At 50.1% G+C, this 66260-nt stretch overlaps 13 protein-coding genes across 17 annotated transcripts; 7 read left to right on the top strand and 6 right to left on the bottom strand.

The window, feature by feature from the left end:
• Positions 1 to 24206: 24206 nt before the first annotated feature.
• On the top strand, positions 24207 to 25562 carry LOC131207602 (protein Rae1). Its single transcript, XM_058200226.1, has one exon. It carries the CDS (start codon positions 24295 to 24297, stop codon positions 25378 to 25380), a length of 1086 nt encoding a protein of 361 aa, XP_058056209.1. The 5' UTR covers positions 24207 to 24294; the 3' UTR covers positions 25381 to 25562.
• Positions 25370 to 26147, bottom strand: LOC131207631 (NADH dehydrogenase [ubiquinone] 1 beta subcomplex subunit 3). The gene is made up of 2 exons (XM_058200256.1): positions 26039 to 26147; positions 25370 to 25879 (listed from the first exon to the last, which is right to left on the bottom strand). The coding sequence occupies exon 2, from the start codon at positions 25864 to 25866 to the stop codon at positions 25537 to 25539; it is 330 nt and encodes a 109-aa protein (XP_058056239.1). The 5' UTR covers positions 25867 to 25879; positions 26039 to 26147; the 3' UTR covers positions 25370 to 25536.
• Positions 26148 to 26583: 436 nt separating this feature from the next.
• Positions 26584 to 28430, bottom strand: LOC131206529 (protein aurora borealis). The gene is given in 3 exon segments (XM_058199110.1): positions 26584 to 27110; positions 27169 to 27706; positions 27792 to 28430. Coding segments are annotated over 3 exon segments (1704 nt in total).
• A 625-nt stretch (positions 28431 to 29055) lies between these two features.
• On the top strand, positions 29056 to 31691 carry LOC131207568 (peptidyl-prolyl cis-trans isomerase-like 1). 2 transcript variants are annotated; one of them, XM_058200197.1, is made up of 3 exons: positions 29056 to 29185; positions 29257 to 30082; positions 30147 to 30657. In XM_058200197.1, exons 1-2 carry the CDS (start codon positions 29106 to 29108, stop codon positions 29702 to 29704), a joined length of 528 nt encoding a protein of 175 aa, XP_058056180.1. In that variant the 5' UTR covers positions 29056 to 29105; the 3' UTR covers positions 29705 to 30082; positions 30147 to 30657. The 2 variants fall into 2 exon arrangements, with proteins under 2 accessions (XP_058056180.1, XP_058056172.1); XM_058200189.1 differs by lacking the exon at positions 29056 to 29185 and adding an exon at positions 31437 to 31691 and having other exon boundaries at positions 29721 to 30082; positions 30147 to 31372.
• Positions 31692 to 31945: 254 nt separating this feature from the next.
• LOC131206526 (zinc finger protein 62-like) lies at positions 31946 to 34082 on the top strand. The gene is made up of 3 exons (XM_058199105.1): positions 31946 to 32215; positions 32274 to 33535; positions 33602 to 34082. Exons 1-3 carry the CDS (start codon positions 31946 to 31948, stop codon positions 33726 to 33728), a joined length of 1659 nt encoding a protein of 552 aa, XP_058055088.1. The 3' UTR covers positions 33729 to 34082.
• A 299-nt stretch (positions 34083 to 34381) lies between these two features.
• LOC131207613 (gastrula zinc finger protein XlCGF7.1-like) lies at positions 34382 to 35680 on the top strand. Of its 2 annotated transcripts, none has more exons than XM_058200245.1 (3): positions 34382 to 34509; positions 34571 to 35367; positions 35437 to 35680. In XM_058200245.1, exons 1-3 carry the CDS (start codon positions 34483 to 34485, stop codon positions 35597 to 35599), a joined length of 987 nt encoding a protein of 328 aa, XP_058056228.1. In that variant the 5' UTR covers positions 34382 to 34482; the 3' UTR covers positions 35600 to 35680. The 2 variants fall into 2 exon arrangements, with proteins under 2 accessions (XP_058056228.1, XP_058056220.1); XM_058200237.1 differs by having other exon boundaries at positions 34387 to 34509; positions 34559 to 35367.
• A 335-nt stretch (positions 35681 to 36015) lies between these two features.
• Positions 36016 to 37546, top strand: LOC131207585 (zinc finger protein 600-like). 2 transcript variants are annotated; one of them, XM_058200215.1, is made up of 3 exons: positions 36016 to 36204; positions 36284 to 37218; positions 37286 to 37546. In XM_058200215.1, the coding sequence occupies exons 1-3, from the start codon at positions 36067 to 36069 to the stop codon at positions 37431 to 37433; spliced, it is 1221 nt and encodes a 406-aa protein (XP_058056198.1). In that variant the 5' UTR covers positions 36016 to 36066; the 3' UTR covers positions 37434 to 37546. The 2 variants fall into 2 exon arrangements, with proteins under 2 accessions (XP_058056198.1, XP_058056191.1); XM_058200208.1 differs by having other exon boundaries at positions 36252 to 37218.
• A 3038-nt stretch (positions 37547 to 40584) lies between these two features.
• On the bottom strand, positions 40585 to 41755 carry LOC131212286 (sphingolipid delta(4)-desaturase DES1). Its single transcript, XM_058206093.1, has 2 exons — positions 41675 to 41755; positions 40585 to 41607 (listed from the first exon to the last, which is right to left on the bottom strand). The coding sequence occupies exon 2, from the start codon at positions 41548 to 41550 to the stop codon at positions 40585 to 40587; it is 966 nt and encodes a 321-aa protein (XP_058062076.1). The 5' UTR covers positions 41551 to 41607; positions 41675 to 41755.
• Positions 41756 to 41884: 129 nt separating this feature from the next.
• Positions 41885 to 43685, top strand: LOC131206523 (glucose dehydrogenase [FAD, quinone]-like). The gene is made up of 2 exons (XM_058199102.1): positions 41885 to 42242; positions 42306 to 43685. Exons 1-2 carry the CDS (start codon positions 41885 to 41887, stop codon positions 43670 to 43672), a joined length of 1725 nt encoding a protein of 574 aa, XP_058055085.1. The 3' UTR covers positions 43673 to 43685.
• LOC131212030 (ubiquitin carboxyl-terminal hydrolase) lies at positions 43627 to 44808 on the bottom strand. The gene is made up of 3 exons (XM_058205752.1): positions 44621 to 44808; positions 44425 to 44559; positions 43627 to 44353 (listed from the first exon to the last, which is right to left on the bottom strand). Exons 1-3 carry the CDS (start codon positions 44654 to 44656, stop codon positions 43850 to 43852), a joined length of 675 nt encoding a protein of 224 aa, XP_058061735.1. The 5' UTR covers positions 44657 to 44808; the 3' UTR covers positions 43627 to 43849.
• A 1384-nt stretch (positions 44809 to 46192) lies between these two features.
• Positions 46193 to 47645, bottom strand: LOC131215353 (sphingolipid delta(4)-desaturase DES1-like). Its single transcript, XM_058209744.1, has one exon. The coding sequence runs from the start codon at positions 47573 to 47575 to the stop codon at positions 46532 to 46534; it is 1044 nt and encodes a 347-aa protein (XP_058065727.1). The 5' UTR covers positions 47576 to 47645; the 3' UTR covers positions 46193 to 46531.
• Positions 47646 to 47894: 249 nt separating this feature from the next.
• Positions 47895 to 49270, bottom strand: LOC131206519 (zinc finger protein 32-like). The gene is made up of 4 exons (XM_058199096.1): positions 49148 to 49270; positions 48406 to 49089; positions 48176 to 48327; positions 47895 to 48105 (listed from the first exon to the last, which is right to left on the bottom strand). Exons 1-4 carry the CDS (start codon positions 49268 to 49270, stop codon positions 47895 to 47897), a joined length of 1170 nt encoding a protein of 389 aa, XP_058055079.1.
• A 206-nt stretch (positions 49271 to 49476) lies between these two features.
• On the top strand, positions 49477 to 53051 carry LOC131206639 (CCR4-NOT transcription complex subunit 7). Of its 2 annotated transcripts, none has more exons than XM_058199281.1 (6): positions 49477 to 49684; positions 49756 to 49899; positions 49959 to 50517; positions 50814 to 51608; positions 52307 to 52523; positions 52715 to 53051. In XM_058199281.1, the coding sequence occupies exons 4-6, from the start codon at positions 50817 to 50819 to the stop codon at positions 52729 to 52731; spliced, it is 1026 nt and encodes a 341-aa protein (XP_058055264.1). In that variant the 5' UTR covers positions 49477 to 49684; positions 49756 to 49899; positions 49959 to 50517; positions 50814 to 50816; the 3' UTR covers positions 52732 to 53051. The 2 variants fall into 2 exon arrangements, with proteins under 2 accessions (XP_058055264.1, XP_058055253.1); XM_058199270.1 differs by having other exon boundaries at positions 52696 to 53051.
• Positions 53052 to 66260: the final 13209 nt, after the last annotated feature.

The raw sequence follows: 66260 nt of genomic DNA, 5'->3' as shown, positions 1-66260 counted from the left end.
ATCCATTGGTCCGTGAAGTACCAGGTGTCTCCATCACACTCTCATCGGGCTGACAATGGAGTAACGTTTTTCCATGAAAGTGACCCCAAACGGGGGGATGGGGAGTTCATTGCAAAAACCGGCTCGAGTCGGACTATGAATAGTTATCACGCGCTACGGTCTGGGCATTGTAATTGTCCTTCTTCGTTTGCATTCGTAAAATATTCGATTCAATTTGCCTGCCACTTGCATTCGCATGTCTTGTTTGCTCGCTGCCTGCCTGCAGTGTAACCACTTTGGCCAAGTAAATAGTTCCCTTCTTTCGCTCTCTGCAGCAGCCTGCAACGCTGACTCCTAAAAAAAGGCAGAAGAAAACAATTACGAACCATTGGTTTAAAAATTATTATTATGATGATACCACCGGCCCTGCGCCCAGATAGCTGGCTCTTGCATAATGCAACGTGGCACCTCTGTGTTCTGGTCGCCCGAGAATGGGCCCAAAGAGTGCCGACACAAAACACAAGCATCCTTTTGCTTCATCCGACACAACACAGCCAGCCGCACAATAAATTCTGGCGATATACAGACAGATAAACACAAAACTCATCCTGGAACAAGCGGGCCAGGACACTGCATTTGCTCCGGTGCAGAATCTGGCACAGAACCACCGCAGCACTCGCAACCATTACAACACTCAACAACTACCACCGCCGAAAACCGAGCCGCATTGCCGCAGCGCCAACCAACGAGAGCCGGGACCGGGTGGTGAGTGAAAATTATGGAAATTCGTGCCTCACCCAAAGGATTACGCCCATCGCCCGCCCGGTGGCTATGTGCATCTTCTTGGATGGCAATCAGCAGGCTTCAGGGACCGGGCCGCCCGGTGTCCCGGAGAGCTTAGTTATGCATTGCGGATTCAATAAAATATTTCTAATCTCATTGCGTCCGCCCGCATGCACCACCGCCCCACAACGCTTCGCACATCATTTTCCGGGTGTTCCGACCGGGCGGGTTGGGAATTATCTGTGCTGCCGACGGACGCTTCCGGTTGAATTGAAACTTAAGTGCAGACCTCTCGTAAACATAGCTCAGGCCAATTGCGGCAGCGTCCGAATAATTCCCTGTTTCAACTTCATTGGCCAATTTGAAACGAGGCATCTCTCGTTCGAAACACATCCGGGGCCGGGGGGCTGTGAATGGTGATTTTGGCGTCATTTTTGCTTTCAGAAAAGGGTTCACACCGTGAAAACAATGCCGGGTAGGGATGCCCGCTTCAGGAGTTAAGTAATTCCTCCCGAGAAACCCGAGACACAAGTGGAGAAAACACGCGACTCTCGTACGTCTCATCCCGGTCCCGGTCGTAAACATAAATCGGGGGGTTCACATTCGAGCACTTCTCAGTAGCTCCGGCAGTGTAGTGTAGTGGCTTTTGATTGTCATCATAGTGTGCGCGATGTCAAGTGGTGCTGCGCTGCCGTGCTGAGGCTACTGCGATCGAACGAGAATTAGAGAACAAGCAGCACACAACATCACAAAGCGCTCACATCACGACCGAGCGTGTCGTGTTTCCAGTGAGAGCAGAATAGCCGATGGGTGGCCCGTGGTGGTGATGGGGGCGTTTTGAGGCCGGCAGGGCCAACAATAACCGCCCGCGTGCACCGGAGTAGACTTAAGTGCTTCTTTATACTCCCGTGTCCTTCATGGTGGGGCGTACGTATGCAGAGAATATGTTGGTACACAAAGCAGCAGTCGTCCATAGAAAGCATTAAATTGGAGGACCTATCCTCTTAAAGCAGATTGGTTAATTGTCATCAATATATTACATGCATTCTCGTTCTCGGCCTTCTCGGCTTGAGACACTGTCCAGAATCCAAGTGGAGCCGGCGTTCACGCCATGACTTTAAATAGCAAAATTTCCAGAACCAAAGTGTTCGCCACTTTGCTAAAAACAACAGCGGAACGTCACACTTAACACGCCTCCCGGGTCGTATTCCGGGTGACAGCAAACTAACTCGGCACAGACCGCAGACCGCCGAACAAGTCCGCATTAATCTCGACACAGTGTGTCCAATCAATTCATTGCCGCGTTAATTTACAACCATTTGAATTGACATAATTATGCGCACCACACCGGGTGTACACCTCGCTTCGGCATGGCCCGATTGCGCGGTGGGAATAAGATTTAATGGAAGGCACTCTTCCTCTCTCTCTCGCTCTGTCTCTCAAGCTCTACCCTTTCGCTGTACCACTCCTGAACGGGAACCACAACGTGACATCGTTTGCAGATCTCTAACTCCGCACACGCTAAACCAATTCCCGCTTACACGCGCCAAGGCCTTGCGCCGCTCGCTCGCTATGTAATCTCAATCAGACGTCAAAATAACCACAGTGACACAGCGCTTCCAGGACACGGCCACTCCCGGATATGGACCCCTATTACCGATAAACGTGGCAAGGATCCTTTTGCCGTCGGTGTTTTTCTAAGTGAATGAGTTTCAATGCATGCTGCTTACGCAGCATCGATTTTCGTTAATGATACTTATTCATTTCAGTAAAGGACCCGCTGACGTATGTTGGTGGTTGGGCTACCTGCAACGGAAAAAAGAAAACAAACTTTAGTAAACACTTCACACTTATCAATAACAGCAGCACTGTGAGAAACAGACAGGATTCGATTTCAATAAAAACTCATTAAACATGATTGATTGTGCAGATGGTGGTTCTGTTTTGCGTTTCTAGCAGCACACGCGATCCTCAGGAGCACTCCCCTTAATCCGTGCCCCCGGTACATGTTGTGGTCGTTGCCGGAGTTTTTATTCATATCCGACCGCCGTGTTTAGAGTAGAATCAAAGCATTTCACGAGAGGCACGAGGGGCCACTTATCGAAACATCTTTCAATGCGCCAAAGCAATCTACGGAAGAGGGTCAGTTGGCCTGGTCTGGTGCTTCGCTGCTTGGTGCCACCACCATGCCAGACATCGCGCTACCATTGAGCATCGACTTCAGTTTTTCTGGTTTCTGGCGCAGTTGGCTGTGGTGCAGGTTTTAGATTGAATCGTCTCATGGCGGCACCATAAAAGTCCCATCGACGCATCGAAAGCAATTATTGTGCTCATCTCAGATGTGAAGCAAAAAACAACAACATTCTTCGTGAGCCAGCAGTAAGATGAGCAACGGATTTTTTTGTAAAGGTTTTTTATCGTAGCTGTAGAGTTATTGCTTGTGCTCCATATGAAATCATATGCGAGTTGAATGTGGTTCACAAAAAAAATGTTAACAGGTGGAAAGCAGCAGCCATTTCAATGGGCGAAAAGTTCCCTTGTTTAGTTAACTCCACGGCGCGTGGACGGTGTTATGGGACCACCTCCGACAGCCATTTGTGCATAAACATGCGCCAGGTGACGGTTAAACGGTTTGTTTACGTTTGTGCAAACCGTTCGTGTATCCAAACGGCAAATACGAGCGCCCGTCCTTCCTATTTACCTCCTCCTGGCAGCGTAACGCCGTCAACAGCAAGTAGGAGCCACATTAACCCGTTTTTCGATTGTCTGGTACTGGAGCAGCCTTTTGGTGGGAAACCAACTTGAACTATCAAACGTCAGATTCACGTCCTCCGGATCGCCCTACATCATGGAAACGACGATTGCTTACGATTGTTACCATGGCCACGGCAACAAAGAAGCTTACTTCTTGATGAGTTAGTGTACGGAAAAGAAGGAAACTCACACAACAAACAACCAATTATTTAAACAATCAACGAAGGAGAACCTCAGAGCCCGCGTTTCCGTGACAAGCGTCCATTTGGTTGGCGTCGGGGGCTTTCGCGACCCCTGCGTCGAAGGTGTATACTTTGCGAAACATTTAGATAACGATCCAGCGAAAATGTAGTAACCCACACCGGCGGCTACTCGGTTGCGTAGTAACCCGCCCGGCAAACAAGCGGGAAAAGGACTTCGACGGACGCTACACAGAAACTAGCACGGCCCTTTGGCGGCCAGCCTGTCCAAGTGCAGCAATCCGGCCGCAAGGCGCCAATTAGTATGCTGGGGTCGAAAGAAAAATTAAGCACTCGACTTCGCTCCCTCTCTCGCTCTCTCTCTCAAACAAAGCTGGTGAGGCGACACGTTTTAACGTGCGCGAAAATTAACCTTTGCCCGTTCAGGTCTCGGCGGTCCTTTGCAGAGTGTGCTCTTCAAGATCTCAAGCGGCGTTAAAAGCCGTAAAAAAAAACTTTCCGAAACATCCCATTAAACCATTATCCCGTACTTGAGGCCAAAGTTTTGTGCGAGAGGACCCTAATTTAATCGCGAGCCTCCCCTCTTCGGGGTTTTCAGATGACGTACCAAACGTCACACGATCCAGAGAAAAGGTCTCGCTAACCCTTCGTAGGGTGTTCTCACGCCAATATATGGTGGTACTACACTCTCTATTGCTAAGTGTAAGTTTCGTGTTACATTACTTCACAAATTGGTCACCCGCACACACGGGGAACGGAGGAACCCAAAAAGGGAACCTAAAAATCTCGGAACAAATAATGCGACCGACGGAATGTTTTGTAGCACTTTCTGTTCATCTCGGGCTTGGTGCGAAAACGGGCCAAATTTGCATATTTTCAGCCCCCACCCCCCGCCTTTTGCTTCTCGCTTGAACTCGTTAAGCGCGGTCCGTGTTCCGTTACGTCCTTTTCTGTTGGCCGCCCCGGTTTCGCCCGAAAGTAACTGGAAGTGGGCGATGGCCAGTGCCGCTCTTGTCGAACCCCTTTTACGATGGTCCGAGTCGGGTCCTTATTTACTTAAGTAGCAAATTTTTTATCGCCCCCCCTGCCGGTTCTTGAATGCGGTGCGTGAAACTGTGTGCCTTTGGATCGTGTCGTGGAATGCGCAAGAGGAACGTTAGGAACGGCAGTAATTACGCTCTTCGCGAGGCGCAAAAAATTGAGGGGCAAATAAAACCGATTTTCTTGCGAGTGGAAAAAGGAGGAACCATCCCTTAGCTTGGGAGCTTTATTTACCGTGAGAAGAGTGCACCACATGATGGAAGAGTTTTTCATTCGAAGGCTAAATGTTAAATGGTATATAATTGGAAAACTTTCCCCGGGAACATCCCCGGGGACCGATGGGAGAATGTAAGAGAAAGAAAGAATGTTCGAGAGATGAAACGAAAGCCACAAAAAGCATTGTGACACTATCCTTCCCGCAGTTTTTTTTATTCCATTCCGACCACAAACCGCAAGTTCCAAGTCTACGTCCACGGAGAGTCTATGATAATAGCCAAGAATAACTACCGCCAGTCATGGACGAGTGAACACATCATTCCGACCCGGATTTCACGACACGAAGATGGTACTGGCTATTAGTTACCCTTAACCGGACGTCCTTAGTTCTTAGAAGGAACCAGAAGGTTCCCCTCAGCATGGCGACCCTCATTAGAAGTGAACCGCGGCAACCGAAAGAACGCAAGAGGGTTGAAAATATGGTTTTTAATAACCGAAAATACTTCTTTAAGGATACGATCTAAAACGAGATCCGCACCGAACAGCACTTTATAGATCCTGCGCTTTGGGTTATCCTCGAACGGAACGGCTCAGCAACGGAAACAAATAAGGACCCTCCCCTCCCTAGAAACGGATGGCGTAAAGTTTCGAAATTAATCATTCAAACGAATGACTTGGGTTTCGTCAGTCAGGCTGTGTTCGGGGATGAAAGGCTATTCTAGTGCCGGACACATATTCTGGGGCCACCTCCAGAACGTCGTGTCGTCCTGTCGCGCTGTATCGGTCCCGGAAAGGTAACGTTTCAGCCCTACAGCACTGTTCCGTGGCGAACAACACAGCGAGGGGATGATGTATGATAAAGTTGGCGCATAAATTGAAACGATTTTTCTTCAAAATGAATTTTCTCCTCCTCCGCATCACACCGCGATCAATATTTCATGTTTCACGTTCGACACAAAATTATGCAAAATACATGGCAATTCGTTACGGTTCATTAGCTTGAAAAGCTCCGTCAAGTTCGCGATTGGCCACCGACACTTGCCGCGTACCGCTGGTTCGTGCACTTTAAAGTACGGTGCTCCAGATTCCCCGCGGGGAGAAACTCTCCCTCGAAACACGTGCGTTCGACAAGCCCGCATCTTGATTCCGCCTCACACTACGGTCCGGGCACTACGGCCCGTGTTTTGTGTTACCAAATCAACGTCAACGGGAGGAGAAAAAAAAATCAGCATCCAGCCATCCGGAAGGAAAACACGATCCGCACACATAAGGGAAAACTTGATTATTTTGATTGTTCTCATACGGTTCCCGGGGCCGAAAAGAAGCTAGGGGCCTAGGGGTGTGTTTGCTTCGTTGGGGTTTTGGTCGAAGAAATGGTTGGCCCCTGCAAGAAACGGGATGTACCACGAAAGTTTACTTTAAACACTCACAGCCGAAAACATTGAATCACGCGCTTACGATAAACTATCCTTATCACGTGTTCATCCACTAGAAAGGATTGGCACAGTATCGTATACTGCCCGGGGACACGGCGGTCAAGGCGGATGCAATTTCGTTATTGCTTCGCTCGCCCCGCCATGATTGGTTATTTTTGCATGGTTTCGTTGTCACCGTCGTTGCATTTCTTCATCAATCTCCACGAGCCGACAGATTGGTGTCATTCGGGCGACGGACGACGGAGTCGTTGGTCCGTCGTCGTTGTGATGCATTGTGATGCCCGGCGCCTCCAGAGGATGGTGTTCCAGGAACTGCCCAATGGTCGAGGGACTCTGCCGCAGCAAGCAGTCGTTGGATCCTATTTCGTTGCATCATCCCAACTGGAAGACCATGGCACGGACCATGACCACATCCTTGGAGCGAAGTTTGAAATTTCATTTTTATTACACGTCCTTCGTGCAACGTTGTGGAGCGATAATTTACAGCCTGGCACACAAGTGTCCTTTTTATCCACATTTTACTACATTACTTTCGCCGAACTGGGACACTGGGATAAACGGGTACCCGTGACAAGTCGAACCGGAAAATCCACTTTGAATTACGTGCCTGAAGAATTTAATAAACTATTTAACCAAATAGTTTGAGAAGGCGACATTTTGCTGACCGTACGTAAAACTGTTTGCAACCGGGGCGAGCCCTCAAAGGAACAATTAGAATGATATTAGTCCTTGCATAAGGACTTGCTACATGCGTAACACTTTGCCAATTCACGTCCCCAGTGAGGGTTCGCAAAGGCCTAAGGCCACAGGAGAGAACTCATTCCAAGCACACAGCACGGTGATGTTTGACCGTGCCCTGGCCTTTCTGCACCGGCCCGGATTTGGCCCGAAGAGCCAGAAATGGGCTGCTACCCGTAATTAAGATTAATTTCTCCACCCGAAGAAGAAGTTCCCGGCAGATTCCGGGAACTAAATTAACTTCGGGGCTTCGGTAGCCGAAACAATGGGACCAGGCTTTTCGGGGCCCAACTCGAGAGATAAGAATGGCCGCGCCCCAGGTGTCGGCGGCAGCAAACGTAAATCATGCCGGGAACGGCCCAGCATCCTGGCAATTGCCAGCTGCCCCCCGGTAGCACCGGAAGCCGCGTGCGTATACCTGACCTCCTCTCGACAACCATAAAGCTGACGGGGGGGGAGACGATGGTGGCAAGTGACTTGTTTACATGGTGTTAACGATGGCGGCCACAAGAGAAGCACATCCCTTTGATGTAGGAGCACCCATCGCCGCGTTAGGAGAGCCATCTTGCGCTGAGAAGACGACCATCATCGCCGGGTCTTTAACATGTTAATGGGTGTCACAGCCATCGTCCGTAGCTCGGTATCACTTACGCAAGGTTACACCCCATAATTATGCTCACCAATCAACACGCCCGGGCTCACCAAAAGTGTAATTGATGTGTTTGGCTGCACCCAGATAAAGGCACCCCCGAGGACCACCAGTATCCGGGGGTGTATCGTGTTCTCGGATCTACAATCATAATGTGATCATGCTCGGTGGTCTTCTGTTCTAGCCAAGTGGGAAGAAACTAGCCCACAGAGCGCCGGGCCCATCGACCGGTCGTCGGTCGGGTCCTTAAATTCCCATCGGTGGTTTACAGGCAATTGCCTGCAGCACATCAAACATGCACTTATCTCTTGCTTTCCACCACTTTCCATCCTCGTGTCAGTGCTAAAGGATGACCAGCACCGTCATCATCGCCAGCATCATTATTATTATTGGCATCGCATTTTCATGTTGTATACGCCACGGAACAAGGAACCTGCAAGGTGGAGGCCAGGTTTCAGGCCAAACCCAATCGAATATCACATCCGTGGCCTGCTGTATGACACAGAACGCGCGCACCAATAAAAGAAACTTTTCCAATAACCGTTGCAAATTTATATCACACACTAATTCGAGATCGAGCATCGAGGGTAACTTTTTCTTGGGCAGCAAAACTTTGGACAACCGGCTGGAGGAGGCCCGGCCACAAGCACACACTCCTTAACGGAGAGCCGTTCCTCGGAGAAAGTAATATCGAAAGTTAAGTGACTGTGTTACCGATTGCGCGAATCCCACCACACAGCGCCTACTCTACAGACACATGATTGAGCATAATGTTTTCACCATGGAGCTCCATGGATACACGCGGATCGCCCATCGGAGAGAAGGACTCCCGTGGGGCACACTTTGATACTTCCCCGCGGCATTATTACTGTGATCTTCATTATTTCGTTATCTCGCGATTTTACGGCCCAGCGCGCAACCGGTGGCGGTAACAATCCGCCTTCCGACCGGAAGTGCCCCGATCCCTGGCCCTGGGCCGATGGCAAAAATGTCACCCGCGGTTTAGAGTTTACTTTCGTAACGGTGGTAATTCCATCAAACGAAGATACATTGGGCAAAAGTAACAGACCGAGACAGAGAGAGAGAGAGAGAAAGTAAAACAACGGCTCTTCAAGTACTCTGCCCAAATTAATGGTAAATTGCTTTTTTGCCGGTGCTGCTCCACCAATGGCAGATTCAATTTGCTAAAAGTCGTCACCAAAAGCGCGCGGAAAGGAACAAAGAAAGAAAAGCCACAAAATGAGCATCTTAGTGCACCACCCGGGCCCGGCGCGCGACTTCCTGCAGAGAAGGACGTGGAGATTATTCTTCGGATTATCATGCCGCTTTCCAACACCATCACACTATCTGCCGTCCAGTCGCAGAAAGAATGTGACTTGTGCACGCCGGCGGACTAATCTGGGTGGCCCCCCTCCTCCCGGGTTGACGATTTTCCTGGCCCCGATGCCGAGGTGCTCTCGTTCGCTCGCTAGCTCGTTTCCTTTTTGCGCTTCGCACCGAGCGGAAACGGATATTTGCGGGATCCTGTCAAGAGTTGATCTTAATTTTATCAGTAAGCTACCTGGCCGGCGCCGGGGAAACTGTCGCCCAAAGTCTGCCACTGCTGATCCTGCTGCTGGCAGTGTGTCGATAACGCTTTTTTATGTCCGTCGTTTCCACCGTGGTAGGCGGCGCCTGCTTTGCTGGGAGGATGGTAATGTTTATACTCAAATGATGAAGCTACTGCTAGAAATTCGGAACACGACGGCCAATATTATTGTTTGGTTCCAATCAAGAGCCGTCGCCGTTTCGTGAGTTTGAAATAATAAACAAAAGCCACTTCATTTTCCAGCCTGATGCGCGCGGAGTGCTGCCCACTTTCTGCTTCTTACAAGCCCAGCCGCATGGAAGGATGGTGATTTCCGGCCACGGCCAGGCCGGAATGATTACGAATAAATCCGGTGTCGTGCAAAGCCAACCGACAAAGTCGCTCTCGTCGATCATTTCACTCGCCGAATCGACTCGACGTCGGAACCGGAAGCGGGCGAAACCACCCTTCCTTTCCATTATTTCAACCCAGATCTCGGCCGCTGCTGTTCGTTATAATTTAATTTAACTTAATATTGTCGACCGTGCGCGCGACTCGTCCTCGAACCGGCGGCGTTCCGCAAGCGCGTGTTTTAGCCAATATCCCGACACATTCTGTCTCCTCGTCCTCGCCTCTCGAGTACCGTGAGTCAATAGAAGACAATTTCATCCACACGAGAGAGCAGCAGCGGCGCACAACATGGGCATGATTTTAAGACTTCCGGCCGGCACCGGCAGCACCGGCGGAGTGCCCGAGTGCTCGAGAACCATCTGGTCGAATAAAAAGCGATGAAAAGTAATCTCATTGCTTTGGAAGATTTGTTCTGTACCGGGGCCCCTTCGCCCCCCGCAGACGGTATGGCGCAAAAATGTGATACCGATTTCGGGTTTTCGGCTCCCCACATCATGCTGGCCAGCCTCCGGAATCGTTACTCATCCGTGGAATGAAGAACATTTTCTGCATTACTTCTGTGCGCTTCGTACGTACGAGAAAGCCCCGGAATTCGATAAATACGGTGCGCGCACACTCTAAACGTACTTATCGAAGCGTAAATTCGTGACCATTCCGACTTCGCCAGCTTCGTGCTGGTGTTGCCAAGCAGGGCACCCCCGGAATGGGTGAGGTGAGTTTGGGTGTCGTAAAAAGCCCAAAAAATGATGAGGCGCCGGGGTGGGACTGATAACGGGCAATAGGCACATTCGAATGCAACACACATCTAGAGACCGTCTGCCCCAGAGATTGCAGATGGAACGCACGTATCGCTCCGGATCGACACCCAAAAACGACCGCATTGAGGATGTAAATTGACAATGATGGCATCTTTTCCCGAACGTTTCTTTACAACCCTTGATGGGGCCCTTTAAACTGTTTATCGCACCGGGGACTGTGAGAAAAATCTGCCAACCTTGCCAGCCCTTGACACAACAGGGAAACTGGTCCACGGGTCGGTCGGAGAAATTTGCTCGCAACATTCTATCGTCTGAGCGGGAAACTCGTCTTTATTGTCAAATGAAGCGTACATCAAGCGGCGGCCATCGAAGGGTGGGTACTATTCACCGAAAGTTTACTCTACTTCACTATCCCGGACGGGGCGGACCGGCCAGCCAACCAGTAATCCTTCAATCTGGCGCACGATGCAAAGCACGACGACGAACCGAACGCGCGGAAGTTGAAGGATTCCTGGGCTGGAAAGTTTTAAGTGATTTCTCAAACTCCTCAAACTCGCTTCTGACCAACCCAACCTGCCAGGACGCCCCGCGGGTGTCTTTGGCTTATCGGACGTTTCGTCCTCTCTCTCTCTCTCTCTCTCTCTCTCTCTCTGTCGTTCCTTTCTCTTCGGTAGGCTGACTTTCTATGCCGATCGGAAACCGATATGTTTCGTTTCGTTTTGACCCAAGTTCTATCGAAGCGATTTTTATTCTGCTTAATAGCCGTCCCTGGGTCGTTCAACTTATGAGAAAGCCGTGAAAAATGCTAGGAAAATGCCTTCCAGGAGCAGGACTGCCGCTTGACAGCGTGCCGTCAACAGAGAAGTGAAATGTCAAACAAACGTTGCTCAGTAGGCGCTGGCTTGTTACTGATGGGTCCCGGTTCCAGAGCATAATCCATCCAGAAAGACTTTATTTGTTTAAAGTCGTCTTCTTTGCAACGTTTTAAGCACAAAAGTCTATCACCTTTCACATTGCTGCTTTTACGAAAACCGTTTCGACGTTAGTTATGTAGAGTTTCGGAGTCGGAGTCGGAGTTCGCTGTTATTCTATTCCCCGTGGACAACCGCAAAAGAACTAAAAAATGAAAGCTTTAAAAAACATTAAATTCTGTCACCGCTATCATTCCCACAAAGCCTATACGTCGGGGAAACCCGGCGAGACCGGGATTCTGAAAGAAAACTCTCAAACCGTAGTCGTCGTCGTCGGCGTCGGTACTGCATTTCCCGTTCCAGAAAGCGGTTCCACCACTACCGTACACTACAGTTGGCAGGAAATGGAATGCAATGAACACTTCAATTTCAGGCGCGACTCGGCCAAAAGAGTGCCGGCGCCAATTTGCAGCATGCCCAGGCTCCGAGAGCCCTGCGAGCCGAGCCTCTCCTAGCAGAGGATGCAACGACAATACGACAGTTCTTTCTGGCGTCCAACGAACGAGTCGTGGTTTCGATTCCTTTTTTTTCCCCGACCGTGGAGGATCATGATCTCTCTTCGGCGTGTTTTATGCGTCCGCAGAGCCAGCCGGAAAAGAAAGGAACCGGGGACAAGGAAAAAAGGGCGCCACTTTTGCCAAGATTTCCTCTGCCGACCGACACCTTTTCCGTGAAGTTATGTGTTGCGCTCCCGTGACTGTGGTGTGCCAACCCCCACATTTGGCACACAATATTTCATAGTTTACGGGTTCCGGAAGCGCGCACTCCTTCTCCGGCGGCCGGCAACAAAATGTTCTCGCATCGATCCCGCACACCCGGACAAATGTTTTGGAACCGGCGGGCGACGGGGACTTTGGGCGCCGAAAAGTTGTCGCCAACGGTTTGGACGGATGGGTTCAGGGATTCAGGTGAGGTTCTACGCTCTCTCGCCAAAAAAGTGCTAGTTCGTCAACATCGAAGAACCCGGAGTGAACCGCGGGGCGCACGTCGTAAAGTTGCGCCCAAGAATTTTCATCACTCTGTGTGTTTCTTTTGTATTATTATGGCGTACCGTGAGAGAGAAGTTTTTTAATCACAAAAGCACGAAATCAAGGGGACTTACGGAGGGATTTCTCAACAAGTACAAGTCTTCCCCGGCCCCGGTGGGAAGAACTCATTACAGCGGATGATGTTGTGTACCGGAGGATCGGAGGAGATGAGATGTTTCGCATGTTCCTCGGAACCGGTCGTTTTTGTTGTTGTGCCATTAATGTTTCCGAGGATCTCGGAACACCGGTTTTGAACACCGGTTTCACCTACATTGTGGCGCACCGGGATGAACTTTTTTAATTAGACAGCAAAAGAAGAAGCTATAAACGAGTGTTTGGCGTTGATTCATTGGCTTTGGCTTCGGAAGGTGAATAGCAAAAGTGAGAACATATTAATTGTTTCATTAGATCTCAACCGTAATCAATTCTGGCGATGAAAGCCCTCTCGCAAAGGGCTGCATCAGGCTGGTTGACATCGTGGTCTTTAAACAGTACAAATCTAGATCTACACTCTTTCAAACCTGTCCTCATGAGGCGATGAATGGTGAATTACCAAGCCAGCTAGAAAAAGGACAAGCAATGGCAAAATGAGCTACAGAAGACATTGCTCAATACACAGGTTCGACAATGATGTCCTCGGCTCGGTGGGCTGCCTTTGTCCCAAAGCTCATTTGCTGAAGCAACGGAAAAGCGGAAAGAAGCCAACCTGGAGGAGCAGGGCTACGTGGTGGGAGCGCTCCGATCTGTGGGGTGGCCACCACCCGAGGGACCGTGGGTCTGTGTGCACATTGGTTTGTTATTTACATTTTCATTAAGCACTGTAACGCCGCCAGCGACAAATGCACCGCATGATGCAGATGCCATTTGTGTGCTCCCGAACCAACCGCAATAAAGCGAGCCCGGCCACAATTCAGCTTGTCCTTTGCTCGCCGCCGCCCACAGCATCCTTTTGCCAGCTGGCTTTCCATTCGCACCTGCTATTCCGGGCTTTTGCTATCAAACATTGGACTTGCCGGGCAGGGAAAACGACACAGGCAAAAGTCAAACCCCTGTGCCGTCGGCGTCGTCGTCGTCGTCTATCCTGATCCGGTTTGGCAGGTCTTCAGATGAATCTCGGCGGCCTCGGGGAAGGAAACGCCCGAACCAGGAACACGCCTGTCTGCCTGCGGTTGGCCAAAGTATATCCACAGCGCTCCCAGAGGAAATTGAAAAACTTTTCTCCACATTTGGCCACCAAAAGTCCTCTGCCGGTCACCATCGCGAGAGAGAGAGACGGAGAGCGCGCGTCAGAGTTCCGTAGGCAGGGTAACAAGATTATAACAAGCCCGGAATTCGATTCGGAGCGATTTTAGACTGGTCAAGAACGCGCGGTGTTTACTAAATTTTCTTTCCGCAACACATTTGCGTCGAACGATATTAGGACCTCCTCGGGGAACAGCAGGGAAAGCGAAGCAAGCAAGAGCACAAATGGAAACATAAATCTCCGTCAGAGCGGCCAGTTCCCACCGGGCAGGATCCTGGTTGAAAAATGCCGATTGCTCTGCCGATCTAACGGGAAGAAAAATTGCGCCGTGTGGCCGGCGTTTGTGGGCCGCAAATGCATTCACGATGCCCACGACACGACGCCCCGCCATAAACCACAGGACATGTGATCACGTCTCGCACGCGGTACGTGCCGGCCAGAGGCCGTCGTGACTATGATTATAATTAATCATGGCATGTCCGGGTGTTCCGGGTGATGAGACAAATTACGAATGCAACCACCGAATGGCCAGTAGTTTCGCATCGCTCACTCGAGAGTCGGGCCCCGTAATCCGGCGTCCGTTTGCCGTTCCTCTTGTCGGTTCCGAGTGTCCGAGTGAGCATAATTGAGACCACTTGCCGTTTCGGTCGAGGCCACCAAGAACCATGGAAACATTATTTGCAAAAGAGCGTCCCCCGAACTCGCCCACCCGAAGATGGTGGCCGGTCAACAACTGGGTCATATCGATGAACAGGACACCAGTCCGCCAGTGCGGTCTCGCCCGAGACTGTGATAATGTTGTCACCCGGTGGCACCCCCGCCTTCAATAATCAATATTGTCTCGCACTCGGCCCAGCACTGTGGAGTGCCGGGCACGGAGCACAAGAAGTGAGATTTATGGGCAAACTTTTGCGAACCGTTTTGCATCCTTCTAAGCGATTTTTCACCCCACCAGCACCACGACTCGCCCTAAGACGCCTCGAGTGAAGAATGAAGTCATTGTGCGCCGCTCGCTGTGACTTATGATAAGCCATTCTTCCGTCTTGCGCCCCGGAGAGGACCTGGCGCTTACGGCTTCCGCTTAGCGCTCGTGCGCCCGTGTTTAGTAGTGTGTCCTCTATGCTTTCAATTTTCTTCTTCAAAAGGAAAATTAATTACACCACCATTATCGCGAGCGTTCGCGTGGTTCGCGTTGTGCAGCAACTTTTGACAGACGCGAAATATGCTGAAAGTTGTTCTCCATCACCCCTATTGGCCTGGGTAACTCAATTTTGTGAGCATTTTCTCTTCCTTAATTCGTGCGCTGGGTGTTGTTTTTTGCGAACTAAAGTACCCGGAGCCCGGAGCCCGGAGCGTGAGCGGCGATGATTGCCGGGCGATTACGGCATCATTACCGGCAGGCGGCAGTCATCCTTCGCAGTGGGTCGTGATGTGGCTCACAGTTCGCGAAAACTGCCGGCTACAGATCGCCTAATCCGGTTCTAACGCCTAATCTAATTTAGCACGTTGTTACAGCAGGACGAATGATGGCCACCGTATCTAGTATCTGTGTGATAAAACTAAAGAAGAACTTCGCCCGGTGTGTGTCCTCCTTCCCCGAACCGGAGTGCCAGCCGGAGCCGATAAAACGTCGCTACACATGTCGTCGAGCCAGACGCTAACTGAATCAACCCGGGGCCACGCCACGCCGCTCTGGGACGTGAAGACGCGCCACGGCGACGCCTCAAACGATGCGCTGATGGAGAATGTTATTGTTATTAGCATCATTATTTGGCACCGCGAAGGGCGGCGACGGCCACCAACCGATTACAAGCCCCTGACGGATGATGTTGCTGATGGAGTGAAGATTGATAAAAGCGATGGCCTGGATGATGATGATGAGGATGATGGGTGGCGCACACAGCGTTCCCCCCGCGCTATTTTGTGGTGTGTGCTTTGTGTTGTGCATAGATTCATCTTTAGAACTCATCCGTGTAAACCCGGGCTCAGCCGTGGTTAACTCAATTCAAACGCCCAGGGACCCGCGTAAAGTGGGACAGTATGGCACAGTGAAATTAACTCGTCGGAGAGAGCTGAGCGTAGAAAAGAAATGTAATCATTTTGGGACCCTCTATTTGCTAACCAAACGCTTGGTAAGCCATCAAAAACGAGTGCCGGTGACAGGCCACCACCGGGAGAGAGACGCCTTATTACTTTGGCCCAAAAGAACGGACGGTTCGCAAATATGTATTTAGTGGCGCCCTGTAGGACACGGTAGTCTGCTGCTGTCAGCGCCGTCTGTCCTCTGTTCCCCTATCCCCCCGCCCTGACAGTGAGAGCGACAGGGACCGATATTAAGTGTCGTTTCCGGGTGCCAAAGGCCGTGCGGTTGTTTGACAACATCGCCACACGCAAACTGCCACGGAACAGTTCCGGACAGTTCCGAAAAGCAGGATGGGAACTATTTGCCAAACACGGCGTGGAGTGGTCAACGAAAACAGACTCCGTTTACGGGGTCAGATACGGGGCGAGTTCGAAGTACGAACTCTGTTAAAAATCTTGAACCACTCGCCGGGGGCGATAATTGAATTAGATCCCAACGCGGACCCCGGAGGAGACACGTGTAGACCATTAAACGGCCATCCACGTTCGTAGACAATACACCTTTGATTTGAATGAGCTCAAGACGGTGCTTCGCCCGATTGGTGGTTCCATGTTCAATTGACCAATCAGGCCTCTCTCGGAACGGTAAACTGAACCGTGTCGTGTGGTGGTGTGGTGTAGCGCCACCGAGTGACACTCACGAACGGCAGCAGGTCGACGGCCCCCCACATCTATAGCATCAATTAACCGACCGACCGACGGCCGCCACAAGACGGATTCACACCCGGCGCCGTCGGAAGGATAATTCGTTCCATTCAAAAGATCAAAGCCCCGGCGACGTCGAGGTGTCGCTCCGGAAAGGCGTGATAATTAAACAGTTTTTCACACCTTTTCACGCTTTCCACGGGAATCGTTTGCGATCATTTTATGGTGCGAGAGGCGTCACACACATGAGACCGTGGCGGGGACAGAGGCCGTGTGCGCGAGTGTGAAGCGGCTTCAATCAATTTACTCCAATTGACGGTAAACTGCGTAGAAGCTCGGACTGGGCGGCGCGTGGACCAAACCCTTGTGCACCACAAGCAAAGGAACTGGCAATGGAATAATTACGTCTACTTGAGTCTACACAATTGAAGGGGATTTCGATCCGTTCCTTCGGAACGGATTAGATGACACCTAGCAACTTCACGGATATCTTTGCCAGAACCCGGAATTACTCAACGTCAGCGCAAACCATTGCGTAATGCTGCGACACTCCCCACCGCCCGGGCACAGTATTAATTGCTGCCTGGTCCCCAAACAAGGAAACGGCCATTCGGAGGAGATGCACACAACCCGTCGGTTGCGCGAGGTGCACACCGCATAATAAAATTATTCAACGAACCAACCAGCGAAGGATGATTAATACCCGAGCTGGCTGAAGCGCCGGGCGCCGCGTGAGTCATCTGGAAGTCCATTTTGAGGGTCACTTCACATTGGCACACTGCATTTGCGCCGCGCCGTGCGATTAGAAAGCCTCACCCCATTCTCCGCCCTGGAATATGGTGCGTCAACAAGTGTCATCGCGAGTCGACCCCACGCGAATACATTGTGACGCATTGTGCAGAACCATAATGTTCGTGGATCGTAAGAAATGAGTCAGCAGAAGGCTAAGAAAAGGACTGCGGTACCCCAGGGCCTTGACAGCTACACGAGGCAGAACACGAACAATTTACGCCACCGGAGCACAATCATGCGGCTGGTTCCGGCAACCCGCCCCCGGACGATGACAGAACTTTCCGCGTGGCCGGCGCGTGGAAATGACATCCGCGTCCGGCTCGCTCGCGGGAACGGTGGAATCAAAAACTTCCTGCGCCAACGACACAACCGAGTGTATGACCCCCATTTTCGCCGAGGCCGAGGACTACAATAATGCAAATGTGGTTGGAAAAAGTTTAGCACGAAAAAGAACGCAGCGCGCGAATGACATATGTACGTGACGCGCAAGACGCGCCCTCCTTCTCGAGGTCATTTCCGGCCCGAAGCATCATCCACATCATTTCAGTTCCGGACGAAAGAGAGCGTGGACAAAAAAGAAACGCTGCCGCGTCTTGGTCAGAATCCGCCCGGGTTCCGAGAGTTTGTGAAATTTAATATGCCCACGGCCAGACACGTCGTCGTCGTCGTCCCCATCGCCGTCGTCGGGACATAATTTATTAGCATTTTATTGCCAATGCGGAGGCATTTCGGGCTGGCGGCAACGCGAATGAAAAGCGATGACGGCCACCGGAACCGGAATGCGGATTGAATGTAATTTAAAAGATTAGTTTTTTGTTTAAATTATTACAAACCCCGCACAGGGAAGCGAATTCCCTCCGCTTTGAAGGCGCGCGTTCAAGCTCATCGACGCAGTCAAGTGGTTACGTAGTACCCGCGTATCTCAAGTGCTCTCGGCTTGACATCTTGACGGTGTTTTATCGGATGCTTTAAAAAGCAGCAAGTAATGAATTTTAAAAATAAATCTTCTTCCCCTTTCGATCTTTCTGGTGATCCGCGCTTCACCGATGTTTCTTCTAAGCACCGGCAACAACATATGGCGTGTAGAAGTCGCAACCTCCATAACTCATCCGTGCTGGATCCGTGCTTCTGAGTCCCTTTTCCAAATCACAAATCGAATGACGGTCCCATTATTGCAATGGGCCACACGCTAGCCCAACCCAAACGGACCGACCTGGACTGGACCATGTGCGAAACCTTATTCCTGGGTGATGATGCGGCGCTGTGATGTGGTGGCAAATTGATACAAATTTGATGTCCGCTTTTTGTCCCTGGCGTCCCCAAAGCCCTGTGCCGCAACGTCATGTCCGGAACCACTCTCAGTCAGTCAGTCAGTCAGTCAGTCAGTCAGCCAGTCAGTCAGTCATAGGATTCCTAACAAAGGACCGAATGGCCGGACGATGGCTACTACGTTGGGCGGGTGGTCTGTGACAATTCCAAAGATAGTTCGCAGCACAAATGGATCCCGGGATCCGGGGCTCCGGGGGGGGGGCGCGCGACATATTCCGACTGATTGGGCTTTTGTTCAGATTGAGCAAATTTGAATAGATCCATCACAGGCGAAGATGGACCCGGCGACCACACGGTGCGTGCGTCGTGTGTCCTGCAGAAATCCTGGCCATAATCTAACGCAAGCGGTGGAGCGTAATGAAATAATTCCGCAGAACAGCGAGTGGCGTTATTGGCGTAAGGAATTTCGCAATTTTGGTCCTGGTCTTTGAAACGGTTTCAAATCAACTGACCCCACCGGATCGGACCGGTAAGGTATGGTGCACGGTGCACGTGCGTGTCACTCCGATTTGTTGATAAACGAAACAATCTGATAACCCTCCCGTCGGCTTGTTTTGGCCACCGGAAAAGCTCATTTATTGATTTCGGCACCGTTGCCGAGGGGGGGGCCATGGATAATGGATTCGCAGTTTCTAAACAACTTTACCGAATCCAGGGCCAAGGCATATTGGTCCCGGCAGAAGCCAAGAAGAAAGGCGACACTTATTTTCGTCGTCTACTTTTACATAACTCCCGTGGCCGGGGCCGGCGGCGGTGACGGCATCCCTGATCTCCGTGGGGTTTCACAAAACCGAAACGGAATGCGGAATCCACGCCTTAAGGGCTTCCCCGAGCCCGAGTCTTGGTGCCTCGGTTTGCGGGTGTATGTGAAAATTGATTTCGGTCCGACCTCCCCTTGAGTTTTCGAAATCATCCGCCGAGTTTGTGTGTTGGGCGCGCCGCGTATTCCCCCCGGGGGGTGGGTGGATGATTGAAAGTGCTTGGGGTCCTTGCTCCGTGGCAAGGCCCCCGCGTAGGCCCCTCCCCGATCATGGTAATGAGGTTCGCTTCGTTTCGGAATCAGCGATTTTCCTATCTAATCGCGTTGAGTCGTGCCAATAAACGAGTCGGTCCGGGTCGGAGTAGGAAAGATTTTTTAAGGGGCCTTATTTTACATACGATGTTTACGTAAGTGCGATTCCCACTGCGGCCGCGTCACGTATTCGGAATAATGCTCCAGACCGTCTGTCAACTAATAAGACCAGGTGCTAAAATGAGACGCCTTCAGAATGATTCCCAAATGGCCGCAATAACCTTACCGACAGATGCGCCCACCGCTGCCGGAGTCTTATCTGATCTGGTCAACAGCGCACACACCAAACAGTGACCGTATGGGCAAACAGATTATTCCAGCTGGGAGCGCATAATGAATTCCTTGAAAAAAGAAATAGAATTTTGGGTCTAGCGACGCGGAATGTTTCCAATTGGGCCTCTCCCGCTCGCGCGGAATGCTTCCATCAACATCGAGCGGCCATCGAGCGAAAACACATTTCGACCGGAGCCGAGTGTGTGGCGGGGATAGACTGATAACTCTATTGGAAATTGAATTGCACAAACGGAAGCCAGGGCGCGAGTGTGCTTGTAAATCAACCACACACCTCTCGTCAGGCGCCGCGAAACAGGGTTCGGCAGGGCTACATAATAAAACAGATTCGTCTTGCTGGCTGGCTAGCGGGGCACGTTACGCAAATGATTGGCGCGTCGCTGACGCTGACTCCGGAAGCCATAGAGGGAGCCGCGGAATTTACATCCCGGACCCAGCCGTTCCGGTCGCGACAAACAGCCGCGATCCCGCCGGTCGGCGTGCGGCGCTCACCAAAAATTACGGCCGTTCAATTAAATCCCGATTGAATCTGTGCATCGAACCGGCCGAAAGTGGTTCGGTTCGGCTCGTGGCACCGCCACGCAGTTGCGCAAGAGAATTCCGATTCCGCTTAGGGAACGCAACAGGCTGCACACGGTGTGTATGCGTGGCACGGACGGTGGTTGACGGTGGTTACTGATTATTTATAAACTCATCTTGCCCCCGCAGCCACCGCCGCCGCCGTCGTTTTCCGATGCGTGCCCGATGCGCGGTTCACGGAGTTCCGTTCTACGGGAGTTGCAAATGCTGCAGAGGCCCTAAAATATGTAGGTAATTTAATAATTCTTCTAAATTCATTGCATCTACCTTATAGCAGTCCAGCCTCTAGAGGCAATACACCGTTGTGCCAACGGTTTTTCAGGGTTTCTACAAGTCTTCTTCCGGTATAGCCCTCCACGTTCGTTTCGGTTTCTATCTCATCTGTAGATTCAAAACGGTGTCCAAGGAGCGTCATCTTGAGTTTAGCGAATAGCCCAAAGTCGAGGTTGTGACGGAATGATCAAGAAACGATCACAGAAGTGTGGGAAAGCACTTACTTAAGGGCCAGAGCTTCAGGAGAATCAATTTCGGTTACGGTTCGAGGGATTTCAAATTTACCTACAAATTGATAGAAATGTCAATTAAAACGAAACGGCGGCGCACGGGACTTATTACAAAATCGGCTTTCAAGGCTAATCCCAGTGTTGGCACCCCCATCGGGATTACGAAAAAAGCATTTAATGTACACACTAATAACCGATAAGGCATCCAGGGGGGACCGTGGGACACTTCCCCCCGGGAACAGTGGCGAATCTCGGAGACACGCGGCCACCCGGTGGTGCTGCGATGTTGTGAGAGAACCGAGCGCTGATGTGATTAGCTGATTGATCGATTCTGAGGCGTCTTCATCGGACCTAGCTCGACGTTGGCGGTGGCGACGACCTTCGCCGGGACCGCGGATGCTTGATTGAGTTATGCTGCTGCTGTGGCCAACTTTGTGGTGGTGGTTTTCGAGCCGGACTGCGAATGTGTACACACCCCGTAGGGCTAAAGTTCGGTAAACATTGATAAGACACCCTCCTCGGAATTGATTTCCCAGAACCCTCAGTGCCCCTTGGTCGTCGGACATGGCCACGGTTTGATGAGTTAAACGTATATTCAAAGTTCAATTTCGTCTACCATCGAGCCGACCTACCTTGTGGTTCCTCTGGCGCGCCACCAGATCGTTCGGTCGTGCTGCTGATCCACGATGATCGAGTGGCCCTCCGCAGCTCGGAACCGGTTGCCGCGGTGGCCCTCGAAGTTGGTGCACTTGCACCTGAAATTTGCACGCCATCGTCAATGTCACGGCCGGTCGTTGACTTACTCGTCGTCGTCGTCGCGCCAACCACCGTGGCCAGTAGCGCCGCCAAGACCAACAGACTCAACGCTCTGACGTCAACTTTGGCCCGCGCTTGAGTGGCCTCGTTGAAAGACGCCGACGCACGGCTCGACCGCCAGCGAGATCGCGACCGCGCACGGAGGTACTTCATCTCGTTGTTGCTGCGCGTCCCAGCGCAGGACGCTCTCTTCGAAGCTCCGCTAGGAGAGGATTCTTTTTCTTCCCCGCGCTCTGTTCCGCACCCCGTTCGTAAGCGCAAATATTTAAAACCGCGTTTTCGCAATCACACGCTGAGGGCACCGACCACCACCACCACCACCATCTGGGACACGCACGGTACCGAGCAAATATTTTTTCGCCAAAATGCGCACTTGGCAATTACTTCATCACGGGACGCGGCGGCACGGCACACTGCGGTCAGAAACGGAACCCCACCTGGCGGCAGAACGGGGAGAAGCAGAAGATTAGCAGAGCGAAACACAGGCTCGTAAAATCCAAGTAAACTCTGAGGCGCCCAGAAACAGACAGACGCGCTGCTCCAGCGGTAACCTCTTTTTGCTCTCCTCACCGAGAACAAGATTATTTTCGGACACTACCATTTCTTGCGCAATTACCGCGCCCGTGTCAATCGGCTGCGCAATCGGCTTTCGGCGAAATGCAACCGTTTCGTTGCATCACGTCAACCGAGAGGGCCATCGGTTCCGATGTCTAGAAACGCACCTTAAAATTGAACACTCCAAGAACCGGACAAGTCACACACAGAGGCACGCACTCTGGAACGCGGATGCGAAGCCAACTGCTGCCGAGAAGCAAGCACAAGCCGACCAGTCTCGCGAGGTTGTTAAGGCAACGGAGTCAAGGGCCGGGCAAAAACCACCAAAACAACCAATTTCTTCCTCTTCTTCTGCTTCGGCCGCACGGCGCGCCACACCAACACAAACACACAAACAAGTGCACCGAACTCCGGAACGGATCGCTTCGGGCTATGCGAACAATTTTTAATTGAACCGTTCCTTGAATGCCGCGGAACCGTGCAGCGCCCTCGCCGCAGAAAAGCAGTACCGAGCGGCGCCGTCGAAGGAAGGCCGAACACCGCGCCGCCGCCGCCGCACGCGTCGAAAGAAGCAGGATTCAAATTGCACCGAAAGCGGATTTTTGCTCCTCAATAAACGCCAACCTTCGATGTCGCACAAACAAACGCACACCACGCTGATCCTGTGTGTTCGGCCGATCGAACCGATCTCACGCTTGTGCTTTCTCTCCCTCTCTCGCTCGCTCGCTCATCTGCCACTTGCCATTCATTCGTTCGCACAGCATCCTTTGCGCCCGCCGTGCCAGGCCCCCGAGGGCGGTTTGGCGATTCAACGGAGGGACAGGACACAGCCAGAACTCACTCACGGTTTAGCCACTGGTGCTGGCCACACCATTTCACGCACGAAGGAGTGTGCCGGCGGCAAACACTCTGGGAAAACACGCACCGCTCCGCGCAACACGCAGCAAAGTGTGGCCGTCCAGCACGAAAACTCACGAAAGAATGAATTCCGTGGACTGAGAAGGTTCGTTCTTCGCCGTAGTTGTTGTTGTTGTTTCGCTGTGAGTGCTTCGGCACACCGGTGCACAGGGGGGAAATTGCTTTCAAATAGGTGGACATAATTGTTTCAGGAAGAAGACTTTTTTCAATGTTTTTGTTTTCTTTGCATGTGCTTTGATTAATTAGTGTTCCTCGATCGAGATTAAATGCAGGCACTCTACCGTGCTAACGATGGCGTTAAAGTTGCTGATAAAAGTTGTTTTTTTTGCATTGGTAATAGATAGTTTATCTATTTTAGAAAAATATAGTAATCAGATTTTGAAAGGGCTTTATGTTTCGCCTTTTCCCCATAGTGCGGTGTGCATGGCAACGGTTCGATGTGTGCGTATGTTCCTAGGGGAACTCATTGTCAAAAAGGACAACAAACATGGGCGAGCACATGGGTTGAACCAAAAGTCTGTCGACGACACAAAACGGTTTCAACAAAACCGACAGAAAAGCAGTAAATGTTCACCCAATGTACACAAAATTATGTTTCCGATGAAGAAAATATCCTCTTCGCAGTCTCGGTTCACACGAAAGCACGACCGTTCCCGTGTTTTATCCTTAACATTAAACTGGTCTACTCAGCCAGCTCAAGCTGAGTGACCTACTGTCACATTTGACAGCCCAAGCGCACCGGTTGAAAAGGCGCTCCAAACAAGACGCAATTGTTTGGAACGGAGTGATTCTAATGTTTTTGGCGTTTTCGGTAGTAATTTAGACCGGGTTCTTGCAGATCGTAACGCGTATCGGACCGCTTCTGGCCAAACGCAACCATGTTCGGCACACAAGCCCTCGCTGCCAATACGGGCTTTGGCAACCCCACCGCAACCACGACCAGCAACCCGATGAAGGATTTCGAAGTGACCTCACCGCCCGAGGACACCGTTTCGGCGATGGAATTCAGCCCGGCTACGCTGCAGCAGAATTTTCTGATCGCCGGCAGCTGGGATTGTAGCGTGCGTTGCTGGGAAGTGGAGCAGTCCGGCAAGACGGTTCCCAAGTCGATCAAAACGATGGGTGGCCCGGTGCTGGATGTGTGCTGGGCGGACGATGCCAGCAAGGTGTTCATCGCGTCGACCGACAAGCAAGTCAAGTGCTGGGACCTGGCCTCCGATCAGGTCGTCCAGGTGGCCCAGCACGATGCTGCGGTGAAGACGTGCCATTGGGTGAAGGGAACTAGCTACACGTGTCTGATGACGGGTTCGTGGGACAAAACGCTCAAGTTCTGGGACACCCGGACGCCGCAGCCGATGATGTCGATCCAGCTGCCGGAGCGTTGCTATTGTGCCGACGTCGACTACCCGATGGCGGTCGTCGGGACTGCCGGGCGCCACGTGCTGATCTACTCGCTCGAAAACAAACCGACCCAGTTCAAGCAACAGGAGAGCCCGCTCAAGTACCAGCACCGGACCGTGTCCGTGTTCCGCGACAAAAAGAAGGCTCCCACCGGATACGCACTCGGTAGTATCGAGGGGCGCGTTGCCATCCAGTACGTCAGCCCGCTGAACCCGAAAGACAACTTTACCTTCAAATGTCACCGCTCGAATGGTTCGACCGGCTACCAGGACATTTACGCCGTGAACGACATCGCTTTCCACCCTCTGCACGGCACGCTGGCAACGGTCGGATCCGACGGAACGTTCAGCTTCTGGGATAAGGACGCCCGCACGAAGCTGAAATCTTCAGAAACCATCGACCAGTCGATCACCAAGTGTTGCTTCAACAGCAACGGCCAGATCTTTGCGTACGCCGTCGGATACGACTGGTCGAAGGGCCACGAGTACTACAATCCGCAAAAGAAAACGTACATTTTCCTTCGCTCGTGCTTCGAAGAACTAAAGCCCCGCGTTTCCAGCTAAGCGCAGCGCCGCGGAAATTCAAATGCCCCGGTTGGCGGTCTGCTACAGAGCGAACAGGTTTATTATTTGAGGCGATCTTGATCGGCAATAAAATCTAATGCATGATTAGCAACAACCACACGACTCGCGCGGCCCTTCCTTCCATGTGGTCCTACGTTAGTGGTGGCTCTTTTCATCACCATGTCCGTTGCCGTGTCCGTGACCTGCGTGATAGTCGACACCGAGTGCGTACTCTACACCGAGCGTAGCAACGAAGGCAGCAAAACCGAGCGGAAATCCCTTGAACAGGAACGTAACGAGCCTCGCACGATGGGTAGAGAACTGGGCCACATTGTAGCGCCACACTTCGTTCCTCAGCCACGGGTCCTTCAGGCCGCGGCGCGCCAGGGCACGCTCAACTTCCTCCAACTGCGGAGCATCAGCCACCTTATAGATCGATGCATCCGGCACCTTGTACGGTGGACCGTGACCATGCCCGTGGCCCATGTTCGCGCCGAATCTGCGCACCGGATGTTTACGTCCCAGTGCGACCCGAGCATTACATAATTTCGTTCCGCCGGACATAAAATAAGAAATAGAGTTAGCTTCGTTTCTAGCGTCGTGCAACAGCTTACGGCCATGCGTAAGGTCATGCCGTAGTCCTTCCCTTATGCCTTACCAGATTGTTTTTGCAAGAAAACTAACAACCGCGGATGATAATGTTGTTTTCAAGGATCGTCCCCGAGAATCGACCGACGAAATCGGCAGTGTTTCTTTTATTTTGGCTGTCTGTCAAAATGACAGCTTTATGCGCAAGGCACTTGAAATATTTCACGGCACAGAAAGGGAAAACCTTCTCATTTCAATCAAAGCAAACCGCCGGCTTTGTTCCAACTTACCTTCAATCGATGCCCCAGAAATTGTGGTCTTTTGGATTATTTTACTACAATACTATTTAATCAATCTTTTCAACGCAATACGATAAGGTCTACAGGACAGATCGCTTCGGCTTAAGTCCATTTTCTTCTGTTCACGTTTTAATGTAAAAAAAACCCCAGTCCATGATGGTCGCATCTTTTCCATAGTCAAAATATTGCTAATTATTAACGGGTATTTCAAGAATTTTTCTAATTTAGCGCTCGAGTATTCAATCTAACGTCCATCACTTTGTTTGGCCTAAAACGTGAGTAAAAACATTAGTATTGCGCTTTCACATTTCAAGTTTTACAGTCTTAGAGTTGGTGAGGAACCATGATTGCAGCTCTTAGTGGCCTGGCTAGATAGGGCGTGTAGGTCGCCACCAAATTTGTGCGGCTTTTTTCCCGGCGTGCTTCGAAAGTCTTCGGAAAGCATCGAAACATCCGACAAGTCATTGCATTGACTTTCCTCGTTGAACCCACTGTCGGTGCGATAGAAATTTACAGCGTGCAGCACCTTCTCCCGAACTGCGCCACTGATTTCAGTTATCGGTGGCAGTTCCTTCAGGAGTCCGTGTTTCGCGAACAAACCTTCGCTGGTTCCGTGCAAAGGTCCCTGCACAGATTCCTCCTTTGGCGTTTCTAGCATGAAAGATTGAGACAGATTTTTACGGTTAGTGCGCAGGTTTTCTTTCCTTCGCAAGCGCCGCAGCGGTGTCATGGAATGTTGCGATTTTTGAGACAACTCTAGCGACGAGCTGGTCACTGTGTCGCAATCGTTGAAAAGGCTCGCGTCAGCCAATACGTCCGTCAGCTCGGTGTGTTTAATAGAACCTACGAGAAGAACGGGTTCATGTATAATTCGAATTCCTACTGTGTCTGACCCTGCCACCGAACTAACCTTGCTGGCTTTCGTTTTGCTGCAGCGAAAAGTACAGAGCGTCCCTCGGGCTGCAAGCTGACGGTTCCGGAGTGCTCCGATAGATAGCGTCCACGTCCGAATGGTGCAGATCGTGCGAGTTAGTCGGCTCTGGTGGACTGAGCGAAGTCTTCGAGATCGGCGACAGAGCACCGAAAGAGCTTTCATCCTCACTCTCGATCACGGGACTGAGAGAGATGTCACCGTTGCAGAGCATTTCCCGGGAACCATAGTATCGAGAGCGTTTCATGTCTTGCTGAAAACTGTCCCTTTCCCCACTTCCAACCATCACCTCCGGTGAGATAGGTGCCGGGCTGAGTGCTAGAAGATCGATATCTTCTAGCGAGTCAGAAAGCGGACCCGTTGCATCGGCATCACTTGTTCCGGCGTCTTCGTTGGGATTGAAAATGCTAAACAACTTGCGCCGCAAGGAAGCATCGCGAGCATCGTGATCGATGCTACTGCTGGCGGAAGATGCGTCAAGCGACACATCGTGCTTCTGCTGTTGATCCTGTGCCGGTTGAGGGAATAGGAAAGTAAGCTTCAAAATCTCTGCTTCCGTTCATCGCGAACCCCGATTCCGTGGCTACACTCACCTCGTTGAACGTAAGAAACTTGCTCAAAACATCCTCCACCTCCGTGGGTAGTGTGGGGGGAAACGTTAGGACAGTCTGGGCCACTCCGATGCACTGTTTCCGCCCCGAACGCACACAGGGCGTACCGGGATCGACGCTTTGTTTGGAAAGGACTATTTTCTGGCCCCGCAGATGACTATCGATCGGGCTGGGAACGATGCTGTGCTCCTTGAAGTAGCTGCTGATGGCCGCTTGCACTCGGGCCTCCACCGCCGGATCCGGTGTTTCGTGGAACTGCGTTTCGTGGGGCTCAACGTTGGCCGGCCCCAGCGACGACAATTCGTCGATCGTCCACTCGAACTGGCTCAGGCTGCTGTTTTGCGGTGTGCTCGGACGGTTAAACAGAGACGGGCTGCCGATCATCGGCAGATGCAGCCGATCGGAAAGATGCGGTTCGAAGGGATTCACGACGCGACCGTGTAATATGCGTGAAGGTGGTGTGTGCATCACTGGGAGCAAGTTGAACCGGCTGCTGGAGGTCGCGCGCGGCGTGCCGACGGCCATCATCGATGGGGAAGAGGTCATCGACTGGCGAGACGACGTCCTTGCCAGTGCGTTTTGCAACAGTTTCCGCGGCGTCAGAAAGCTGTCCGAATCCATTATTCGAACTGGCCGGGTGCGCGAATGCCAACACTTAAAGAACTTAAAAATCGATCGGAATAGGAAGTGAAGCCGAGCGAAAAAAGGATAATAGAAAATGTCTATCGCACAGACACGCCGCCACAACGCACAGAGAAGGTGATTAATCTACAATAGTTGGCAGTATTCACTACATTATCACAGCCAGTGGCATGGCAACGCAAAGAAAGTTCTGGGACGGTCAGCGCCTTTCCAACCCTTCTGTTGTCCGGGCGCGCGTTCTCGTTTGGATCGTTTGGTTTCAAACAGGAAAATTGTCAACAGCTTTCCTCCGGGATGCTCAGTAAGCGGTAAATTTAGCCGTTTGACAGTTCCAGCGGCTTTGTTCGAGCAGCGACGGTTTTTCAACCGATTATGTTTGCTGGTGAATCTTTCAAAAAATTATTCTACGGCATTTTTGTTCTTCAAAATTGTAAACCAGATTTTTCTTAAATTTGTAGGTTGTTGTTCACTTGTTGTTCCCCTAAAGGTCGTTCACTGCAAATGGACAGAACGGTTTTTATTAAATTTAGTTGCTCGAATTGCTCGAACTCCGTATTGGACAGCTGCCAAAACCTGTGTTGTTGTGTTTACCTGCCGGAACAGTGTTGAGTTCTCCGGTACGCTACGCTCGAATTGGATTAAAACAGAAAGAAAATGTTGGCCATTCAACCCACAAACCCTGTCGGAATTCCGGACAAATTGTGGCAACCACACTTTGTGACGTTCGAAACAACGTGAGTGCTATACGAAACCACCAAAGACAGTTAGTTGCGGTGTTTGTTTTAATGTTTTTGCTTCGTTGTAGGATGGGTGAACTCACTATAGAGCTTTATTGGAAACATGCCCCCAATACGTGCCGAAACTTTGCGGAACTGGCACGAAGAGGCTATTACAATGGCACGCAGTTTCATCGCATCATACGGGATTTCATGATTCAAGGTGGTGACCCAACAGGCACGGGACGCGGGGGACAATCCATTTACGGGGCCACCTTTGCGGACGAAATACACTCTGATTTGAAACACACCGGTGCCGGCATCGTTTCGATGGCTAACTCCGGACCTGATACGAACGGGTCCCAGTTTTTCATCACGCTCGGTCCAGCGCAATGGTTGGACGGGAAGCATTCGATTTTTGGCCGAATCCACTCCGGAATGCAGATTGTGAAACGGATAGGCTTGGTAGACACCGACAAAAATGATAGACCTGCGGAAGCTGTGAAAATTGTTAAGGGGAAGGTCGAAAAATATTGATTGTAAGAATCACGAATTTGCCTCTCAAAGCAGAATGGGGAATTTTTGTTTGCTCATCCCGAAAATAAACCACCGTCTTTGGCTTTGGCTGCGTGGGTCACCCCGACGCTGCCGACACTAACGCAGCCACTTGGGAACGTCAAACGCGAATCAGAATAAAATAAACAACAAACAAAAGAAAGCCAGAAAGCGTTTCAGGATACGCGGTAATAAAAGAACGTTTCTTACTGAACTTACGTTTTTGGTGGTCCCAAAATGATTATAAAACTCTGCCGTCTTTGTCTGGCAAAGACAAGAAAATTAATCAAAGTTAGTGAAGTACAGTCGGTTTCCGGCGATAAGCTAAATCTAGAGGATCTCATTCATCGATATCTGGCGGTAAGCAAAACTTCGGTGCTTAAACTATCATGTACATTCATTTGGCCGGATGCTTTTTTTTCAGATTGATCGCAGTTATGGCGGCGCCACAATTATGCTTTGCACAAAGTGCGCTAAGGTGCTGAAAGATTGGCACACATTTTATCAATCCTGTCTGGAAAATGATGCAAAATACATAAAAACATTGGAAACAAAGCTGGACACTACAAAAACTCGGAACAGACGTTATGGTATTGAAACAGTTCTCATAAAATCGGAATATGTACCCCAGCATCGCAACGATCCGAGTGCAAAATCATCAATGGGTTCAAGTTGCAGAAGCCTGCCTGTGGAAGATATGCTCGAAGAAACATCATGTATAGACGTTGCAGAAAAAACGGAAAACGAGGAAACGAACGAAAAAAACGAGGAAAGGAACGGCGATGAAATGCTAATGGAAACAAAATTTGTGCAAAGATGCCAAAGTTCAAACCCATCAAAAGTGTATAGTTCCTTAACTGATCTTTCCGGCAATGTTGATTTCGACCTAGTCCTGAAATCTGAATCAACTATCTACGAGGGCAGCGTGACAGAACAAATCGACTATGATAATGAAATCAATTCGATATCCGTTGATATGGACGATGGTCGGGGTGAATGTAATACAGGGCCTATTAAAAACAAATCAAACTACACTGACGGACGGCGATTATGTGATAACGTAAAATTGGATCTAGAAAGCATGGGCCACGAGCCGGAATTCGTATGCTTGACGGACAACATTTCAGACGATAACGTGCAAAATGGTGAACCAATTTTCGGTCCAGCAAAATCACCAACGATGCGTTCGGAGAGCAAAAGTGTTACGCCGGAACCATCTACCGGAACCGGAATCACTGAAAACACAGCAAGCACTGTCAAGCCTGTGAGAAGAGCCAAAATTAGCGGTGTTTGTCACATTTGTGGCCTGTTTCGAAAACATCTAACTATGCATATGAAGATACACAATGGTGAACGTAATCACAAATGCCCTTACTGTCCAGCGGCCTTTGTGGATTCCAGTAGCTGCAAGCAGCACATTAACGCTCACACCAGGGAGAAAATGTACAAATGCAATCTTTGTGACAAAGAGTACTCATCGTTGAATGTGCTGCGAAATCATAAGGACAGTCATTCCGAGAAAAAGAAACACGTCTGCAAAACATGCGGCAATGCATATCGCTACAGAGCTGCCCTAAGGCGTCACATAAAGACGCACACAGACGAACCGAAAATAAAATGCACCAAGTGTGAGATGCGGTTCTACTACAAGTACGTTGGAATGTTTATTTACAACGGCAGCATGAAAATAACCGACCGTTCTTATTCTTTTCAGGGGCAGGATGCTCTCGCATTTACGAAGCCATTTCGCTCCTGAATTTTCTTGCGCAATTTGTGATAAACGATACACGAAGAAGAGCTCCCTAGACACTCACATTAAAATTAAGCACAAGTATCAAACTGCGTGTCCCCAAGGATTGCCGACCGATGCTCCGATCCGATGATCCGATGACCGATCTTAGCAGTGCTAGGTAGATGTACCTTCATTTAACATCCTTTTCTTTGCGAGACCGACACCAACATTCCCAAGAATGCCAAAAAGTCTACACAGTTTTACAAATGTCGTTTTGGTTAAGTGAACAGCTGTTCTACAATGATGCTTCGTATAAAGTTTCTATAAGAATAAAAAGCGATGCATTCCATGCCAGCATTCAAAACATTCTGCGAGAATTCGACGCATTATAATTGATATAAAGATTGATATTTTGGTAAAGAAGTCATACTGGAAATATCGAACAAACGGTTTTATTCGAACAGACAGCCGAAGTGCTGTAGCTGCTCGAAATGTGCTCGAAAAATACTCGCCACTGTACCAAAACAAACCACGACAACCAATCCGGTATCAAAACAAATAGCGTCCGATGCAGTGAAAGGCTTAACCCATTTTCAGACTTCGCTGTTTCTGCGGTTGTTGCTTCCAAAATGATCATGAAACTCTGCCGCCTGTGTCTCAGAGAAGACAAAGTATTAGTAAGTCTTACTGGCGTCCAGTCCTTTCCCGGGGATCAGCCAAGCTTGAAGACACTTATTCGTCGATACTTGTCCATCGAAGAGGTAATCCTTGTTATTGTGAGCAAACGTTGTGGTTTAATTCGGATTTCGGTATTTCCAGATTGATTGTAGTTACCGCGGTGTTACAATTAAGCTGTGCACAAAGTGCGCTAAGGTGTTGAAAGAGTGGCACATATTTTATCAATCTTGTGTGGGAAATGATAAAAAGTTTCGCCAAAAACTGGTAAAAAAGCTCTACTGCACAGTTTATGCAGAGAAACCTCCCACGGACGAATCAGAATCAGAATCCGAGAATGAGAATGTTGGATCGTTGGTCATTAAGTCTGAGCTGCTGTCCATTGAAATCGATGAAAAGGATGCCTATTTCGCTGCTGCAGGTTCCAATGGAGAAAATATGAACGCTGAAGATATTGTTATAAAGCCAGAGTTTCTTTCCACGGAAGACGACCGACCAGAGGAACGAAGCAAGGAGAATGCCGATAAAGTCCCATTAAAATCGAGGATCAAACAAAGCGACCAACACTCAAACGAGCAGAAAGCATGTACTTCTAGCGAATTGGAAGCTTCTTTCAGTTCCGAAATAGTGATTTACGAACGAATGGAACCAAACGAGAATCATTTATTTTTCAAGAACGATACCCCGGAAAAATCGATAAGTAATAATCCGGATAGAACAGTTGGAAGACAACTCATAAGGCAAGCTGACGAAACACAGGATGTTGAGGTAAAATGCGAAAAAAAAGAGATAGAGGAAACTCCGAGCTCACGCTGTTCCGAACGGCTCGATTCCGAAACTTTGTCCCAGCATGGGCCTATTGTTACTGAACCAGAATTCATATGTCTGTATGATAGCGTTCCCCAGGAAAATTTCCCGAAAATAACTCTAAAAGAAAGCAAGAGCAACAAAAGGCCTGCCGTGGGTTCATCGACGGATAATCCACGACTCGGCAGGAAGAAAGCTGTCGGAAAGGTTCACAATGAGGCTGGACGTGTCAGTGGAGTGTGTCATATTTGTGGCGTGTTTCGAAAAAATCTTTCCGTGCACGTGAGCAAGCATAATGGCGAACGAAAATTCAAATGTCCACACTGCCCGGCAGCGTTTACGGATTCTGGTAATTGCAAGCAGCACATTAACATACACACGAGAGAGAAAATTTACAAATGTGACCTTTGTGACAAAGAGTACACATCGCTGAATGTGCTGCGAAATCATAAGGATAGCCATTCCGAGACGAAGAAACACGTCTGCAAAACATGCGGCAATGCGTACCAGTACCGGCCGGCACTCAAGCGTCACATGAAAACTCACACTGAAGAGCCCAAAGTAAAATGCCCCGAGTGCGAGATGCGGTTTTATTACAAGTAAGTTGTAAAACTATTCACTCGTGCCTCTTATGCACGCAATCTGATGCCTTGCTTTCGTTTTAGAGGCAGAATGCTGCTGCATTTGCGGAAACATTATGAACCTGAGTTTGCTTGCGAGATTTGTGATAAGCGCTACACCACCAAAAGTGCCTTACACAATCACACAAAAATCAAGCATACCCAGAAATAGAGACCTTGCCCGCAAAATGGACACATTCATCCTTATCGAGCTAGAGCAAGTTTGTAAATTATTCAATACTAAGTTTTAAATGTTTCGTTTGCGCAGTGTCGACTTGTTTTGCAAGCAAAATGCAACACGCAATTGTATCTGTAGGCAATTGTGTAAGACAAGTAAGAGCTCTCAAGGAAAATTCGGAAACACTGAAAGCTCAAGCTACTCGTATGCGAATAAATTTTAGGCGATAAGAAGCACTTTTACTATCCAAATCGATCACATCTGTGTATAAGCACCAATCCATGTTCCGTATTATTGAGTAATTCAAACTGTGTTAAAGTCCTGTTTGAATGTTATTTGGCCAAGGAAACACATTTGCAAGGATATTTGGTTTGTCAGACATCCACAGATGCTGCTAAATTTGAGATATCTTTACTGTTTAAATAAATCTTTTCGTGAATGATCCGATATTAATTTTCAAAATCGCATTACGCATTTTTGTATCATACAATAGAATGAACGTACCTTTGACTCTCTATACCTTGGCTAAGTTTTGTCAAAGGGCGAGGTTTGTTTTGCTCTCGTAAGTTGTTGATTTCACCGATTATTTTGGAAAAATATAGAAAGTGCACGCGATTTGAGGTAATTTGTCATGGATCAAATTTGTCGACTATGTTTAAATACTGATACTCAGTTGAACGCTTTAACGGAGACTCACGTACCAAGCCCGGATGGCGATGAAACCACAAAGCAGCTTGATTTGGATGAAATGATCCATCGCTATCTCTTCACACAGGTATGGAAAATCAGCAGTAAACGGTACTAGAACCGCCTAAAGAGAATAGAACAATTTGCAGGATGAACCCTCGGAACAGAATGGAGCCAAACATGTGTGCGCTCCGTGTCTCCTAACGGTTAAAATATGGCACCGTTTTTACGAAATGTGCCACAGGAACGCAGAAGTTTATCGCCAATGGGTCCAATCCTCAGATAGCAGGACTGTGCAATTTTCCGCCGAAAGGGAAATACAAGAAATTGAACTCCGAAAAGGAGGATCAGGCACGGAGGAATGTGTTGCATTGGAAATAGAGTTTAAGGCAGCGGAAGACGACAAAAGCTGTGACGATGAGGTGACGCTCGGCCACACCAACGTTTTGGACGCTGAGGAAGAAAGCGATCATTCTGTTGTAGAAAATCAGGACCACGGAAGCAGTTCTTCATCCGGCTGTATGCCTGCCGCATCCCCGGAACCTATGGGCCGTCGAGAAACGTTGAAGCGAAAGCGAAAGTCTGCCTGCGAAATTTGTGGCCAATATCGGTCCAACATGGCGGAGCACATGAGGGCACATAAAAATGACCGACGCTTCAAGTGCCCTTACTGTCCCAAGAGCTTCGTCAGTGCGTCCAATCGGCACAGCCATGTAAACATCCATACGCGACAGAAAATGTACAAATGCGATCTTTGCGCAAAAGAGTATCCGACGCTGAATGGGCTGAAACAGCACAGGGTTACTCACGAAAAGAAACGTGTGTATCTCTGTCCGATCTGTGGCAAATCTTACTACCAGCCGACCAATTATGCACGCCACCGACGAACCCATCTACAGGAACGCAAAATCCAATGCGACAGCTGTGATAAAGTCTTCATGACCAGGTAAGGACCATCGGACGATACTGTTCGTTTTCGAAAATTTTGCACACAATTCATTGTTTTTTGTTCTAGGGGCGACTTGCGGAAACATACAATTACGCACATGAATGTCAAGCCATTCGCTTGCCAAATCTGCGATCAGCGATTTAATCGTAGGGATAATCTAAAAACTCACTTAAAAATACACCTGGCTCACAAGCACGGGAACCGTTCGAAAGAGGAAGAAGCCTTCTAGTGCTCGGTGCCCTGATACCCTGTGAACGGTGGGCCTTTAACCATTGGTTTTACCAAGTGTGTTCAAACTCAAGCAAGTTGGTGAAGGAAAATGCAATGCGAACAAAGTGCAAAGTGCAACAAATGGTATAGAAGAAAATAAAACAAAAAGAGCACGTTGCGCTTAAAAGTATTCTTTTTTCTCTGCATTTGCAAATAATTTAATGGAGAACTTTGCGTTCTTGGCGCCTTTTTTGGCGGAAGCGGTTCGGTTTTCAGACCATTGCAGATCCAAACCAAGGCACATACAAGTCCAATACCTTTGCATTAAAGTATCTTGTGCGTTTGATGACAGACGGACGTCATATTGTTTTCGTCAATAAACAACGTATTTTCGTGTATAAACAATTCTTTCTGTGGGAACGGGTTGCTTTGCTTTAGTTATTAGCAAAGAGCCACAGTTACGGCAAAACAAAACGTGTTAGGGCTATGGACCAAACATGTCGGCTGTGCAACGAAACACACCAGCGACCCTTGGTACTGATATCCAGCTACAGAGTTTGTTCTCTCGACACACATCTAACGGCAGATCTAAACGAACTCATTCAACAATATCTTTCCATAAGTGTAAGAAACATTACGAGATCGAACACACGCATGAAACAGAACCTAAGTGTTGGCTTGTCCCGCGTTTGTGTTTCCGCAGAAAACCTCGTTGGAACCAGACGCGTCCATCTGCCCTGTTTGTCTGCAGGCGATTGCAGATTGGCATTCTTTTCGCGAGAGGTGCCTCGAAAACGAGAAAAGTCTTCACCACCGCCCAGTTACGTTTGAAAACGCTATTCTCGGCAAATCGGAGGATTTCAACTACATCGAGAATAACATCGTCGAAGAGGAGAGTCCCGTTGAAGATGGTGGTGCCGGGTACAAGATCGAGTTTGTCAGCGATAACCCAATGGACGCGAATGTTTCGGAAAAGGAAGAGATTGGAGAGCCATACCACGTGGAACGTCTCAGCTGCGAAGCTGTAGAAACAATCGATTCTTTTGGCGAAAGTAATACTGATGGTTGTTTGGTACGGATCGCTCGTAAGGACGTGATGGTTCGCTCGCACTTGAAATCTAAACGCGGCGAGCGGCGCACGAGGCCCGGCAGAAAACCAATCATGAAACGCGGTCGCCAAAAGGTATCGGAAAAAGAGAAAAGTCTGTCCGGGTTGATAAAGAACCGTGCGCGGAACCGTGCGTGCAGCACGAAACAGCAGCAGGCCTACGCGAAGATATGCCCGATATGTGGAATGACACGCACAGATATGACGGCACACATGCGGTGGCACAACAACGAGCGCCCGTATCAGTGTCCGTACTGTCCGAAAATCTTTGTGAATAGCTCCAACCTGAGAAACCATGTCAACTTGCACACGCGTGAGAAAATGTACAAGTGCGATTTGTGCGAGAAAGAGTTCCCGAGCACCACTGGGCGGAATAAGCATCGGGAAACGCACGCCACCGAGCGGATGTACGCGTGCCCCGTTTGTGAGAAATCGTTCAAGTATCAAGCGTCGTTGTCCCGCCATAAGCTGATTCATTTTGAGGAGCCCAAAATAAAGTGCAAAGATTGCGACATGGTCTTTCTAACAAAGTAAGTACAAATGGCACCGGATTATGTGCTAAAACTTGGCGTCTCATGATCGATTCTTCTTCCACAGGGCACGGCTTAGAAAGCACACCTTCGTGCATCTGGACGTGAAACCATTCGTGTGTGATGTATGCGATAGACCATTCAATAGGAAGGACAACCTCAAAACTCATCTGAAAACGCACGAAAAGAGCGTCTCTAATGGCACCGAAGCATAACGAACCAAATCGGCGTTGGAAAGTGATCCAAATATAATATTAAGAGATTAATGTAATGTAATAAGGGACAAACCAAACCTCAGTTCTTTTTCAAACTGTGCAAGTGGACGAAAGTTGATCGGCCCCTACACACAGGTGATAATAAAAGGAGCCATTGCAAGAGGTTGCCTCGCACTCCTATATATCAATATTTTCGCCACGGTTTATGTCTGTTCTCTCGGCCTGATGCCTGGGTTTAGTAAATCCCCTTTCTCCGTACTCCTTTCCAAGGCTTCGATATCATTTACCAGAAAGTTTATAAACACGAACGACGGACTGCTTTGACATTTGGATGATGCTTCTACTTACCTTAGTTAGTTCCGTCACCTGCGTTTGTTTACATATCAGATCGCGCGGATTTTGAGGTTTGTTGCGGCAAGTAGATTTTTTCCAAAAAGAATGATTAAAAATGAAAGAGAAAGTACTCTTGAGTTCGGTTTAGTGGAGGAACATGAGCAGCAACAATCAGACATAGTGATAGACATAAAGATCAAACCATTATGGAGGCCTCTCTTCGATGTGCACAGTGAAGATGATGGGTCATACACGGGCTCAGATGAACCCGACGATAATGGATCTGCTATTGGGACCTTTTCGCTGCGCTCACTTTCTGGTGATGGACTCAATGGCGGAGCGCAGGATGCAGTTATGCAGGAGGAATTTCTCGATACGGATTCGGGCTCAGTTAGCGAATCGGAGCGAACGAAACCGTGCCAAGTCACTAGAAAAAGACCCCGCACCAAAGTGAGGTGCGATGTTTGCGGTAAATTCATACTCCACAGGGCCGAGCACCTGCGAATGCACCACGGCATACGAGCACAAAAATGTCCTTACTGCGCACAAACGTTTGTGCATCGCTCCAATCTCTACGTCCACATGAATATTCACACACGCGAGCGCTCTTACATTTGCGGTGAATGTAACAGTGAGTTTAGCAGTATACACGGGCTAAAGCAACACGTGCTGATGCACCGAGAAAAACAGTTCGAGTGTCACCTGTGTGGCAATAAGTATTCCCGCAAGTCGTACCTACGGATCCATCGTCAAAGGGTCCACGTGGAACAGCCCAGGTTCAACTGCACCGTTTGTGATAGAAGCTTCGCCAGTGTGTACGTTTCTGACCAACTCCTGCTGGGGTTAGCTGTTCAAATCAAGTATAAAAATACGTCTCTAAACATTTCAGGGCGATGCGCGACAAACACAGGGAAATACACGACAATGCCGGCCAGTACTGCTGTGTAGTGTGCCAACGGGCTTATTCGATTAAGAAAAGTCTGCTCCGCCACATGCGAATATCGCACCCGTCGCAAGGCGCATTGGCGCAGGATCGTGCCGAAATGGGAGACTGATTTGGAAAATATATCGGTGAAAAACAACAGGACAAGCAGACTTTGTGGTTTTTATTCAATCCATTTTGACTTCGAACACGGCTGCGGCAACCGGTAGCCGTTCTCCTTCGTAAGCAACCGTTGTAAATTTAGTATATTTTTGTTTAGGTATACCCCAGCTCGGTATAGTCAGAGTTCGGTTGGAAAATCCACTAGTTCTTCGTACACAACAATCAATCCACACAAACACGACACGTACATGTAAAGCGCATTACAAAACAAGTCACACGTTACGGTGCTTCCCTGTATAGCTAACAGTTTAATATTCATTATCCTATCCTAATCAGTGTGACGCGGGTGCTCGTGATGCAGTTACCGACCGTGGAGCAACCCGGGCGTTGAACCAACCGTGGCTGAAGTTACTCTAGAAGAAGTCATATTATCTTCCTTGCTTGCCGAATGCGAGTGCGCAGAGCTTTTGAGGTAACGGTTGGTGCAAATCATAAAACGATACATTATTTAGCCTCGCACACATTCCGCGTGTCGAGAATGCTTCCCGGAAAACACCGAAACCCCCCCTTGTGGTCTTCTGAGCCAAATAAACAGTGCAAATCAATTACCAAACATGCCCTTAGCTTTGCTGCCTCATCCTTGAATAATCGCAAGGCTTGTTCGTTAAACTAAAATCAAACACTTGAACTTCTCCGCCACGCAACGTGTTATCGTAATATCCTCTCAACAATACTTGTATGCATCCCGCTGCAATCGTCAAACTTCACGCCCAATTGTGTGCTGATTGTTTCGCCAAGACCTTTAACACCCCTAAGACCGTTTAATTTTTGTTTTATGAATATTACCGCCCTATTGTTGGTGGATGGTTGTTCGTCACAGCTGCAAAAAGGTAGAAAAAAAATTAAATTAGTATAAATTGCATGCCTTGCCTTGCGTTATCAGACCTCGAGCTATCGCGAGGTAGGTTTTTATAATTGGTTAAACGTTTGAAAAAAGATAAAATTCCCTCTTCGGAAGTGTGCAAACATTCAATGGCGGGCATGTGACTGTGTCGTATGTAATATCGGCGTACAAGATCTTTGATTTCTATTGACACGCAGCAGTGACAATCGTGCAGTGGCGCAACTTTGTTGACCACCCTTTAAAGAACAGCGAAACGGATGACTAATGCCCTCAAACAGAACGGGCTACGGAAATGATTTCGCTAAATAAACTCAAACTGTGCGCTGTTTCAAAATTTTGTGTGCACCAAACGGTACAAGGAGCCCGATTGAACCGATGTTCGTCACCACAGACGTCGTATGTCTAGCCGTTGATGGGTTAATAAGTGCCTGGCCAAAAAGGCATGGAAATCAATTAGTATGCAAAGCGTATGAAGCGGGTACTGCAGAAAACTGTCACACGAGTGAGTCACATGTCTCACCGGCCTAGGCGTAGCGCCCGTTTCTGTTTGGACAGCGTTGCGATACTCGTATACGTCGCCGTGCTTGCCGACCACCACAGGCACGTTGATAAGCGTATCATTTTTTTTAAAATTTTCCCTTATCTATCCGAAATGCCGGGCGGATTTGGCCCGCTCCATGGGCACCGTATTGTCTGCAGAATAGTGCCATTGAGTCAATAAAGCACAGGTGGCGGCACTTTTTCACAGAGCGATAACAGATAATGGGCTTCCGAACACTGATTGGAATGGCACTCGTTCGTTGATCGATTGCTTGCACAGCAATTAACCGGTTTGGTCGGGATGCTTACCTGAGTGGGTAACGTAATGCTTAGGAGTCCAGTCCGCGGGCCTTACGCTTGATCCTAGCGTACGGTCCGATGGACGGATCGGTGATGAAATCGTACAGCACACGCGTCCAAGAGGTATGCTGCGGGATGGTGTCGTAAAACTCCGGAGCGATCCGCTTCACCTCCGGCAGCAGCCGTCCGGGTACGGCCGGAAAATCGTGATGCTCGTTGTGGTACCCGACGTTAAACGTGATCCAGTTGAGCGGTCCGTAGTAGGAGTACGTTTCGAAGCCCTTCGCAAACATGTAGTGCTCCGAGATGAAGTGGCCGGCCACGGGGTGGAGGCCCATCGCCAGCAGGGACCCCACGATCAGATACACCATTACCCTCCACCCGAAATAGTAAACAATCACCGTGTTGAAGGCGAGCTGAATGACACCGTTGACAAGTTCGAGTTTTTGCGGTGGCTTTGGGTTGACGATGAGTGGCCGGAAGATGTAGAACAGCGGTTGCAGACAGACCCAGAACAGTTTGCCGAGCGTGGTGCAGAACAGCTGCGCCTCAAGGTACGTTGGCAGATCCGTATCAATCACCTCGTCGCCCTGATAGCGATGATGCTCCAGGTGGTACTTTTTGAATGACACCGACATCGGTAGGCCGATCGGGAGATTGCAGAAGAAGCCAAACAACCGATTGGCCAGGGGTCTCGCATGTCCAAACGCCAGGTTATGTGCGATCTCGTGACAGGCGAGCATTAGCGAGTGATTGATCACTCCACCGAAACAGTAGGCCGTGAGAAATATTATTTTCCACGGCTGGTCCTTCATCACAAACAGCATGGCCAGCTGCGTCAGGACCATGGCACTTGCCACCCACTTGAACTGCGGATCGTAACCGAACAGCTTCTTAATCTGTGGGTACTTTTCCAGAATCAGCTTCCGCCGGCTAGCGTGCGGCTCCTCCGTGTACGTCCACTCGAAGTCCGTCCGGGAAACGTGTTGTCCCATGGTTCTGCTGCTCCTAGAAGGTTCGGCGAAAAATCAGCCTATCGACCGCGTATAAGTCTGTAAAGAGAGAAAAGGAAAAAATGCACAAAAATGCCGTACAACCGGTCGAAGTGCAACAACGTACATTTACAGAGGGCCTGCCGGGCGCTGATTCTTTTACTCGTCGTCGATTTCTGCAACCGCGACCGAACGTTTTGGCGATCATTGAACGAATGTCAAAAATGGGAGCAACTCGTGCTCGAAATCAGGTGGTTTGTCGAGCAGTTCCACTTTCGCGCAGTTGGCCAGATGATTGTTTGTTTATTTTGAAATCAACGCCTCGTTATCGAAGAAAATGGTCTGCTATTACTATTTCACAGTGGTTTTCTACACCGTTGGTGTCCTGGCGGCATCGGCTTTTTTTAACCTGTACTACACCGCATCGTTCCTGGCCAGCGTCCGTGTGGTACCGGGTAAACCGGTGTACGATTATATCATAGTTGGTTCCGGTACCGCCGGATCGTTCATTGCTTCGAGGATCCCTTCCGATGACGTACTCGTTCTGGAGGCTGGTGCGGGAAGACCTTCGTTGATGGACATTCCACTGTTTCTGCCCCTGTTCCAAGGTACGCAGTACGATTGGCAGTATGAAACCGAGCCACAGATGGCGTCTTGTTGGGCGATGAACGGAAATCGAAGCCGGTGGCCAATGGGTAAGAGAATGGGTTAAAACTGTACAAGACGTGAACGCTTGACTGAGTGGTTTCTGTTTTTAGGAAAAGTCTTCGGTGGAACACAGATTTTGAACAATATGATTCACTATCAAGCCAAACGGCAGGATTTCGCTGCGTGGTTCGAAACACCCAGCGAGCTGGACGAATTTATGCATTATTTCGATCGTGGCCATGCCGAAGAACACGTCGAAAAGGGATTCTACACGCCACTTGGAGAAGTTTTCATTAAAGCCGCAAAGGAACTCGGTTTTGGCGAAGAGTCATTCTTTCGTCCCTTTGTAACGACCAAGTATGGTAGGCGCTGGACAACCAGTCACAGTTACGAGGCCACGCAACGGCATGGTCACGAGCTGATAACAAACGCACTGGTAGAAAGAGTTATGCTCGAAGAGGGCCAAGCCAGACGCTTGATCTTTTCGAAAGGGGAAGAAAAATTTGAGGTGGAAGCAGTGAAAGCCGTCGTCCTGACCGCCGGAACCGTGGGTACCACGAAAATTTTGCTGCAAAGTGGCATCGGGCCGAAGAAAGAATTGGCCGCACATGGGATAGCGTTCGTTGCTGATTTACCAATGGTGGGAAAAAATTTGCAAGACCACATAGGGACCGGATCCGAGTTGGTGCTGTTGGGCCATCACTTAAATCTACGACCCGTTGACATTGCGCATCCGGGAAACGTTGCGAAATATTGGACAAGAAGGCACCGGCAATCGTCTCTCGCTTTCGGGGGCTGTGATGCTGTGGGTTACGTATCGCTTGGCAGTAATTTCACCAGCGATATTCAGTTTATGGTCCTTCCGGCGGGAGTCAGTTCCGATGCAGGGGTCCATTTGAGGCAAATCGTCAATCTGAAAGACGATGTTTGGGAGAGCTACTATCGACCGTTGGCGAAGGTTGGTCAGCCGGTGGCGACCGTTCTTCCGATATTGCTTCACCCGGAAAGTGTTGGAGAAGTTGTACTCAGAAGTGCCAACGAGCAGGACACTCCGATTATAAATCCCAACTACCTGACGTCCTTGCGTGATGTGAATGTCCTCATCAAAGGGATTCGTATGCTTCAAAAAATAACGCAACAACGGTCGGCGAGTGCGATGGGGCTGGAGATGAATCCGAAACCGTTTCCCGGTTGCACGAACCATGAGGCCGATAGTGACGCGTACTGGGAGTGCTATGTACGTTCCGTTACGCACACCATTTACCATCCTGTCGGAACCTGCCGGATGGGAACAACCGAAGCCAACTCAGTTGTTTCGTCTCGAAATCTAGCTGTCCACGGCGTTCGAAACCTGTACGTGGCGGACGCCTCTGTTATGCCGAGCCTCCCGAGTGGTAATCCTAATTCGGTAGTTATGGCTATTGCAAATCATTTTATTCAATCGAATTTTATTCGTAAAGCCAAAGGGGCAGTATAATAAACGCTTGTGTTGCTGGTTGAACCGAAGCACATCAAGCCGAAAAACCTGTCGAGCGTTAGGGACAAATATGCGTCCTTTATTTAAGCTGGCCACACGTATGCAAAAGCGCTCTCAGCTGAGTAGATACAATAATTGCAGACATCATCCTTCGATTCCAGTTCCTTCCGTTCGTGTCTATTGCGTTGGTGCCAGCCCGAGCAGTGTGAAGCGCACCTCGGTGGGATCTTGAGCAATGTATTTCTGGCACACCTTCACCGCGTCCTTCAGCATCGTGTCGGCGGTCGTATCGCCGTGAACGATGGGCGCATTCTTCCGACCATCCAACTCGTACAGCTTCCCAGCCACGTGGACAAATGCGACGAAATGGTGAAAAACTGGATCGTTCAACGCGGGCGTTGCTGTTTGGCCCTCTTGGGCATTTTCCTCATGCGCCTTTACGAACTCTACGTTTTTGTCCAACAGTCGGCCACGCTCCTCGGGCGACAAATTCTTTGCATCGTTATAATAGTTCTTCAGCACACTGCCTTCTTCGATCTCGATGTCCGGGTTGTTCAGCAGCGCGTGGATCAAAGCAATCGTACCACACGCGTTGTGGATGTACTGGCGAGTGAAAAAGAGTCCTTCCGGGTATGAGCCAGTACTTTTCACTTCCTCAGTTGCTTCCTTGTCTTTATCGCCCTAATTAAATAACGAAGCAAAGGGTAGTTTAATGATATGCCACACGGCCCCCACGCGTCGCTTCTACCTACCGTACACGGGTACAGGAATATTAAGGACTTCACCGGCTTCGGGACCATTTCGAGTAGCTCATCGTCCATGCCGAAAATGTCGACGATGCTCCAGAGCGGGGAAACTCCCAGCTTTCCCATGTAGCTGGAAAGCACCTTTCGGGAAACGAGCCGTTACTCAACATAATTTATGCGTAGAGGCGACGGACAAACTTACTTCGGGGTTAGATTCCAATGGCAGCCAAGAATCCATTTCGCGCGACTGTTACTGCGGACTGAGATCGAATGTGATTGCGGTACGCGTTCTCTTCCCGGGCTGGTGGCGTGATTCCGGTGCGTTTATTTAATTTATCAGCCAACTCGAAGGAAACCAAACAAAATGTCTGGCCAACGCCGGTCTTTTGTTCGCCGCAGACTAAACGCTTGCTTCGACTAAACGCTTGCGTTGCTGAAGCTTGCATTGTTGACATCTGCGCTGTCGGACAAGCGTTTCTTTGAAAGCTCCCTTTTGAAGCAGTTGGTTTGAATGAAATCAAATCGTGCGTTGCACAGGTTTTCGCCGGTTATTTTCAGGTTATTTTCACTATCGAAAATGTGGAACCAAAAATATTTAGTAATCGTTTTAGGTACCCGACATCTATATATATATATAAAAAAAAGTCGTGTTAGTTGCCCTATTTATAACTCAAGAAAGACGCTGAACCGATTTGGCTGATATTTGACGGAAAGGTAGCTTAGAGCCAGGAGACGGACATAGGATACTTCACGATTTATCGTGAGTTGCCGTGTTATAATAATCCAGTGATCAATCCGAACCGGAATAACCAAACGCAAAAGAGGAGTAAGAGTAAAAGTAAGGCTAAAAATTGACAGTAAAAATGACAGCTAAACGTCATTTTGTCTATGGTGAATATTGGTTGGAAAATATTTTGACCATCTTTTACGATTACCAACGCCTTTACTATACAAAATAATGAATGAATAATCTTTCACGATGCCACGACGAAGAAGGTCGAATCTTTCCCGATACAGCGCGAATGTAAGAAGAAGGCGAATCATTGAGAATAAAATGAGTGAAGAAGAGAAAGCAATGGCCCGTGAAAAACGCCGCGTTTCCATGGCTCAATATCGCGCTTCTCTATCAGAAGAGCGAAAAGCGGCAGTTCGTGAAAGGGCTCGGATGCTTTTGCGAGGTCGTCGAGCGAAAAACAAAGATCGACGAACAAAAAGAGATATAGCAAGTGTTTATTTGAGTCAAGCAGTACCTCACAGCAAAACAGGGGACACCGAGTGAGTTGTCGGTTAACGAAATATGTAGAGTATAGTAATAACGGCACCGGCGCATTTCTTTCCAGAATTCCTCGAATATGTCGCATGTGCTTGTCAACTGATTCTACATTAGAACCGCTGACTTCCGACGCATTGGGGGATTATCTTTACCAAAAAATCTTCGACTGCACAGGCCTTCAGGTAGTGCGTCTCTCTTTAGAAGAAACTCTCGGTTACGCACAATACCAACGATGGTATTCTCCTCATCTCTTTACAGCTGCTGCCGTCAGAGGATTGTCCATCGTATTTGTGTAGCACCTGTAAATCGCGTCTGGATGACCTGTTTATGTTTCGTTGGCGATGCAAAAGGAACGTTGATATGGTTAACCGATTTATAGATGATGATGAGACCCACCTCTTACCCCAACATAGGTTTGAGATAGGCGAGATTTATGGAGGAACAAACGGTGCTGTATCAGTAGACGCAAAGGTTGTTTTAAAATAAGACACCCTCAAAAAAGATCCACTGGGTTCCAACCGTCACTTGGAAATCTGACCCACTTGTATTTATGTAAAGGTCAAATAAGTTAACCAACAACACATTTTAACATTCGCCCATGACAGATAAACCGCAGGCTATTTTATTTACGCACAATCCTATCGATCACGTTCCGAGCTTCAAAGTGTCTTGATCACGTATTCCAACGGCCCCCTACGTGTGACCGTTGTTACCTAACGAGGGGCCTTATGGGACCTGTTTTTTATCACGCAGCCAACGTTTATCAGAAAATCGTCTCCCTCCTATCAATTACGCACAGCGACAAGCGCGCAACGATAAGGCACCGTGCCGTGCCGAGCTCTATCTTTTTCGCTGCTCGCCCTCTTCGGCCACTTTCAATGAATCACTTATCAGATCGACCGATTTCGTTTCCGTCGCCTTCGGTTTTCGGTCGAGACTTTTGCGCTTGATGCGGGCATAGGGTCCCACGGCCGGGTCGGTGATAAAGTCGTACAGCACCCGCACCCAGGAAGTGTGTTGCGGCATCGTTTCGTAGTACTCCGGGGCTATTTTCTTCAACTCCGGCAACCGACTGCCGGGGATGGCGGGAAAATCGTGGTGCTCGTTGTGGTACCCGACGTTAAACGTGATCCAGTTGAGCGGTCCGTAGTAGGAGTACGTTTCGAAGCCCTTCGCAAACATGTAGTGTTCGGCGATAAAGTGACCGGCCACGGGATGGAAGCCCATGGCCAGGACAGAGCCGATCAGTAGGTAGGCAAGCATGCGCCAACCGAAAATCAGCACCACCAACGTATCGAACGTGAGCTGCACGATGGTGTTGATAATTTCCAGCCGCGTTGGAGGCAGGGGGTTCACAAACAGTGGCCGCAGGGCATAGAAAAATGGCTGCAGACACACCCAGATGAACTTGCCGAACGTGGTGCAGAACAGCTTGGCCTCCAGCAGCGTCGGTACGTCCGGATCGAGGTCATCGTCGGCCAGGTGGCGATGGTGCAGGTTGTGGTACTTTTTGAACGACACCGACATTGGCACCCCGATCGGCAGATTGCACCACATGCCAAAGTACCGGTTGGCCATCGGTTTCCCGTACCCGAACGCCATGTTGTGCGATATTTCGTGATTCGCCAGCATCAGCGAGTGATTGATGACACCTCCGAAACAGTATGCCACCAGCACGATCATTGGCCACGTTTGGTTTTGCATCACGTACAGCATCACAATCTGCGTCAGTACCATGGCGGAAACGATGTACTTAAACCGTGGATCGGGCCCGAACAGCTTCTTGATGTGCGGATACTTTTTCACCATCTCCTGACGACGGCGGGTATGCGGCTGGTCATCGTACACCCACTCGAAATCCGTCCGAGAGACGTGCTGACCCATCTTGAGAGGCTCTACCGGATCCTGCTCGGCGTACCGTGTTCGCTCGAAGTGTTCACCGCGCGTTTGCTAACCTCGCACTGGCGCTGATAAAAGCCCAACGGAGCAGCAAATAGCCATCGATAGGAAAAGGGGGGCTCTGTTAACAGATAACAGACAGTTTGTACTACGAGGGCTTATCTTTTCCTATCACTCGATGCGTTCGATACCCATTGGTGCTGCTTTTTCATCGAGTGTTTGCCGTTTGCACAAATGAATCATTCGTGAGGCCGATTGGCTTTTCACCCACCAGCCCCGAATGCTTCCGGAGGGGTTCTAATGCTTACATTTCGGCGTGCGCTTTTTTGTAGTGCTCTTTGAGCACACTTTTGTATCGATACACCTTGACGCAGAGGGAGCAAGGGAACACAGTTCCGCTGTGCGTTATTTCGTGCGTTTTTCTTGCGTACGACGACTTAAACCGCTTGGGACAGTGGCTGCACGCGTAAGGTCTATCGCTGGAATGCACCATCAGGTGGTTCCGGAGTATTTTCCTGGTGAAAAGGACAGAAAGGGCAGTGTAAGGTAAACGATGGGGTCTCTTGCATCGGGAAAGTCACTTACATAGCTTTAAACCTTTTCCCGCAAAATGTGCACTCGAAGTTCGTGTGCTTCGAGTGCGCCCGGTTCGTGTGGTCCCGATAGTTCGAGGGATGCTTGAACTGTTTGAGGCACACCTGGCACAAGTATGGCCTGCCTGCGTCGTGGTGGGTTCTCTGAAAAGGGGGACCAAAAATGCACAAGCTCGTATAAAAAGAGAAGTTCCATTGTTGCGATGTCTGCCAGTGCCATACCATGTGCGATTGGTACGAGTTTTTGGTGGTGAATCCGAGGTCACACTTTTGGCATGATTTGATTATCCGCTTCTCGTGGACTGTGTGCACATGGCTCGAAAGGTTTCCCTTGGTAGTCATTTGTTTGGGGCAATGAGGGCAAGGGAACAAGGTTTGCTGTGTGTGCGCTCGGGTATGGCCTCGTATATCGCACACCATGGCTCCGCATACGTTGCAAAGTCGCTTCGGTCGCGATCCGGACAGAGAGTTCGATGAACGATCGGGTGTGTCTTCACGCTTGCTTCTTTCGTTCCCTTCTTCAGCGGCACTAGTAACTGAGGTAGCGTCAGTACCTTGGTACTCGTTGGAAGATTCTTTACTTCCAGTTTCTTCGGTGAGCTCCTTGCACTTAAAATCGGTGGCTTCGAATGTTGTTTCGGCAAAGTCACCGGGCTCACCAACGATGGTTGGTCCCATGTTTGGCAGAACGAATTCCACCATCATCTGAAACGCCTTCACTTTGGGGCCCTCCGTCAACAGTTCAGTTGGAGATCCGGAACACAGGTGATCATTTGCGGCCTCCGCGAATAGTTGGCGGAACAGTATATTATTATCCTGGCATGACCGGCGGAAGGACAGTGTGTTTTCTACAGTCTTGGTACACTGCACACAGATGCTGTAGAACGAGCATTCGTCTTCTGGCACCTGAAATCCACTAAAGGTAAGAGTGGTCCTAGGCAATGGTTCCGGGTCTGCAACTTACTCGTACGCCCGCTATCCGTTCGAGATCCTGAACGGAGAATGAAGATTCAGCGACCGCGGCCAAAGATACTAAGCACCGATCCTGGCACAGACAGAGGCGACAAAATGTGAGCATTTCCTGCATCTTTTTCCAAAATCATGATACGAATTTTCTCAATGTGGAAAACATCGCAGTGAGCTTGTTTTGTTTTTCGGCACCCGTTTTGACAGTTGACAGCAGCACTTTGACAGCGCGGAGAGTGGACGCGACGAATGAGTGAGTGAGAGAGCAAGCGTTTGGCCAGCATTTTTTTTGTGGCAGCCGTTTTGTCATTGTCGCGGATCGCGAAGGAAAAAGTCGCTCGGTGCAGAAAAGAAAACATTTCCCGCGAGTGTTTTCGCCATCGCACCGTACAACGCCCGTGTCCGCCAGAGATTGTTTCCGCCTCGGATCCGGTTGGGTTTCACTGCGGGGCGAAGCTGTGCCCAGACATTCTTCGCTGGAGGACATTTGCATTGGCGGCGGAACGCGCATTGTTGGGCATTTTCTATCCGTACCGTAAGTATTGCATTCACCCGGGGCGCCGCGAAGCCCTTTTGCGATTTTCTGACCGTGTTATTCCTTTCCAGTCGCAATCCTGCCACGGCGAAATAATTTCTTTTAGTACCGTGCGTTCGTCGGGTAGAGACTTGCTGGTAAAGGAGGAAAACCCATTTCAGCCCTCGCTTGGCACCCTGGGGTACAGAACACGTTTGAAGTTGAGCAGCAACCGGGTAAGTTCTAGAAGGACCGAAGGCCGAAGAGCAAACCTTGACCAAAGAACCTTTTGCAGCGTACGGAAGTGCTTCAGGAAAGGCTAGTAACGCACCCCGTTGACCCGTTGCCCGAGGATCGTGGCTGCAGCGACGGCTAGTTCCGTGGAAGGCACTGGAGACCTACATGAAGATACGAATCAAACGAAGGAGTCCGAAGTAACGATACCCCGGTTGTCCACTGAAAGCACACCAGTGGAGAGTGAACACAGCGAGGACCGTAACGAGGGATCCGGATCGTCGCCGCAAGCGGCTGAATTGCTATCGAGCGAGGCAGCACAGAAAGGAAACCGTCGGACCGGCGGCGACGACGACGACGACGACGGAGACGGAGACGGCAGCGACGACGACAAGAACGAAAAGAATAACGAGAGCGAAAGTTTGCCTTCACCGCGGGCACAGGAACCGACAGAGGAAGCCCACGCTAGCGACGGAAACCGAACGAGCGGCGAGCCACGGGAGAGCACGGAGCGGGAGCCGGCTTTATCATTTCGAACCACCAAACCAACGTTTCCTTCCGCCGCTGGACAGTCACACCAACGCAAGTGGCTAACGAAACAGCCGCACACTGAGGCTCAGGTAAGCGCGCTAGTCGGTGGCTGACTCCCGGTGGCCACGGTGTTGCTGTGTGCTGCGTCGAGTTGATTGTTCGTATCTCTCCCGCGCCTTGCGATAACGGCCCTTTGGGACCCCCTTGGTGATTGTTTTCCTTGTTTGGTGCTGTTTTTTGTGATGAGTAATTTGTGTACCAGCGAGCCGCCGGCCACCGGGCATTTGTTGACGGTTCGGTCTATCTTTTCTCAATTCAATCGGAATTCGCTTTGGTGCGATAGATAATCATACGCTGTGCTGTGTGCTCACATTTTTGTCTCCAGGCAATGCCATCGGCAGTTAGTGGCGGCGGAGGTCACGGCGGTGGTGGAGGCGGCGGTGGCGGTGGCAACATGAATCCGCAGTCCAACGAGGAGTGCGGCATCCGGGACGTGTGGCGGCACAATCTGGACGAAGAGTTTCGCACGATCCGGCTGATCGTTCAGAAGTACCACTTCGTCGCGATGGATACCGAGTTCCCGGGGGTGGTGGCCCGGCCGGTGGGAGAGTTCCGTTCGTCGGCCGACTACCAGTACCAGTGTTTGCGCTGCAACGTCGATCTGCTGCGCATCATCCAGCTCGGGCTGACGTTCATGGACGACGACGGGCGGACGCCGGCCGGCTTCTCGACGTGGCAGTTCAACTTCAAGTTCAACCTCAGCGAGGACATGTACGCACAGGACTCGATCGATCTGTTGCTCAACTCGGGCATCCAGTTCAAGAAGCACGAGGAGGACGGCATCGATCCGCTCGACTTTGCCGAGCTGCTCATGACTTCCGGCATCGTGCTGATGGACAACATCAAGTGGCTCAGCTTCCACTCGGGGTACGACTTCGCGTACCTGCTGAAGCTGCTCACCGACCAGAACCTGCCCGCGGAGGAGGGCGACTTCTTCGAGCTGCTGCGGATCTACTTTCCCAGCATCTACGACGTCAAGTATCTGATGAAGTCGTGCAAAAATCTCAAGGGCGGCCTGCAGGAGGTGGCCGACCAGCTGGAGCTGCGACGCGTCGGACCGCAGCATCAGGCCGGCTCGGATTCGCTGCTCACCGGCATGGCGTTCTTCAAAATGCGAGAGGTACATACGAACGGGTGCCAGTTCCTGGCGGCCCATTGTGGCGCCGCCGGCGTGGCGCCGGACTGCGGGCCACACTCGAGCCCGAACCGTAGTCGCGATAGCAGCGGTATCGGCAGCTTCGAGTGCGGCTGTGGCGACAGTTTCGAGAAGTCCCTGTACCAATCCCTACATCACATCGACACTCGTCTCAAGGCTCATCCGAGGCCGAAAAAGGCGCTCTAGAGCCTGTGCCATTGCACCGTGGCAGGTCCCAGTTCCACACCAAACAGACCCTTTTGTCAGGGTTAAAGCATCATTGTGATATGCCTAACGAATAGTAGTGTTTAACCAGAGTAGTGGATATTTAGTGGCCTTAGACGGATCGATGGCACCGACCGATCAGGACTTACCGATTTACACGCGATCGAAGACCACATCACTGTGTGTGTCGCGCGTTGGCATTGTTTGAAATTATCTTGCAAAAGAACGTTTGGAATAGAGAATGTAAAGCTTCTGAATAGCGATCAAGCATACACCAAAAACAAAACAGTGTTTTTCCTTAGCCCCGTCGATCGAGAAGGCCGTCCCGGGGCCCGGTTGGCGCAAAGTGACTCCCTTGAGGCTAGAGCTAGTGTTTCGATTCTTTCGATTCCATTCTCTGACGCTTACGATTTCTTTCCTTCCTTCCCTTTTCTCTCTCAATCGGTGCGCGGCGGAAGATGTTCTTTGAGGACAATATCGACAACGCGAAGTACTGCGGCCATCTGTACGGTCTGGGCACACCATTCGTCGCCAACGGCAGCAGTACGGTGGCCGGTGGGAGCGGTGGAAGCGGCGGTACCGGTGGGACCGGTGGCGGCGGAGTTACGGCCGGAAGCGGAACGGGCAACAGTGGCAACAACACGGCCAGCAACAGCGCAAACAACAACAGTAACAGTACGAATACACTTTCACTCTCTTTACCATCACACCAGCACGGCACCGACTATCGGACCCATCCGACCCATCCGCCCGGCCGGGCGGGGTCAGAGTGTGTCGGTAGTCGGTAGTGTGCGGTATATGATATCCGCTTTTAGTTAAGCACTTACCCTGTGAACTGGACGTTTAGATCGGACAATTTCTTGCAGATAAACCGGAGCGATAGAGAGGCGAGTCGGGCACGGTGAGCGGCGGAAACGGGAGCCCCGGGTGGACGTCGACGGTGATGATGATGATGGCGGCGGCGGCGCATTCTAACCAACGGAACGGACCCGCAGCGGCCGCAGGCGACGACAAAGGCAGCGGAAAGTGCATATTTTGTGTGTCCCTTGTAACGATTAAGTGGAGAAAATTGAGTTCGGAGTTTAGAAGTTTAAAGTTTATCACAATGACGCGAATGTAAAGTAATTCTATCTGGTAGATGGTGGTGTTGTGAAGCCGACGGGCGAGAGAAGAACGAAAAAATAAACGGCCAGAACACCTGGAATGCCTGAAAAAGAAGTGGAAAAAATTAAGAAACTGGTGAGCCATACATTCGTTCTTCTGGTTGACGATCCTTTCCTCCGGGGCGTTTCAGATGAACGGTGTTACGGGTCGATGTGTCCATTCTGGGGTTAAGGGCGCTATAAGATTCCCTGGTACGAATTGTGGCCCACAAAGTTTGTGTTGGCGCAGTGCCATTGCTCGTTGGCCGGGGTTCCGGATTGTTGTACATCGGTGACCGGAATCATTCTAATTGGATGTGCCACGCACACTATGGGGGAAATTGAACATTGAGTGCAATAACCGGATTCTGGATTCCCGTCCTGATCCCAAAATCTTTTCGGGGGTGCAATTATGCTCCATTCCGAGCGCTCCAATTATGCACCATTCCGAGCACCCCGGTCGATGGGGTGGTGTCCCCGTTAATTTGCTGTTATAACCCGGTTTTTTAACCGGTTTAAAAACCGTGCCCCACGCCCTTGCCCACCGTGGTTCATCCAATCATTTGATAATGCTTTTTCCGTGTCTCGAGCTTGATGCATTATGTACCACACCGAAAGAAGGAGCTTTCTCCAAAGCTGGTTCCTGCCGTTACGGGTGCCTCATCGGGGCCTCAACTTTGCCTTATCATGATTTGATTAGCTTCGTAATTTTTTGCCACGCCACGCGGCAGCGGAAAATGTTAACGGGGCGCTGTTAGCATAGAACACGAAACCGTAAGGCAACGAACCGGAAATCTAACTATGCCCTTTTACGATAGCGTCAATGGGCCATTTTGGGCAAACATTCGCCACACTTTCCGGTGGCACACGAAAACGGCAACCGTTTAACTGGTGAAATCACGTTATCGGCCCATCACCCGGTAGTGGGTCGCGATTGCTGAGAGGTGTTGGGCTAACAAATTGAGCCACCGGTTCCAGGACACGCGACGAACCGTTCGGTCACCGAGAACTCGTAAACTAATCAGCAAAGTAACGGAGCAATCGGGTTTATTGGGATGATCTACAAACACGGGCCACTTACAAGAGTGTTTTAATTAACAAATTTAACGTAGCTCAGCTACGCGTGTTCCCACCGGATACTCCCTCAAGTAAATCGCGTGCTTCGAAGGACATTTGAATCGCAAATCAACAAACTAGTTGTGCCGAACGAAACCCGAATGTTGCATCTTGGTCGCCTCGGTCGCCAAAAGTCTCGAGGACATCGCTGGCGGAATTGTTCGCGAAGAACTCGTGTCGCGTCTACTCCGTCCCTGCGGTGTCCCTGATTATCCTGCATCCGCGGCGCACTCGCGGCGTTCAAAAGATATGTAAATCAATCATCCACCGCTCACGCCACGGCGCCACGAGCGGGGACGGGGACGATCGTAATTGAATTTTCCGTACACGTGGTGAAATCTGCTTCGTTAGCAGAGCTTTTAGACTCTGGCTCTGGCACGGCCAAAAATGAAATTGATTATTCACGTAACCGCAAAAATCATCGCAAATTTAAGGGCTGGTCGCGGTTAGCCAAAAGCGTGCCACCGCGATATAGGTCTACGGTATCCGGTTCCGAATTTGCCAATTAGGATGACGAAAATCGATAACGCTAACGCGAGTCTCTTTAATTTGACGTGGGAATGATCAAGTAAAGTGGAACCTAAAATTAAGATGGAAGTTTTCTTGGCGATTCGATAGCCTCGGTGTAAAGTGGCCACACTGGCTAAAGTGTAAAGTGTGGGAAAACATACGCGAAAGAACCATAATTCTGTAGCAAAACGATTGCAACGACTCGAACCCTATCGGCTCCATCGTAAAGCACTCGCGCCAAGGTACTCCAAGAACGTTCCACAAACGGTGGCTCTGTGGCTCGGCTCCGCCCGTCAGTCGGGGGACGCACGTTCAAGTAATAATCATAATTCACTTCAATTTATGCTCTTTAAACCCAGTCAAGTGCACACAGCACCGCACCACCAGCAGCAACGGCGGGCCACCGGCGGGCGTGGTGAGCTTTGAAGCAGACGGAAGTTGTCGCAGGGCTGTTGCCGGTTATCGACTTCCTTCTTCGCGTCTTCTGCTAATAGTGTTCCACCGCAACCCGTTCCCGGCTATGCGCATAATTTATGCGGTTCAAGATAAAAATGAAGGCCTGGCCTGGATGTATTTGCCGGTCTCAGCCCGGTCTTTTATGCGCACGCCACAGGATGTGGCCACTGTGTTGGCGAAGAACCGGCGATGGCACACAAATGTAGCTCCAACCCTGGAGTGGCGCAAAGAAAAGCCCGTGGAGGAGCCTAATTAACCCCCAAGTGTTGTTGGTCATTAGATGTTCCAGTCGACGCCGGTCCTCACGTTCTGTTGATTCTAAAGTTGCAGGTCTTCTTTTATGTGGAAGGGCCCTTTGCCAACATTGTCGTCCGATTCGAAAACCGCAAACTGAATTTCGGAACCGCACGTCAGTGTTGCGGTTAACTTGGTAAAGGGGTGGCCGTTTTCGGTGGGTTAGTTTGTGGCGAGAGCAACTACTATCGGGGGCAGACGCCATTGGACAGCTTGTTAGTAAGTTTAGCCAGCCATTCCGCGCGAGAGTGCCAACCGGTACCGGTGCGTTGACCTTTGGCCCTGTGGAATGCTGAACAAGAAAATAGATTTATCCACCCATGCTCGGGAGATGGGCGTTCGTAAATAAATTCCTCGAAGAGGCGTACTAAGCTGAGACTAGCGCGTTAAAGCCGCTTAATGTCGGATGATGGGCGTCTTCGCGCGCGAGTGTTCCGGAATTTCCGGAAAATAAACGACACGTGCCGTCGTACCGGAAGATCTCGGCAGAGGCTGAGATGAGGCTTTTGAATATTTATGATCGCGCTACACATTTTAACGGCAAGCCGGTGATGACTTTTCGCCTCGCGTTTTGTGATTGCCATTTTTGGAATATTTTTGCCAGCTTCCCGAACACACCCGCCCGGACTTTTTGCAGCTTTAATACCACACTAATCACGATATGATGCTGACGGATTGCGAAAAGGGCACTAGTTAACCATGGCCGTGGCTGAAATGAATCATCCGTCGCCCGCTTGGACCTTCTTAAATTCTGCTCGCAAAACAAACACGTGGCCCTCTGGCGTGGTTTTATTGAAAATTGGATTTTGATTGAAGCTGACTTGGCTAGAAAGAGGCCATCAGATGAGGCCGCGTTAGACCGCGTCGAAATGGCGGAAGAAAGCCACCGAAGGCAGCAGAAAAAGCTTCATCAGCGCTGGTGAGTGGTGAGACGACACAAAACGCACACATTTTTTTCCCGGTTGAATTCCCGGCAAAAGGGACAGGCAGTTAAATGTCAATATTAATTTTCTCTGTCAGCGAAATGATGTGACGGCCATCAACGGCGGGATGCTGGGCGGGATGGCGGTTTGAGTCGATTAGGAAACAATATTCTCAAGAGTCCCCTTAAAGACGAATCCCCATCGACATCAAACATGAAACGGTTCCGCTGCTTGAATCTACGATCTGTTTCTACGGGATGGCCACATTTGAGGTGAAACATGCCTGTTAGGCCTGAGTTGGCCGAATTAATTTGAGCACACCTTCCACCCTTTTCTTACCACGCAGTATTTCCATATGTTCCTTGCTCCTCGCTGCGCCACCCGTGGGATTCCGGACTCGAATTTGTTGGATTGAGTGAATGAAGCGTCCGAACGCCCCAAATCAATTGCAATCGGAAGTTGGAAAAGCGGAAACAACTACAAATCGTACACAATTTGTCTTTATTAGCTCTCCCGTCGGTGGCGCTTTGGCTTCAAGGATCCCTGTTCCGGAAGCTGCTGGCGTTGATGAGAGTAGAGAGCCCGGCCCTCGGATATTAGCTTCCGTTTGGAAGTTTCTGAAGTGAACAAAACATCATTGTATCATCATTAGTTTGCCTTTCTGCGGAGGCCGCGGCGGAACTCAGAGGGCGACCAGCAGGCCAGGGTGGCTTAGTGAGTATGAAATACGGTTCCCTTGTTTTGTAATTTTTCTTTTTCTGTTGTTACAAGCGAGTATGCTACACGAATCTTCAATTCGGCGTTACATGTAATCCGTTCGCATCCTGGTCACGGTGATGTCCCTGAAACGTGCCACCATTTTTTGTACCGTTATCTACCTGTCGGCAGGTGGACCAGCATGATGATGACTGACTGAAGTACCGCAAAACTTATGCAACGCGCCAACGTAGCCAGAGGGCACGGAAGCCGTACGAGAGCTGAAGCGGAATTAGCGGACTGGCGGGGCATTGTGTCCGAGCGGAAGGAGATTGTTTCAAAGTCACCGGAGGCAGCAGGCGTGACCGTGGTTTTTCTGAGGCCAGGATAATATTTTTATTTATTATTTGAATATTTCTACTCTATTCAAATTCCACTGCCCGTGTAACAGGTCCCCAGGATCAAGGATCGTGATAATATCGCTATTGCATTACCGTAATTGTAGTTTCAACTCTTCAATTTAATACCCACCATAATGGAGGTAGTAATGGCCGCAGTAAATGCGTGAAATGCGCTGGCTGGCTGGCTGGCCGGGCTCACTTTCTCCGATGAGCGGGTCAGTTATTACCCTGGAAGTATCAATTAATGGGCCACTGGGACCGTAGTTAAAACTATCACACCGGGCCGAAGGGCGCATTTTTCACGGCCCAACGACGTGGGAAAACTCTTCGAATTATGGCGCCTCACGGAAGTCCAGAATTTAGAGCGGAGGCAGGACGGCTCCTGGAAAATCGATGGAACTATTGATTTTCTGTGGGCTTCCGGGCCCTTACTTACTACCCCCGATAATTGAATTACGGTATGAAGAAGTAGCGTCAACACGAACACATTCGCTTTCGTGCCAAAGGAACACTCTGGAGCCCGCACGGATGGATGGACGGACAGAGGCAGACAGTTTTCAAGGTTAGGGCTATCTGGTGTTGACAGGCCTTTTTTGTTTAAATAAGCGGTCCCTTTTCGGTTGCATCACACGCTCACGTTACCGGAAACGTTGGCGTTCGGACCTCATTGCGTGAGCCACACACCGCCCCGGGGATCAGCAACCCATCATTGAGCCAAATCCATCGGGAGAGCATAATAATCATCCGTCCGGTGGAAAGTTTCTGCATGTCCTTGCTGCTGCAAGGCGCGCTAGCTAATTAAGTCATTTCAGTGTGTGGGCCGCACCAGGGGTTCCAAGTGCCCACTGGAGTTTGGTTAACGGGGTAGTAATCCTTCACCCAGCCACATGAGGACGATGAGTCAAGCGTGAGCTGGGTTTGGCCACTCGAGGCCCGTGTTTTTGAATTCATTAAGCACGCTCTCGATCAACTCGGGTGTGACAGCACTCGAAAGTTTAGCGATCGATCGGAAACTCCCGAATGTGACCGACGTGTAAAATACGCTTTCCTTTCCGATTTAGGGAAGTTAAACATTTATATTTTAACCAGAAAATGCAACGTGGCAAATTGGGCCACGGAAAGTGGGCCCTTTCCGCTAACGAGTGTCCCTGCTGGGTTGAAGGATCGGCAGACGTCCCAGCCCAACAAGGTTCGCAAGGTCACACTGTGTTGCAGTGGTGGCGAAACTTGGTGGAAATCGATTTTCCAACGGGGTGGGACTTTGCGCAAGACACGCCGTACGTTGCGTTGCTCTCTAATCGCTTGACAATGATAAATGTTGTGTGCCGGGTTTAATAGAGAGCGCACACCGCGTGAAGTTCAATTGCTTGCTGCCAATCCGCCGCCGTCCGCCTGATCGGTTTATTTAATTTTTCATCCTTTACTTCAAACTTCGATTCGCGCCACCGTCACGCGATGCCCCGCGAGGGAAGGAATTCAATGATTGGAAAATTAATCTTGGATAGCAAACGTTGTCTTGAGGCAGCTGGGCCCTCGTATTGTGTTCCCGTACTGCGTCATGCCATTAGGGGATGATAGATGAAACGAGAGTGTAGCGTGGCCAGTATGGGGTTCGGTCCTTTATGTGGGGCCCGCTATGTTGTAGAGATTTTTATCGAAGGTGAGTATATCGGAAGGGCCCCAAGGGCCATTGTTTGCCGAGCTGCAAAATCTCGTCGAATTATATATTTTCTACGTATTGGCACATTTTTTTCGCTGATTTATAAATCTTCTCGAATCCTGGTTCGGGGCGGATGAATTCTAAATGCATAACCTACCGTCACACGTTATGGGTGCCCTTGTGGAAGTGCCTTTCAGCCTGGCCACGAGGGACACACGCGCGATTCCGTTGTGCTATTGGTTTCCGAAGCCCACTGTCGTCAGCCGGAGCCAGGGATAAGACGCTAAACCCCCAGCCTGGACTGGGCTGGGCGTAAACATCACGCGTACTCGACTCCGTCCTCCGAGTGGCGACAACCTATCCGGGGGATGATGGAGGTAAGGTTTGCGTTGTGTATCGTTTCCGATCGGCACCCACACGCACCGTCAGGACTTCAATAGGGGAACGGGAACAATTTGCGGCAAGAAGATGCAGACGAAGCGTTTCGGTTAGGTAAATAATTTATCTTCCGTGCGCCTGGCCCAATAAAGTGTCGGACCGGGGGTAAAAGGAAACCCGGTGGAAGACGCGTGTAGACTGGCACCAAATGGGATTTTGGCGCGCGAGGTCCTTTCGGTCGGAAACTTTCCGGCGAAATAAAGTAGTTTCGGTGGCAAGTGGTACTCAAGGCCACCTCAAGGCGAGCTGGATAAAGTAAACGGATGAGGCGTAGGTCAAGTGTGTCCTGAGCGCTGATGGAGTGTCTTCCACGCAACTAATCCAGCTTTCTGCCACGGAATAATGCATTCAAAACTATCATCCTTTTACCCGGCCAATGTAATGACGCGTGTCAGAGTTGCGGTTACCAACGTCTCGCGTTTCGCGCGTGGATTCGCGGTTCTCAGCTGAGAAGCTGGCCACAACTCACGAAGTCGAGGATGAACCGAGAACGCACCAATCGGGCCCTCTCGCTCGCACGATGGAGACGCGTGGTGGCCAGCTCCGTGGGACTGCGTTTGGCTGCGTCGGCGCGTCCCATATGATATTTGTTTTGACTGACGCGAGTGAGAAGTGCGACCGTGAGCAGTGAGCGGCAGAGCCCTGAGCCAACTCCGGCTCACCAATCGGTCGGTCGGTCGGTCGGTCGGTTGTCTGGCAATCGGTTGGGAAACTCAGTCACCATCGGACGGTCGCCGCAGGCGGAAGTTAGAGCGTAAGTGTCGAACGTTGACCACGCGGCGGGAACTTTCGTGTACGTCGCCGTGTCCCCCACGGGGTAGTGTGTCCATTGAACCGTAATTTGAATTATAGAGTAGGAGTTTTGATGAAGGATGAAGGGGTCCCGGCCGCGTGACGGACCAGTAGTAATCTGACGTGGAATGTCGGAATCGGAGATTGACAAAAGCAAGCGAAATTCAATTTACTGTCGAAGCAGGCTTCGGAATCGAAACAAGTTGAGAAAATTGAGTTTCTTACACGTGACCGACGAACGGACGGGCGGGCCGTTAGATCGTGGACGGGTTGTGGACACGGGTTGAATTATTTTAAAATGTGTAGTAGGAGAGAGTGTACCGGAATCGCAGTCAGTGTCCGTTCTTCTTTCGAGTGTATTCGATTTAGATTTTTTAGGTTGTGTTGCGTCGTCATTGAGAGTGTGTGGAAACACGCTCGGAACCAATAGACATACTGGTGGCCAGTCAATCCATTAACTAAAACCGGCCACAGTGAGCCGAAGTTATCGAAGAAATCCCTAGCGTGGTGGACATCCGAAAAACCGGGAGCCGTTCAAGGAGATAGTCCATTACAGCGTACCCGACTAACGAAGGATCCGACGCTGAAGAAAGGGACAAGGATCGCGGTCGACCGTAGCAAAAAGTTCGATGAATCCGGAAGCGGAAACGCACACAGCAGCGGGTAAGTCCGGGTAGAATCGGTTTCGGTGGCGGCTTTCAGCATTGATTAAAGAGGCCGTTCGGCGGCTCGGGATGATAAATGGGTCAAGTTTATCGGGAATGTGTAGTAGGCTGGTGGTAGGAAAGACAAATAAAAGTGATTTGTTTTTTCGAGGACCATAATTAGTTGCTCCTTTTTCGTATGATTGATTAGTATTTTTGAAACGGTTTTAGACTCTGGTCAGTCACACAATGGGACCACTTTCTTCGACCGAAAATAAACAGCAAATGGATTTGCGGTTCTGTTGGCCCGGACCGTGATAAACTTGTTTACACCCCAAACCCGTAGCAGGTGTGAAGTCCGGACCGTCGCCGGATCGGCTCGGGTTGGCCGAGTCGCTGCTTACACTTTATTACTGCCCACGACGATAAGCGGCGTACGCCTCCGCTTCGGTATAATCCGGCTAGGCCAGAGTAAACGGTACAATCTGCCTGTTTGTTTATCAGTCCGGGAGCTCCGAAACGAAAGATGTACGCCAGAGACTCCACTCGCGATTCCGGTCACGTGCGGGGATGACACTTTCGTGCCGCGTGCCTTTTACGATTGGTTCGGGCGCCACCCGGGCCCGCCAAACCTTTGACCGAGTCTGGCGTGGATTACGGACCCCGAAGGGCCGACTGTTTGCTATCTCCGGTGCGATACGATCTTTCTTATCAAGGGGCGCATCGTCACAGTACAAGACACGCACGAACGTGTGGCGCGAGAAATCGACAGATGTCGACCGGGGTTTAATGATTAAAACTTTACCTAATAAACTGGCGGACCAGTCCCCCGAACCGTTTTGTTACACCTGCCCGCTGCTCTGGTGGTCAATAAATTTAAAATGAGGAAAAGAAAACACGCACCAGCCGGTCAAAAAAAAAATCCACCAAGTGCCGGCGCTTGAGGATCGAGCATCGCGCGCTTTTCGCCCACCAATTTGTCCCGGTCCCGTGGCGTCAGGGGCGTCGCTATTTCCAGAAATATTTAAGATGAAATTCAACGCGCCCGTGTCCCGCTGCGTGCTGCGTTTGGTTTTCCCATTTTTCCGACGCTCGAACGCTGGGTTTGCTTTTCACTTTCCCCGAGCCGTACGGGGCCGAAGTGGTTAACAAACGAAAATAAATGCCACGGGGCCCTCCCGGCTGCTTCTTCTTCGTCCGTGCCGATCCGCGGTTGGGAATCGGATTTCTCAAGTGTTTGGTTACGTTTTTTAATCGTTTTTTTTTTTTGGGCGGTGAAGCAATCCGTCTGGCGGGAAGCGAAATGAGAGCGGCGTGCGAGCAAACAGCGAAGTAACAATGAGCGATGGATGAGTTCGTGTTTAACCCAGTCCAGTTTACCGGCATCCAGGGGATGGACCCTCAAGAATCGTTCGCACCGCAATTCGGGAATTTTTGCTACGGGAACTACGGTGTGTATGTTTGTTGGTTTTTAATTATGTATTCCCTGCGGTGGCCTCAACACCTCAGCGGTAGTTAATGTTTGAAATTGATAAATTACACCCGTGTTTGCATTGACGGAATCGAGCAGCCTTCGGCAGCCCGATCCGTCAGCGCCAATCCATCAAATAAATTACTCGACTGATCGATCGATCGGGAGATCCCTCACGATAATTCACGATTCCGGACGTGACGTTGGAGGAAGATTTTTTCTTCATAAAACTATTCTTCGCGTTCGTGCCGCTTTTCTTTGTGCAGAGCAGAGCAGCGCAGGAATCGTGCCACAAACGTGACTGGCCTTGTTGTCTGCCCGGGCGGATTGGATGCTTGACCTCATTGGGGCTCATTTTGTTGCTGCGGTGCGTGCTCCAGATCGAAGCATAACCAGCAGCAAACGAAACCTCGAGATTCCCCGAGAGGGCGCGCGAATGCCAAATGAAATCAATTGTCAATCAGTGAGTGCATCGTGGGTCGGCAATGGCTCAGTTCCTGAAGCTGCTTCTCATGTTCTGTCCGTGCTCGATGCGCTAGCCTTCGTTAAAGAAACCCGTCTTGACATTCGTGGCCATCCATTGGTACCCTTTAATGTATGGCCGTCGATGCACGAGCAGAACCCGCCCCAGAATAGTGCCATCGGAACGTTGGAGATAAGTTACTGAAGGGACCAAAGATTAGCTGCCTTAAGCAAGTCGTTCCGGTGATGGGACATCGTTAATCTTTCATCAGTCACCGAGGGGCCCAAAACAGGGCCAACGGTCGGTGAACTGCTGGACGAAAACTGTTGACACGTGCTCGAAGTGGCCTGGCTTAAAATAAAGTACCGCCACGATTCCAAAGCCGATTGCTCAATTGTTCCGCGATTGTCAAATTGACACGCATGAAAGGGGGGTCTGGCTTGAAAAATGGACCCCAACATTATGCCCCGGGACGACCGGTTCGACTGCCGCTTGTTTACTGGCCCAACATTCAAATCACGGTGGGTTTATTGGGCCAATTAAGTGTCGGATTAAATCAATTTGCTGGTGCAGCCAGTTGATTCCGGGCGCGCATTTTAATTCCGCGCTACCCGCTGTCGTTGCTTTTGGGGAATTGAATCGGTCGCGTTGAAAGCATAGGATTATTATTAGAATTTCGCAATAAATTAATGTTACTGGCTATTGAGGGCCCCATCTCCGATAAATATTCATAAACGATGTGGCCGTTCCAAATAAACACTAATAAGCCCTCGTGACGTAACCGATGAGGATTCCAAATGCAGGATTTATTTGGCAGAAAAAGATGCCCCATTCCGGTATGGTTCCTCTGTGTGTCTCGTCTTAATCTTTTGCCGTCCCGAGAACGCAGGATCGGAGCCGAGAAGGGGCCATTACCTCGGGAAGCGTGCGATGTGCGCTTTCCGTTGGTTTATTTTCATCACCACGCGGCGATCGGATTTATCCGTTCCGAGTGCACGTTTTTCGGGTCACATTTCGCACGATGCCCCAAAATCTTGAGCATACCCGGGGCTTATCTTGGATTTTACATCACAATGTGTACCGAACACCGCAGAACCATTCCGGTGGATTCTTTCCGCTTTGGATCCCCTTTTCGATCCGCATTCGTAGCGTTCGTTCTTTAAAGCGAATCCTTGCTCCGAATCCGGGCTACGGACGGTGGCTACCGAATCGAGCCATCTTAATCGAGCGAGGCGAAAAGCGCGAAATATGGTGCGCGCTGCCGGCGACCCCGAAACACTTACCAATGTTCAATCGGACGAAAAATTGTAGATTGGTTAGCGAAACACGTGCGCCGTGTTACGAGAGTTACGAGCTGGCCAACCCCACGGGTTTGCCTCGTGTGAAGCATTTTTCTCCGCGTGAACGGTCGATAACGAACTGCCGGACCCGCGGAAGGTGTTGGTGGAAAAATGGGCGAGATGAGTGCAAAAAACCCGGTCCGGACGTGGGCCGTATCTCTTGTAGGGGATGGTAAACTTCTCGAACCGAGCGCCCCAGAGCCATTATTGAACGAAAAACGGAGCTTATCCTTCGGTTCGATCGGCAGAAGCGTTGACACATTTTCCCAAGAAACGGATTACGGATTGGCGATTGTTTGCCGCTGAACGTGGTTCCGAGTTCGTCATTGACCTTTCCCCTGTCAGAGATGACCTTTCGTCATCCGAAATATTCGTGTTCACACCTTTCACTGTCGGTTGGTTCCAGCGCGTGCCGAGCATTTCGGAGGACATTCGAGAACATCGGATGCGCACAGCGTTGACCTTTACATTTCGGGCAGTAGATTTCACGCATCGCACGCCGGATGTGTTATTCGATTCTGATGGTCCTCCGGACCAAGTGTTTGGCATTTTTCTAACGGCAGATTCCTGCGCCACACTGGAGCCGTAAGCGTGCCAGGGGAATAGCGTGGAATTCATAACAATGTGCAATGATGGTGCAATGATTTAGCGGTCCGGACCGGTAGGAACCGAGCCGTGGACCACGGCATACACTGTAAACACACTGCCTCGGGTTTTGTTATTTCTGGAAGGCTGAGACTCGGTGGTCGCACATTAGCCGACGACGACGACGACGAGGCGGGACGCACGCAAAACACTTGCTACCGAACGGAACTTCAAGTTCAATTTGTCCGAAACGATCCCGCAGGAAGGAGGGGCGGCCCTATTTATAGGTGTAGTAAATTTAGAAATAAACCAAAAAGTCGTTTGCCGTTTAAGGCCAAAACACCAGCAGCTGGCGGCAGTGAAAATTTAAGAGACATTTTACAAATTACTTTTCGCACGCGCGTACGCCTTTTTACGGTAATAGGTAATAATTTCACCGTAAAACAGGCGGGCGGCATAAAATCTTCGCCAGACACAAAGACAGTGGCCGACGCGCGCACCGCCGATGATGGAGACGCCTGGTGGCGCAAGCATGGCGGGCACCAAGATTCGCTCGGCTTGGCCAACGGCCAATGACGGAAAAGTGTGGTGCAAAATTTGTAATCATCGGTTTCGTCGGGCAAAAACCGGGACAGGGTCACTCCGCTGTGTGTGTTTGTAACACCTGTTCTAAATGTGTCCTCCGTCCGAGTGGGTCGCGTGAACACAAACACGTTGTCGGAACGCGTTTAACGGTGAAGAGTTTAAACGCAAAGTGACTGATCACTCCCGCGACCGAGATCGTTTCGATCGTCGCGTTTGCTAACTGCCAGTATTCGTTTAGATAAAGGCTTACGTTGCATAATGCGCCGTTACCGGTGAGACGTTATGCAGTGACTCTAATCCGTATTAGCAATTCTAATACGGATTGCGGATTGTTGTTTGCCAACGTTACCGCGAGAACGTTCCCGGTTTCATTAAACCGATCGGCAAGCAGCCGCGAACCGTCCAGGACTCGCTGCGTATGCTAATCACCAGCACGTCGCGCCGTGCGGTCGTTTGAGAGGATTGTTTTCGCACACGCTTTTCACCGAGATTCGCCGCCTTAAAGCTGCACACGGCGGGAATGGTGGTGTAATTTTCCGCCGAAAGAAAAACCACTTTCGCTTGCGCCGGTTGACCGGAACCCCGTCGGGACGAACCATACATCATCCGCGGGGACGAGGATTTGTCTTCGACGTCCTCAACAAACCGGGCCGTACGTGGGTCCCATTTTTTACCCATTTTGCCGCAGTGAGCCGGAGCCGGAGAAATGTGCTGCGGACACGACACATGGACCATGAATGGAGCCTCCGTGTCCTTACAGTTGTAGCTCGTGCAGGCCTTTTTTATTTTGCAGTTCCGTTCCCATTTTCCACCGGCGTTCGCCGTGGCGTATCCTTTTTGCTTCTCGTTCGCCGCTGCTCGGCTTGAGAATAGATTTCCCATACGGCCGTTCGGCG

Source organism: Anopheles bellator, chromosome 1 (genome assembly GCF_943735745.2).
Source record: "Anopheles bellator chromosome 1, idAnoBellAS_SP24_06.2, whole genome shotgun sequence".
Lineage (NCBI taxonomy): Eukaryota > Metazoa > Arthropoda > Insecta > Diptera > Culicidae > Anopheles > Anopheles bellator.
The sequence above is the reverse complement of the archived record's forward strand: the minus strand, read 5'-3'. Positions and strand labels throughout refer to the sequence as shown.

Excerpts from the sequence above, each read along its gene's own strand:
- LOC131215353 (XM_058209744.1), bottom strand. The coding sequence starts at position 47,575 with ATGGGTCAGCACGTCTCTCGGACGGATTTCGAGTGGGTGTACGATGAC.
- LOC131207568 (XM_058200189.1), top strand. The coding sequence starts at position 29,960 with ATGATTATAAAACTCTGCCGTCTTTGTCTGGCAAAGACAAGAAAATTA. Across the intron at positions 30,083-30,146 it reads TCATTCATCGATATCTGGCG|ATTGATCGCAGTTATGGCGG; the intron begins GTAAGCAAAACT and ends CTTTTTTTTCAG. Across the intron at positions 31,373-31,436 it reads GAGATGCGGTTCTACTACAA|GGGCAGGATGCTCTCGCATT; the intron begins GTACGTTGGAAT and ends TATTCTTTTCAG.
- LOC131207585 (XM_058200208.1), top strand. The coding sequence starts at position 36,078 with ATGTCGGCTGTGCAACGAAACACACCAGCGACCCTTGGTACTGATATC. Across the intron at positions 36,205-36,251 it reads AACAATATCTTTCCATAAGT|TGTTGGCTTGTCCCGCGTTT; the intron begins GTAAGAAACATT and ends ACAGAACCTAAG. Across the intron at positions 37,219-37,285 it reads GACATGGTCTTTCTAACAAA|GGCACGGCTTAGAAAGCACA; the intron begins GTAAGTACAAAT and ends CTTCTTCCACAG.
- LOC131206523 (XM_058199102.1), top strand. The coding sequence starts at position 41,885 with ATGGTCTGCTATTACTATTTCACAGTGGTTTTCTACACCGTTGGTGTC. Across the intron at positions 42,243-42,305 it reads TCGAAGCCGGTGGCCAATGG|GAAAAGTCTTCGGTGGAACA; the intron begins GTAAGAGAATGG and ends TTCTGTTTTTAG.
- LOC131207613 (XM_058200237.1), top strand. The coding sequence starts at position 34,483 with ATGATCCATCGCTATCTCTTCACACAG. Across the intron at positions 34,510-34,558 it reads ATCGCTATCTCTTCACACAG|AACAATTTGCAGGATGAACC; the intron begins GTATGGAAAATC and ends TAAAGAGAATAG. Across the intron at positions 35,368-35,436 it reads GATAAAGTCTTCATGACCAG|GGGCGACTTGCGGAAACATA; the intron begins GTAAGGACCATC and ends TTTTTGTTCTAG.
- LOC131207631 (XM_058200256.1), bottom strand. The coding sequence starts at position 25,866 with ATGGGCCACGGGCATGGTCACGGTCCACCGTACAAGGTGCCGGATGCA.
- LOC131206519 (XM_058199096.1), bottom strand. The coding sequence starts at position 49,270 with ATGCAGGAAATGCTCACATTTTGTCGCCTCTGTCTGTGCCAGGATCGG. Across the intron at positions 48,328-48,405 it reads ACTCGTACCAATCGCACATG|AGAACCCACCACGACGCAGG; the intron begins GTATGGCACTGG and ends CCCCCTTTTCAG. Across the intron at positions 48,106-48,175 it reads GGGAAAAGGTTTAAAGCTAT|GAAAATACTCCGGAACCACC; the intron begins GTAAGTGACTTT and ends CCTTTTCACCAG.
- LOC131212030 (XM_058205752.1), bottom strand. The coding sequence starts at position 44,656 with ATGGATTCTTGGCTGCCATTGGAATCTAACCCCGAA. Across the intron at positions 44,560-44,620 it reads CATTGGAATCTAACCCCGAA|GTGCTTTCCAGCTACATGGG; the intron begins GTAAGTTTGTCC and ends GTTTCCCGAAAG. Across the intron at positions 44,354-44,424 it reads TATTCCTGTACCCGTGTACG|GGCGATAAAGACAAGGAAGC; the intron begins GTAGGTAGAAGC and ends TTATTTAATTAG.
- LOC131206639 (XM_058199270.1), top strand. The coding sequence starts at position 50,817 with ATGCCATCGGCAGTTAGTGGCGGCGGAGGTCACGGCGGTGGTGGAGGC. Across the intron at positions 51,609-52,306 it reads CGTTCTTCAAAATGCGAGAG|ATGTTCTTTGAGGACAATAT; the intron begins GTACATACGAAC and ends GCGCGGCGGAAG. Across the intron at positions 52,524-52,695 it reads CGCAAACAACAACAGTAACA|ATCGGACAATTTCTTGCAGA; the intron begins GTACGAATACAC and ends CTGGACGTTTAG.
- LOC131207602 (XM_058200226.1), top strand. The coding sequence starts at position 24,295 with ATGTTCGGCACACAAGCCCTCGCTGCCAATACGGGCTTTGGCAACCCC.
- LOC131212286 (XM_058206093.1), bottom strand. The coding sequence starts at position 41,550 with ATGGGACAACACGTTTCCCGGACGGACTTCGAGTGGACGTACACGGAG.
- LOC131206526 (XM_058199105.1), top strand. The coding sequence starts at position 31,946 with ATGTGCTCGAAAAATACTCGCCACTGTACCAAAACAAACCACGACAAC. Across the intron at positions 32,216-32,273 it reads GATACTTGTCCATCGAAGAG|ATTGATTGTAGTTACCGCGG; the intron begins GTAATCCTTGTT and ends CGGTATTTCCAG. Across the intron at positions 33,536-33,601 it reads GAGATGCGGTTTTATTACAA|AGGCAGAATGCTGCTGCATT; the intron begins GTAAGTTGTAAA and ends CTTTCGTTTTAG.